Genomic DNA, 72,089 nt, shown 5'->3' on the forward strand with positions numbered 1-72,089 from the left:
TCCTCTTTACTCTTACATTTCAATTATCTCTTTTGCATACATTGAGGACAATGCATGATTTAGGTATGGGGAGGGCTTTAGTGTAATTCTTAAAAAATGAAAATGTTAGGCCGAATAAACTCACTATATAAGATAATATAGTGAACACAATCAATAACAAAACACAACTATAAGAGAATAATTCACTAAACTCTTATTCACAAATCACAGTAGTTTACAAATAATCTCTTAGTGATTTATATTTTATCACTAAGAGCTGCTAGGTTGCACGAATGATATTCAATTGATTAACTCATCTAGAGTAAACCCTAAGCTGTGTTTATATACACAGTTTCATGATATCTACTGATTGATTTACAATTATCTGCTTCGTAAAATAATCTAATCAGTAGCTATCCTCTTCTTGTCCTGATTTGCATATTTTCCTTAATATTCTCCTTTCTTGTTTATCCAGATCCTCTCCTAGAAATCAGCCGCAACTCTGACCTTCATATAAACTCTGGTCCAGCTGGCAGTCGTCAAACTCTGATTTCCAAATAAACTCTGATCTTTGAATCTGCAGTCTAAACAAGTTAAATACCTGTGACATCATCAAATATGTAACAAAAAAAACCTAAAAAATGAAAAATAGAAAAATCCAAAAATAGAGATATTTTAGCTAAGTTGTCTTTGCCACACTTGAACTTTAGGAGTAGTTGGTGTTAGCATGTTTTCATAAAAGTATATTTATGTAGTGTCTTTTAGATAATTTGAACGTAGTTGAGTAAGGTTGTCTTTTTGAAGCTTGTATCGACCGATTTGTACTCGTAATTCCAAGACGGCACACACATTTGCACAAGACCTTTGATGGAGAGATTGTCTAGTGATATTATTCGATACCTGGGAGAGAACCCACATGTTGAAACAATGTCGAATCGAGCCTTTGCGAATAAAAAAAAGAGAAAAAGAGAAAAAAAAAAGAGATAGAAAATGAAAAGGAATAACTACTTCAATACCCATTGTTCTTTATAGATAAAATCTTTAGATAAATGGGCAAAATTAGATTGGCTAGTCTCGTTTTGTGGCCTTTGTTACTCGAGTTATTAAGTCCGTCGGGGGATTTCAAAACCTAGTGCCCTAAGACCGTTTGGTTTGGGAGCCACTGACCTAAAGCTCGCTACATGGGTAACATTGTTTGCCTAAGAAAACGGACAAAATAAAGTCAATGCAAAAAAAGAAAAAAAAAGAGGAAAAAAAAAGAAAAAAAAAAGACTAAGGGTTTGTGAAGTTTGGCTAGATATTTGTTTCGATAGAGATTGGGTCAGTTCGAAATTGGTTAAAAAGAGAAAATGTTCTTAGACAATTAGGATCCATCAAAGGCCTTAAATTCATTACACACCTTGGATTTCGAGTAAATTTTTGTGTCGATTCAAGTAGATTAGAGACAACTGTATCTTGATTATTAGTAAAAGAGTCTTTGAGTCGTATTTTCCTTTAAAACACTTTTTGTTAACACCGGCGAAATTAGAGTAGAGTCGAGTAGACACTTGCTAGAATGTCTCACAGATTTTATGGGTATATCTTCTGTAAACCCTTAGGAGACAAAACTCCTCTTGTAGAGATCGTCTACGAGTTTAACGGGTTGGTGAACCTAAAATCACCCGTCACGCCTACGAAAAGGAGCCTAGGAATCGCATCTAGTTTTCATAGTTTATTTTCTTTTCTTTTGATTTTACTCGAGGACGAGCAAAATATAGGTATGGGGAAGTTTGATAAGTGCATATTTTTCATATTTTTAAGTACCTAATTATTGCTTGTTCTCACTTATTTATTTTCTTTTCTCTTGATTTTACTCGAGGATGAGCAAAATATAGGTATGGGGAAGTTTGATAAGTGCATATTTTTCATATTTTTAAGTACCTAATTATTGCTTGTTCTCACTTATTTATTTTTTTATTTGTCTCTTTTTCAGGAAAATTGCAAAAGCTTGAATAAATAAAAGAATAAAGCAAAAAGGAGAAAAAGATGGGAAGAAAAGGATCATAGGGGAATATTCTCAAGGAAGCATCTAGATGGGACACCTACACCCCCCTCTACCCTAATTTCCCCCTATAAATACACATCTCCCCATCATGTTTCAACCTACCTAGGATTTTCTATTTTTAGTAGCCTCTCTTCTATGTAGTAGATCTAGTAGTAGCACTCTAAATTTGTAATCACTTTTATATCAATACAAGTATTCATCTTTGTTATTCATTTTTGTTCTTAAATCTTGCTCTTTACTTTTACTCCTAGGCTATGAAATCTATCTCTAACCACATGAGACTCAAAATTACTTGTGGATTGAAAGGAGCCTAGTTAATAGTTGATTAATTATAGATTTACTTTCGGGAAGTGATTAAAATCCTAGCACAAAATCAATTTGTGTTAGGGTTTATAACTAAAACCCCAAATTTTCTTGTTCTTGGTTTTATTGCTTAAATTGCTAAGTACTAAGCCAATAAAGATAAAAAATATATGTTAAAAGCGTTACTCTGTTTATTACTCTACCTTTTCTTCATTTAGTTTTTAAAACTAAATCTGGAAACCCCTGTTGAAATCATCTCCCCTGTTTTCTTTTAACAAAACCCCCACCTCCGTTTTCGTTTTAAAACCCCAGCCAAACCTTTTGTTTATTTTAATGTCGATTGTATGCTGTTCTGATTGATGAGTTAATTTGCTTTTGTTGAGTTGTTTATCGCCGTGTCAGTCGCTAGCTGGGTTCTGCATATCCTTGTTTAAATTGAGTCAGCCTTGTTTCTTTTCTTTGCTTTGTACTGTTGAGTCGCTAGCGAGTCACCACTGGGTTGAGCTAGTGTAGCTGTTACCGAGTCGCAGTTCTTCGCGTCGAGTTCTGAGTTTAATTTATGCCGAGTCTGCCTTGTTTGAGTTGCTGAGTTTGATTTGTTGGGTAGTGTAGCTGAGTCCAGAGTCAGTTTTCGAGTTGCTGTTGTAATCTTGTTTTTAATCGAGCTGTGCTGCGTTTTCTGTTTGACTCCGAGTCGCAAGAGTCGTACTTTCCGAGTTGCTGCATTGTTAGAATTAATATTAATATAAATATTATTTCTATAGTTTGCTTTAAAAGAAAAATCTTCAAAACTTTTCAGTTTGTGACTTTTCACTTTGGAGCCTTTTTACCTCCTTGAATTAATGGTGTCTTTGGACATTCTTGGAGTTACAAATTTGAGCTCTTATAAAAGGAGGTCTCCCCCTCATGTTTGCACACACACAAAAACAATTTTCCTCTCATATAGATATAAGATATTTTTGGGCAATGATCAAAAGTGTTTTCAATCTATTTCTTTGTAGTACACCAAAGAAATAGAAGTCGTGTAACCTTGGAGGTTGATTGCCAAGAGGCCGTGTGTACGTAGCGGGGCAAATTCAACTTTAGGGCAGTGTTAATTCACGCCACGACTCCTACATTCTCTCAACTTCTTTTCGGTTTGCTTTGTCTTCTTTTCCTACATTCTAAAGTTGAATTTTTGTGTTAGCATATATCTTATCTGCCACCATGAATTCCAATACTTTTATTCCTGATATGTCTAAATTAGACCCTTTTGATGGGAAAAATTATAAAATGTGGTCCGATAAGATGGAGTTTTTCTTGAGTCAAATTGGAGTAGATTATTGTCTCACTAAAGACTCAGCCCCTGAAAATTCGGGAAAAGATTTCGAGAAGGATAATAAGACTTGTCGTGGAATGTTATTGCATTATATGACATCTGCTTTATATTTAATCTATAGCAAGTCCTTAAAGGCCAAAGAAATTTGGGATGCTTTAAAAACCAAGTATGGTTCTGATGATTATGGGACTAAGAAATATGCGTGTAGTCGTTGGTTAAATTTTCGTATGTCTGATGATAAGCCTGTTCTTCAACAAGTTCATGAGTATGAATATTTATGTGCTGATATTATTGCTGAAGGAATAAAAATTTGTGAAATGTTTCAAGCTAATTGCCTTCTTGAAAAATTACCACCATCTTGGCAAACATATGTTAATTCTATGAAGCACAAATAGAAGGACTTCACTCTGCAAGAGTTAGTGTCTCACATCAAGATTGAGGAACAAAATCGAATTCAAACAAATGAAACAACACTTGGTCATTCTTCATTTACTGCTAATCTTGTTGAGATAAAAGATGCAGGTCGTACGAAAGGACCAAAAGGTAAAGGTCCAAATCAGTTCCATGGCACTAAAATGAAGAATAAGAACTTCAAAGGGAGAAGGCAGTTTAAAGGAAACTGCTTCACTTGTGGAAAATTCGGGCATGCCGCAAAGGAGTGTAGGCAAGGAAAGGGACCTGGTTCAAAAACAAAGGAAGACAAATCTCAGAATCAGGCCAATCTCACTGAAGAAATCATAGCTACTGTTGTATCAGAAGTAAATTTGGTGAGCAATATTTCTGAATGGGTGGTGGATACCAGTGCAACTCGTCATATTTGTTTAAATAAGGATATGTTCCAGGACTATGATAAAGCATCTGATGGAGAATGTGTCTTCATGGGCAACTCAAGCACTGTGAGTATACTTGGAAAGGGAAAGGTTTCTCTTAAACTTACTTCTGGAAAAACTATTGCTTTGCATAATGTTTTGCATGTCCCTGATATTCGTAGAAACCTGATTTCTGGAGCCTTATTGAACAAAGCTGGTATTAAATTAACCTTTGAATCTGATAAACTTGTTCTTACTAAAAATGGTGATTTTGTGGGCAAAGGCTTTTGTAATGGTGGGCTATTTGTACTTGATATTTTGACTGATAATAAAATTGCTACTGCTTCTGCTTATATTGCTGAATGTGTTACCTTATGGCATGCTAGACTGGGTCACGCAAATGTTGCTTCTGTGAAAAGGCTTAAACAACTTAGGCTGATCCCTGAATTCAGCAATACATCTTTTGATAAATGTGAAGTATGTGTTGAAGCAAAACACCCTAAAAAGGCCTTTAATAAAATCGGAAACCGGTCTTCGACATTGCTTGAATTAATTCACAGTGATTTAGGTGACTTTAAGAACACTATGAGTAGAGGAGGTAAACGTTATTACATTACTTTTGTGGATGACTTTTCACGATTCACCAAGCTCTACTTGTTGAGTTCGAAAGATGAGGCCGAAGAAAAATTTCTTATTTATAAGGCTGAAGTTGAGAAACAATTGAATAAAAATATTAAAAGGTTAAGAACAGATAGGGGTGGTGAATATGATGGAGCATCTCTAAAGAAATTTTGTGAACTTAATGGGATTATTCACGAGGTTACAGCACCATATACGCCTGAACAAAATGGGGTAGCTGAACGAAAAAATAGAACTCTTAAAGATATGATGAATGCTATGCTTATCAGTTCAGGAATGCCTTCTAATATGTGGGGTGAAGCTATTTTATATGCTTGCTATGTGCTTAATCGTGTGCCGCATAAAAAATCTGATAAAACTCGTTATGAATTATGGAAGGGTTTCGCGCCCAACTTGAGTTACCTTAAAGTGTGTGGGTGTTTGGGAAAAATTGGGCTCCCGGATTTTCAAAGAAGTAAAATTGGTCCTAAGACTGTTGATGATATTTTTGTTGATTTTAATGGTGGTTCATATAGACTTATTCTTAAAGATGCATCTGGTTTTGGTCCATTTAAAGAGTCAAGTGACGTTGAATTTTTTGAGCATATTTTTCCTATGAAAGTTAATGTGCAATCATGTTTAGCATATGGATCTTCTTCATCAGTGTCACATCATAATATTACATCTACCGATGCAAATCATGAGCCTAGAAGGAGTAAAAGAGCTAGAGTCGAGACTAGCTTTGGGCCTGATTTTCTAACTACTTTTTTGACTGAAAAAGAGTTTGTAGGTGAGCGGGAGATAAATGTTTTTATTCTTGAACAAGACCCTAAAACTTATGAGGAGGCTATGAGATTAATTGATTCTAATTTTTGGCGAGAGGCTATTAATAGTGAAATTGAATCCATTATGAATAATAATACTTGGGTTTTATGTGATCTTCCTCGAGGTTGTAAAGCACTGGGAAGCAGGTGGATTTGTAAAAAGAAATATAAATCTGATGGATCAATTGAAAAATACAAAGCCAGGTTAGTGGTTGGTGGACATCGACAAAAGAAAGGTGTTGATTTCTTTGATACTTACTCTCCCGTGGCAAATATTTCCACCATTAGAGCCTTAATAGCTCTTGCATCTATTCATAATCTCATTGTGCATCAAATGGACGTGAAGACTGCCTTTTTAAATGGTGATTTAAATGAGGAGATATACATGAAGCAACCAGAAGGATGTGTTGTCCCGGGATATGAAGACAAGGTATGTCGGCTTATAAGATCATTGTATGGCCTCAGACAAGCTCCGAAAGACTGGTATGAAAAATTTCATCAAACTATCATCTCTGATGGCTTCCAAGTAAATGATTCTGATGCATGTGTTTATTCTAAATTTGATCAATTTGGTTGTGTGATCATATGTCTATATGTTGATGATATGTTAATTTTTGGTACCAATATTGATGTGGTAAATACTAACAAAGCCTTCCTAAGTTCCTGTTTTGATATGAAGGATTTAGGAGAGGCAGATGTGATTCTTGGCATAAAGATTACTAGGAATTCATATGGGTTGTCGTTAAACCAGTCTCATTATGTTGAGAAAATTTTAAAGAAATTTAATCAATTTGATTGTACCCCTGTGAAGACACCATATGATCCTAGTATTCATTTGAAAAAGAATAACGGTCATAGTGTTTCCCAAGAATAGTATGCCAAGATAATTGGAAGTGTAATGTTTTTGATGAATCATACCAGGCCTGATATAGCATATGCTGTTAGTAGACTGAGTAGATACACTCACAATCCTAATCGTGATCATTGGGGTGCTTTGATTAGATTGTTGAAGTATTTAAAGGGTACTATAAATTGGGGTTTTCATTATCAAAGAAGTCGTCATGTTTTGGAAGGATATTGTGATGCAAATTGGGTGTCGGATAATGATGAGATTCAGTCTACTAGTGGTTATGTCTTCACTCTTGCTGGAGCTGCTATATCTTGGAAGTCTTCAAAACAAACTTGTCATGCTAAATCCACACAAGAATCTGAGTTTATTGCGTTGGAGTTGGCTGGTCAAGAAGCTGAATGGCTAAGATGTTTACTTGCTGATATTCCTTTGTGGGGGAAGCCAACTCCATCAGTTTCAATGCATTGTGACTCACAAGCTGCAATGGGACTAGCGAATAATCAACTCTACAATGGGAAGAAAAGACATATTCGCTTGAGGCATGCTATAATTCGAAGTCTGATCAGAAATAATGTGATATCACTCGAGTATGTAAAATCAGAGAGGAATATTGCAGATCCTCTCACCAAAGGCCTTTGTAGAAAATTAGTGTTGGAGTCAGCACAAGGAATGGGTTTAAAGCCTATTGTGGAGTAAATTGTGATGGGCACCCATCTTAAACTTGTTTAAGTTCAATGGGTCAAACGAAATCATAAAAGAACTCATGTTTATATACTACTACCATTCCTATTAATAAAGTGATGTAGTATTTTTATTATTGTCACATGTGTTAGGATGAGCTAATGCTCTTAATAAGTTCATAGTCTCGTAAGAGTTGGTTTGCGACAATACAAACTTGATGAACTTACCTATGTGAATGTGGGGGCTATGCCCAACTCCCTATGAGAGTCCTTTGGCAAAGGACCTCTAGAGCGTTCACGAAAATCCAGGTACAATGTGGGGGCACTTTTATAAAAATATAATATGCGAAATCACTTCTTGATTTGAGAAAGGTTAAAGTGCGCAAATATGTTTTCACTAACTTCCGTGAGAGGTTCAAGGATTTTTCTACCTCACATGGTTTTGAGGCATGTTTGTATGCACCGGTATCAATTCAAGTCCACAAGACATTGGTGCTTAAGAAACCGACTATCCATTGCCCATTAAATTACTTAAATTATTTTTCTTTTTCAGCATGTGGGGGAATGTTAGAATTAATATTAATATAAATATTATTTCTATAGTTTGCTTTAAAAGAAAATTCTTCAAAACTTTTCAGTTTGTGACTTTTCACTTTGGAGCCTTTTTACCTCCTTGAATTAATGGTGTCTTTTGGACATTCTTGGAGTTACAAATTTGAGCTCTTATAAAAGGAGGTCTCCCCCTCATGTTTGCACACACACAAAAACAATTTTCCTCTCATATATATATAAGATATTTTTGGGCAATGATCAAAAGTGTTTTCAATCTATTTCTTTGTACTACACCAAAGAAATAGAAGTCGTGTAACCTTGGAGGTTGATTGCCAAGAGGCCGTGTGTACGTAGCGGGGCAAATTCAACTTTAGGGCAGTGTTAATTCACGCCACGACTCCTACATTCTCTCAACTTCTTTTCGGTTTGCTTTCTCTTCTTTTCCTACACTGCAGTCCTGTGTTTCTTGGCTTAGTTTTGTTGGTTGTTGGTTGATTTCTAGTAGTTTTGCTGTGTTTTAGTTGTGCTTCGCTGAGTTGTGCTCTGTTTCTTCGACTCGTTGTAGCCGGGTTTGTTCTGAGTTTAGTGAGTTTTAGTAGAGTTTGTTCCGTTTTTTTCAGCTGGGTTTTGTCGAGTTTGTGGCTACAGTACCGAGTCATTTTTGAATCCTTTTCACTCCTTCCGGCTGCTGTTTTAGTCGAGTACCGCTGCGTTTTATATGTTTGCTGGGTCTCATTGCTGTGTCGATTTCCTGTGGTCTCTGCTCTGTTTAGTTTTTGGTACTGAGTTGTGTATATTCCAGTTCGTTTCTGCTGGGTTTGTTTTGGATTTGCTGCGTTGTTGCCCAGAGTCTGTTTATGTTGCTTTGAGTTCTGTTTTAAGTCGTAGTACAGCTGAGTTGTAGTGAGTGAGAACTGAGTCATGGCAACCGGGTGGCTGTGTGTTGATACATAGTTCCGAGTCGAGCTGTTGTTCAGTGGATTTCTGTTTAATTTATCCTTCAAATCATTGCCAGGGTCTGCTTTGTTTTATTTTTTGGTTTGAGTTTACTTTTGTTTGGCTGGTTAATCGAGTTTTGCTGTATTTTCTTTGACGTTACTTTATTTATTGTATTAATCGAATTGAAATTTTGTAGGTAGAATTAAGTTTTTGTTTTAATTAAAATACTCACGCCGAGTTTTCCTTAAATTCCTTTCAAAGTCATAGATTTAATTTAAAAAAAAACCTCCACTAATTAATTGTTCTAATCCGCCTAGCTTAATAATAAAGGATTTTGAAAATAATTTTAATCTCTGTGGACGAATCATAAATTACTATAACGAGATCGTGCGCTTGCGATTTAAAGGTATTATTTTCCGCACATCAAGAATAGAGAAAAAATTTCATATCCTTTCAAGCAATACAAAATGCCTTTATATAGGCCATGAAAAATACGTTACAAGTATAATGAAGGGTCAAGAGTCAAGTTAAAGGACAAAGTCATCCACAAGCCAAATGTCACCTAAATAAAATAATTACATAACATCACATAATTTAAAGATACTCAAATTTTTATTTATGATCACTCCATAAATTATACATATTATTATATATAATATACATCACATGTACATACATTTTGTTTCTAGTTTTATAAATACTTATTTGAGTATTTTAATTTCTAATATTAGATTACACAAATTCAAATAAAAAATATATAAAATAAGTAACACAATAATTTTTATTTTAAGATAGTATCACTGAATAAGTTAACTAATCCGTTAATTTTTTATGCAAAAAGGAACAACAATAGTTGGACCAAATATAGTGGTTGTTTATTTAATTAGTTTTATAATATAATTTTATTATGGATGCTACCTTTAATCATCAATCAATATACTTATATAAAGGAGAAGCGAGGGGCTGTAGGTGGCGCCTCTCAGATAGCTCCGTTCTATTTTTCTAATTTTCCGGAATTTTTGGATGAAAAATATCAAAAATAAAAACTACTTTTTTTGTTTCAGATTAATTGATATGGTATATATCTTGGCATCAATTAATCTGATACTGTTTCAGATTATTTATGAAATATAGTAGTTTGCAACTTTTTTAATATGATTCTGTTCCAGATTATTTAATTATGGAAAAAGAAGAAATATCAAAAATAAAAACTACTTTTTTGTTTCAGATTAATTGATATGGTATATATCTTGGCATAAATTAATCTGATTCTGTTTCAGATTATTTATGGAATGTAGTAGCTTGCAAATTTTTTTAATCGGTCTCTTCCAGATTATTTAATTACGGAAAAGAGTAGCACACATGTCTCTCTGCACCTATAAATATCGCTGCATGGAATGGAATTCATACGTCCCGACATGATTAATGTTCGTATAACTAGAACATAATGTTTATCCCTATTAAAACTGGGGATGGTTTCCGATTTGCATCTCAATATCTTTTTGACTTTTATGCACTTCTCTTCTTGCTTAAGAAGTATATCGCTGCAGTGAATTGTGTGGACCAAGTATACGCTGAATATGCAGTGCCTTACGTAACAAAGGCTGAAACCGCATGCATGTCAATATCACAACAACTCGGGTGTCCAGATTCTAGTTGAACAACACATTGGAACTTTGATTGCTGATCTTCCCAGACTTTGATGTTGCAGGAGTCTAAACCATCGGTTATTGTAAATGAGTGTACCGTCCTCTGACCCAATCAAGTACGTATGTCGGAGACATTACCGGGATCCTCCACCACACCGATTATATCTGTGGATTTACAGCAATTCATCAAGACATACAGGTATCATAAAAATGTTAGCTTGTACATAAACTTTTTAGATGAAGTAGACTAAGAATTTTAAACACGAATTGGTGACCTGTCAAACAAAAAGTGAAGCAAATCGGTATACCTATACAATGCACACCGTGATCATCTCTTGTGTTAACATAACGTAATTGTTCAATTTGCTGGGATTGGAGTAAACTGAAAGTAATTCACCGGGATATTATATTCAACTGCCATGACATAATGCATAACGGTCGAAGGTGTGAATACAATACATTTAGTCGTCGACAGGGGCCTTATACTGACTCTCGACTCTCTGACCAAAAATTCAGATATTTCATAGACATGGCCTTCGACCACAGGTTCAGTCATGTTGTTCCACTTTTCTGGGGTAATAATGGCATGAATGGGAATTTTATGTACTCGAAACAAATAGAAACAAATGTATATGAGCAAGGATTGATAGTACTCAAAAAAATCATATTTATACTTTGGTTATAACAATTTCAACGATTATAAAGTTAAATAGATTTAGGTTAAAAAGATTATACATAATTGTCCAGCACTATAAGGTTCACTGCCAGCAACCTGTCAGAAATGGATGGAAATAGTATTCCAAACCCGTGTGACTCGAACCCTCAATCGCTAGCTAAGTTTTGAGTTGTTGATGTTGCCGAGTGTGTCGATCATGGCTGGGAATAAGACACAGAAAATTTAAAATAGTAACACTCCAAGTTTCAAAAGCTTGTCTTTCTACATGAACAAGAATTTGATAACATGGGTGTCTCAAAAGCAGAAGTGTGTTGCCTTATCTTCTTGTGAAACTGAATAATGACAACCACAGCTGCTGCATGTGCCAAGGAATTTGGTTAAGAAATTTTATTAATACAGATACGGATGTTGGCCCAAGTTCAGTGATAATTTACGTTGATAACAAGTCATCTATAGATTGACCAAGAACCCTGTCTTCCACAGTTATAGTAAGCACATTCTTATACGTCATCAAAATTTGTATGGGGAGCGATGCCAGCAGTGAAGTTTGAAGAAATGCCGAAGTTGCTGAAGTAAAGATTTTAAGTTGAGAAGTTTGGATTAAAGGAAAGATAGTTTGATTTTTAATTATTAGTTGTTTCATTTTAGTTAATACAAATTAGAAAAAAAAATTATGTTGTTATCAGTAATATTTTATGCATGAGTGTACATATATATTTATTATTTCCAAAATACTCAATGCCACAAGAAATATTTAAAAGATAATCTACTTCTATATATTAAAGGAGAACCATGGGCAAATTGAGCCAGAAAAATGGCTGTGAAAAGACATATATACCCTCAACTAATATTGAATTCCAAAATTGTCCCTAGCAAAAAGACGTTCTGTACATATCCCCTCGATCAGTTTCATGGATTATACACACATGAACAGGCAAGCGGTGATGGAACCAGTAGCAACTTATTACTGGCGGTGATTCCTCATAAAATTGTCAACAATTCATCTCCTGATATCCTCATCTCTCCTCGCCGATGTCGAGTATCTTTTGCGAGATTATGCAGGTATCCGCCTCCTCTCTGCCCCAAAACCCCCAATTCACTCATAATAATTTAAATTGTATGTATGTATTGGTTTGGGTGCATGAAGTTGTTGGTTGTATGCAAAATTCCAATATTAAGTAATACATTGTCTCTACATGATCAATCTGATTTCAGTTGAGATTATGACCAAAAAAATATTCCCTTTTGTGCGTAGTGCATTTCCATGTTATGCAATCCTTTTGTTTTAAATTGGTTAAAATTATTGATTCGTTTGATATGTGGTTTTTAGGCTTAGTTGATCTTAAACACATAAATCCTAGATTTTTCTGGTCTCTGAGTCCCTGTAAATTTTTGTCTGCAATTTACTACACGGTACCTCCATTCTTGCCCAATATTTGTGTCCTTGATTACTTTGATCTTTAACATTCACATCAATGCTCATCTGTCTGTTTTTGTTCTCAATGCTTAAATTATTGTTTTAGTATCCTCAAAATCTTTTTCATTGGTCATCTTAATATCAGAAATGAAGTGAAAATTTAGCCAACAAGGGATGTAGGCCAATTGTCCGAATACAGCACTTTAATATCAATTAGTTCAGAGGACTTATAGTTAAAATAAGCCCCTTTATATTACAATATATGCAAATTTAGATGTTAAGTATACGTTTTAGCAGCAAATATGCAGCTCCAAGACAGATTGCATACAAAATTTCAAAAAGATTCGAGTTCTCCACTTATACCAAATTTTAACAAAATGTCCACTATGTGGCGATGCAGGTACCTAGCATTCAGCAGCAGTTGCCCTGATCTCATTTGCTTTAACTTGTAGGGCCTTGCTTTGTATATGTATTTTCATCTAAAATTGTACCCTATAGCAAAATATATTATAAAATCTTAAGGGATTCACTATCTCAACGATTATATAAGATATCGAAATTTAGCCAACCCTCAGTTTAGAATTTATCACAACAATATTGCCAGTATTAAATTACTAGATATGTTATATCTAATCTGAACATAAATACCTCCTACATGCAAGATAAGGATAAAACTGCCAAGGAAAGAAAGGTTGTTAATTATCTGTATATATATTTGACAATATTGTTGAGGAATGTCGAGAAGCAGCTCTCAAGTGAGTATCCATCCATAAAGTTATTTATTTCATTATACAATTAACCTTGATATGTAAATATTGCACTTGGTGGTCCAGATATTATAAACATTATCCTCCCTTTGTTGGAAGCATGCAATGACAAAAGCCCAGATGTCCGACAGGTTTGTTTATTGTAAATATTGCAGCTACTTTCAGGTCACTGTTTCTATATTTAACACATTTTTATGCTCGCCGTGTATGGGGTAGGAGTATGTGCAGGGTTTGGTGGATCTGCGTTCAAGAATTATGTTGGTGGTAGAGGCCTTCACATTTGCTTCGTCAGTTGGACAAAAAAATAGTGTATATTTCCTAAAAGTTTGGTTTACTTTCTGCAGAGGCTATTTCTAGATTGGATGTTGTAATAGGACACCCCAATAAGTTGGATTTAGACAGTATCATGCCATATGACAAAGCTGTTTCAGCACTTCGAAAAATTTGTTGATTTCATCGTGACAAGTTAAATTCAGCCCAGGTCTTTTACACATTTTATCTGGCATTAAGTATACACTACAAGTGAATCAAATATCTTTGCCTGATTTTGTGCCAACTGCACTCAGCAAGAGTCAAGGACATAAAGTGTTGTCTAAGCATTGTAGAAGACTAGATGGTATATCAGTTTTAGTTTTAGGGCTATAAAGTGTGATATATGGCGAACTATCCTTTTGCAACCTATAGGTTTATTATGAGAAGCGCAAAGAAAATATCCAATTAGTAATCTAAAGTCATGATAAAGATTTCTGTTTTGAATAACAAATATTTTAGTTTGTTGGTTGTTAGTCTGCTAATTTAGATACTCATGTTCACTTCACAGGAGCTGAATACCAAGCCAGTGACTTGAGTTTACTAATTGAGAACACCTCGGTTGAACATTTTGGTTTGGCAAGGAATATCACCATCACTAAGGATTCGACGACCATTATTGCTGATGCTGCATTAAAGGATGAGATTCAGGCTAGGATTGCACAGATTAATAAAGAGTTGTCTGAGACCGACTCTGTTTATGATTCCGAGAAACTTGCACAGAGAATCGCAAAGTTATCTGGCCGGGTTGCTGTTATTAAGGTAGGTGCTGCAACTGAGACCGAGCTTGAGGATGGTTAGCTTCGTATTGAGGATGCAAAGAATGCAACTTTTGCTGCCATAGAAGAAGGTATTGTGCCGGGTGGTGGTGTTGCCTTGGTTCATTTGTCAGAATATGTTCCTGCCATCAAGGCCAAGCTTGAGGATGCAGAGGAGCGTTGCGGAGCTGACATAGTACAAAAGGTAATTAATTGTGTTACTTGATGATGGATAAAGCAGTGAGTAGGGTCTTGTGTATATTTACTAATTTATTTTTCAATTTCTTTATGGAAGGTAAGAGAGTAATAACTTTACTGTCCCTAATCAATTGACATTGATATAAATCATCTTAAGCACTTTAAATATTGATCTTTTCTTCTTGCAATCCGGGTTGTAGCAACTAACTATACCCCTATATTTTTTTTGTATGACAAACTGGGCCAGGTTTTTTAATCTTCAAAGGTGATAACCGAGAGCTACACTTTCTTTGTCTGTATGTTTGCTTCAGATTTCCAGTCTTCTTTTTGATATTCTAAGAAAAAATTGAAAACAATTTTTTAATTGAATTATTAATATATTTCGTGGGGCTGCAAATTGTATGTCGAGTGGATTTATGATTATCAGTGAGATTTTAACTATTTGTTTACTTTTAATTTCTTCTTGCAGGTTGTGAGCATTGTATCTTGTGTTAGTGGTGATGGTAACTTGGTAAGTAATATAGTGTCTGTGACTAATTAGCAAAAAGATTATCTATAATTGTACATTGTCCTCGAGTATATATAATGTTAATGATTTCAGCTTAGGTTTTTGAGTTAACCCTCTCCCACTCTTCCCGATTCTCTTTATTGTTTCTCTTCTCAGTAAACACACTTGGTCAGTTCCCGCCCCCTTTATTTTGCTGTATTTACATGCTAGAGATGGAGCCTACTATATCGTTACTATTCAATATGATATTGTTGTAGTTTCTAGACAAATTAAATCGTTCAATCTGAGTTGCTACTAAACTCTTCTTCTTGGCTGTCAAGGTTTGAAACTTCTTCATCTAATGTATGCAACGAGACACAATTTATTTGAGGGACTACTAAGATAGATAAAGAGCTAGAGAATGTTTACTCAATTGCGGTAATTTTTTTAAGTTTTCATTATATACTTTTTATCTTAGAATTTTGAAGTATAAGCAATTAAGCATACACACTTGGTACTAATTTTTTACATTATTGCCAATGTTTGTAAAGTTGACACTTACGAATGCTTATATATTAATTTTGGATTTTGGTTGGGTGTTTCATGTGTTCTTCAGTCCACCAAAAGGCATTGATTTTTGAAAGTGGATCACCTGGATGCTGATTTTTGAACATGTTTTCGTATTAAATGCCTTCTTACCTAAATCTCTGAATCCTGTAGATACCTGAACATGTTCGATTAGTGCGCCATACAGTTCAAATTCCGGTGATATATCTAACTTGTTACTGGTCTAAAAGTGAATATTGATTCTGTTGGTTTTGAGTATAAGATTCTAGTATAATTTAAGTATATAAAATATAGAATAGAACATAACAAGGAATAGAAGAAGTATTTTTCTGGGAATATTTGTTGTTCTGATATCTTTTTTCTTCGTCTTCAAGCTTCTCCATTTATAATAGGAGAATACAAACCATCATACATGAATTAAACTGATACATCTCTTCAGTTCAATGAATTACATTTATTCTAAAATATTAAAAGCATCCTTCTAGAATATTTTCAGAAACTCAAGAGTTAGTTTATTTAACAAATTCCTCCCTTAAACTAACTCTTTTCGATCCTTCATTCCCATGAGCCTTTTGTAAGTATCAAAGAGAGTTCTGGACAATGGTTTAGTGAGCACATCTGCTATCTGATCATGACTAACAACATGGCGTAAATGCACATTCTTTTCTTTCACATGCTCCCGAATAAAATGGAATCGAACATCAATGTGTTTGCTCCTTTCGTGATGAACTGGATTCTTGGCAAGCTCAATTGCAGATTTGTTGTCAATTCTAATTTCAGTTGATCTTTGTTGTGGGATCTTTAATTCACCAAGTAACCTTCTAAGCCATATAGCATGACAAACACAATAAGAGGCTGAGACATATTCTGCCTCACAAGTTGATAATGAGACTATAGGCTGCTTCTTAGAATACCACGTAAATGCCGTTTCTCCCATAAAGAACAAGTATCCAGACGTGCTCTTACGATCATCCACATCTCCACACCAATCACTATCAGAGTATCCCACCAAATTGTAGTCTGTGGTACTAGAATAAAATAATCCCACTGACTTTGTTCCTTGAATGTATCTCAGAATCCTTTTAATTGCTTTCCAGTGCGACTGCTTTGGGTCCTCCATATATCTGCTTACAATACCAACACTATATGCAATATCAGGTCTAGTACATGTAAGGTACCTTAAGCTCCCAACCAAACTTTGATATAAATTTGCATCCACCGAAGCTCCTCCCTCAAATTTAGAAAGTTTTGTTCCCAGTTCCATGGGTGTTGCTACTGGATTACAGTGTTCCATTCGAAATTTCTTTAGAATACTATTAGCATATGCTTCTTGAGAAATAAAGATACCTGACTTATCTTGCTTCACCTCAATGCCAAGAAAGAATCTCATCAAGCCCAAGTCAGTCATCTCAAATTCTTGAGTCATCTCCTTTTTAAAATCTTTAATCATCTCTTCATTGTTCCCCATAAAAATAAGATCATCAACATAAAGTGCAACAAGTAATATATTACCTTGCTTTTCTTTGACATAAACAGCAGGCTCATAAGGACATTGCACAAAACCATTCTTCCTGAAGTAGGCATCAATACGAGTGTTTCATGCTCGTGGCGCTTGTTTTAAACCATAGAGCGCCTTATACAATTTCAACACCATTCTTTCTTTTCCTTCCTTTATATATCCGGGTGGCTGGTTTACGTACACTTCCTCTTCGAGCACTCCATTTAAGAAAGCAGACTTCACGTCCATCTGGTAAATAGGCCACTTCCTTTGAGCTGCTTGTGAGATGAGGAGTCTGATTGTCTCCATTCTTGCCACGGGTGCAAAAACTTCATCATAGTCGATTCCGGCCTTTTGACGGTAGCCTTTTGCAACTAACCGCGCCTTGTATCTTTCTACTTCTCCTTGAGCATTCATTTTCTTCTTATAAACCCATTTAACATCGATAGGCTTACAATTTTCTGGGGGTTCAACAAGTTCCCAAGTTTTGTTCTTTTCAATAGCTTTGATCTCTTCATCCATTGCAGCCTTCCACTTCTTGTCTTTCACAGCTTCTCCAAAATCTATACTTTCTGTATCAGCCACCAAACACACTAGGTGTACCTCTCCATGTTCATATACATCTTGTAAACTTCTCATTCTAGGATTCCTGGGCTCATCCTCTTCTGGTTCTTCATCTTCGGATGTATCAAAACTTATTGGTGAGACTTTAGAAATTGGTGTTTCTTCTTCTGGAGTTTTATTCCAGTCCCATGCATCATCTTCTTGTATCTTCACATCTCTACTTACAGTCACCTTCTTCGCAACCGGATCAAGGAGCCGATAAGCTTTTGTTTTCTCATCATATCCAATGAATATAAATTTTCTACTCTTGTCGTCCAGCTTTGTTCTTTGCTGGTCGGGTATATGAGAGTATGCAGTACTTCCAAAGACTTTTAAATGTGACACAGTAGGTTTCTTGCCACTCCACAATTCCTGAGGTGTTTTATCTCCCAAAATTGAGTGTACACACCGGTTCTGAATATACACTGCACACTGAACAGCTTCTGCCCATAGTTCCTTTGGCAGTTCCTTGCACTTTAACATTGATCGAACCATGTCTAATATAGTCCGATTTTTTCTCTCAGCCACGCCGTTCTGCTGTGGTGAATATGGGGCTGTTAGGAATCTTCTAATGCCCTGTTCTTCACAGTATTCCGTGAAAGCATTTGATGTATATTCTCCTCCTCTATCAGAACGCAATGCCTTGATATTCTTTCCAGTCTTTTTCTCCACCAACATTTTGAATTTCTTGAATACTTTCAACGCCTCAGATTTTTCATTTAAAAAATAAACCCATGTCCTCCGAGAATAGTCATCAATAAACGTAAGAAAATACCTCTTGGAGCTATATGACTTGGGTGTGATAGGCCCACAAATATCCGTATGCACCAACTCGAGAGGCTTTGTAGCACGAAAGATGGCCTTCTTTTGAAAAGAATTTCTTGTTTGCTTCCCCAATACACAATCTTCACAAAAATTTCCTGAAAAATCCATGCGTGGTATTCCATGAACTATTCCTTTATTTGACATCTCCTTTAGACCACCATAGTGTAGGTGTCCAAGTCTCCTGTGCCACAAGGTTGCTTTGTCCTCCATCTTTACTTGCATACATGTCTCCTGTATATTCCTCAAGTTTAATTTGAACATCCGATTATGAGACATTCCCACACGAGCTATTGTTCTGCCACTTTTGTCCTTCAAGAACATGGCCTTTTCTTCCATAAAAATTGAGTATCCTTTTTCAACCAGTTGTCCAAGGCTAAGAATATTGTTCTTCATGTCTGGAACATAATAGACATCTTCAATTCTGCCTTGTCTGCCATCCTTGCTAGAAAAACATACTTCACCTTTTCCTTTGACTTCAATCTTTGAGGCATCTCCAAAAGAAACAAAACCAGAATCTAGTTCTTTTAAGTCAGTAAATAGATGTTTGAGCCCTGACATATGGTTGCTGGCACCGCTGTCAAGATACCAAAGAACCTCCTCTTCCGGAATAGTATCTTTGCAGGCCATTAACAAAACTCCATCTTGTTGCTCTCCTGTTTCAGCTATGTTTGCCTTTTCTTCAACCCTTTTGTTAAACCAGCAATCTTTGGCAAAGTGACCAAATTTTCCACAATTATAACATTCAATGAATCTGCCACCTCTTCCAGAATTTGATCTGCCTCCTCGGCTGCGACCACGTCCTTGTCCTCGCCAGTTTGGTTGATTTGTCTGCTCTCTTCCTTCAAATCTATTGCTTACATATCCACGTCCTCTGCCTCGGTTAAAATTTTGATTTGCACGTCCACGGCCTCTTCCTCTAGTATGTTGTGAATACAGCAGCTTGTCTTTGTCTTCAACAGAGGCATTAGATTTTAACACCTGGGATTCCGTCTCCTCCTTTTTCAATAATCTTTCAGAATATGCTTGTAATGATCCCATGAGTTGATCAGTGGTCATGGTTTCGGTATCATTTGATTCTTCAATAGAGATTCCAACAAGTTGCAATTTTGTATTCAAAGATCTCAGTATCTTTTCATTGACACGAGAATCTTCGATTTTTTCTCCATAATTCTTCATTTGGTTTACAACAGAAGAAACCCTTGTGAAATAATCTGGGACTGATTCTGATTCTTTCATATGCAATGCTTCAAATTCACCACGTAGGGTTTGTAATCGTACCTTTTTTACTTTGTCAACACCTTTAAAGTTGTTCTGCAGAATCTCCCAGGCCTCCTTCGCTTTTGTTGCTGATGCCACCTTTTCAAACATGGCTTCATCTAAGCCCATGTGTATAATTGACAAAGCCTGCTGATCTTGTTTCCGTGCTTTCAGTAGATTGTTTTTCTGAGCTTGATTCAAGGCTCCCTCATTCTCAGGTTCATCATAGCCCTTATCAACAATTTCCCATGCTTCCTGTGATCCTAGCAAAGCTTTCATTCGGATACACCAGTGGCTATAGTTTTCTTTGGTAAGTTTTGGAACAGCAAAAGAGTTATTCATGGTTGTTGGCTCTGATACCAATTTGTTGGTTTTGAGTATAAGATTCTAGTATAATTTAAGTATATAAAATATAGAATAGAACATAACAAGGAATAGAAGAAGTATTTTTCTGGGAATATTTGTTGTTCTGATATCTTTTTTCTTCGTCTTCAAGCTTCTCCATTTATAATAGGAGAATACAAACCATCATACATGAATTAAACTGATACATCTCTTCAGTTCAATGAATTACATTTATTCTAAAATATTAAAAGCATCCTTCTAGAATATTTTCAGAAACTCAAGAGTTAGTTTATTTAACAGATTCAACATTGAGGTCTCTGCAATTTGACTTTGTCATTAGTCATATTCTACGTCGAGGATGGCATCGTCGGCATGAGTGGTGCTGCAGCGCCGCCTGTACTTACAACTTACAAGGATCGTTTACTACTACATTGTCGTTGTATGAACCAGTTTGTCCACAAGTCAGAAGATTGGTATCCTGGTAGGCTTGACCTGGATCTTGATAAGCCGTTCATCTCCGGTATGAAGCACTATGTCCAGAAGTCAACATATGATACTGCTGTACTTGGTTAAGTACTTCAAGTACCTGCAACGCTGCACGACACCACCACCTTCTGAACCTCCTTCCTCATTAATAATACTAGAAATCTTTTCTAAAGCACCTTCGAAGACAAGTATTTTTCAAATTTCCTACAGTTTGACAGCCAAAAATCAGGTCTGCTTAATCAAAGCAAGTGGTACCTCAGCATCCCGCATCAAGTACATAACAATTAGCAATGACTCATTTCGTATAACCTAAAATAAATTCCGCACCATAAACTTATAAACTAAGTTTTTCCAATCACTAAATAACTAAAAATATAAGCTTAACTGGAGATCAAAATAATAAGGAATACTTCCGTACCATAATTAGGTGGAAAATTTTTGGGATAAACGATCTGTTGAAAGATGTAAAAATATATTGGTGAGATTTTTTCATTATTTTACATGATTCTAATATTATCAAAAATGATCCACCCGGACGTAAGAACATTATCCTTAAAATTTTAATAAGAAACAATTATATTATAAAAAATAATTAAATTAGCTATTAATTAGAATAAATTATAATATATTCTCTTATATATGAACAGGCCCGTGCCTTGCATGGGCTTCTACGCTAGTTATGAAAATTATATCTAGAGGTTTCAAAAATACTGTGAGTTCAATAAAATGATTCTAAAAATAAGAATTAATTCGACAAAAATCTTGAAAATTAATAAATAATCCAAAAATGATCTCTTTTTGGCCCTATTACAAAATAAGGTCAGGAAAAATAAACCAAAGAATGTCATAAAACATCCGGGAGCACTGCAAAATTTTCAAAAAATATGAGACTTTTGAACTAATATTCACGAAAACTTTTAATGTTTTCTCGAAAGTTGGTTGATAAAAGATATGGGTTAAAATATGACACTAAAATATTATGAACAATAAAGGCCCAAAAGAGAAGAAACCCACTTATTAAGAGCTAGCTTCATAATTTATTTATTATTTTTTATAATTAATCAATCAAGCTTAATAAAAGCCCAATGTACATCGACTCTTAAGATAAGTGGGTCGTCAAACATCAAGGCACGGGCCTCCATCAAAGCCCATATTTGTAACTTCTAGCCCAATCAAGAAGCTATTAGAATAATTCAAAACCGTAGAGTTCTATATAAATTCTAAATATTCAGAGATGACTATCAAGACTTATGCATAAGCATCGAATACTTAAAATAAAGATGAAGGATTAACTCTATTCTATCTGAAATACCTATTTTTATTCTATTATTCTATTCTTCCCCGCACAACTTGAACTATGTTTTTGAATTGGTCGTTTTTATTCAAGTTAAAGGTACTGGGCATCTCATAAAGACCGTTGAATTACGTCAAACAAGAGCAGTCAAAAACACGAATTTCACCTTCATTTTTTAATATTCCATAACAATTCATATCGTATAAGATATGTATATAATTCTTTCAAAAAAAAAGATATGTATATAATTATAAAGATCGCTTTATATAAGGGTTGAGCCAAGATTAAACACTATAATTTACTTTTAAAAATTTAAATTCTGATTCATGGATTGCTTAATGTCAATATATATCTTGACTTATGCCTAGAATGTTTTTATCAATTTAAAGAGACAATCTCTTTACAAATTATTAATTTAAAGGTTTCTATTATATGTGAGATATGATTGTGTGAGTAGATACTAAAATTGTATAAATTGCTATATAATTTAATGTATAAATTTCATAAGCTGAAATAAATGGCAAATAAATAAATTCATCATCCTTGTTACTATAAGAGTTGCTAACTCAAGCTTCTCAAGCTTTTTGGCACCGTAAATCAAATTGATCGGCTACAATATCTCATAATTATACCAAAACAGGTGCGATCTATATATAACTAAAGTATACAAATCTAGATCCAATACTAAGAATTGAGAATCAAGCACTTATACAACACCAGATACGATCCACATATAATAAAATATACAAATCTAGATCCCCTAAAGAGAAGAAGTGCGAATCGAGTACTTACCATGAAGGAACAACGATTTCGAGATTGAAGGACTTTGTAAGACTATGACTAGCACCAGCGACCTCCTTTTTTCGAATGATTAGTCTTTAGTTTTTCAATTAGGGATTAATTGATGCCTAACACTCGTCTTATCTTTTTATATTAGTTTTACATTTAATTGGAAATTTCCATTTTACTCCTTGTTGAACACTTAATTTTAAAATTACTATTTTATCCATTACGTTACATTCATCTTAAAACTATCATTATATTTTTTGTTACAACTTTCATCCCAATCATATTTACACAATGGATTAATTATCAAATAGGTCACTTACATTCAAATGCATCAAGTGGGTCACTGATTACAAAACTGACTCAAATGAGTTAATTTAAAAAATTATATAAAAAATATCACTCTATCGTTAGACGAAATTCGTAAAATTATTATACATTGAGTTTCACACATCTTTTATGAATAATATTACATCGAAATGAAAGGTTACTGGTTCTACATCCTTAGTCCAAAAACCACATCCATTCTTTTGTGTAATCATCCATCTCAACATGAGCCATGAGTACCATCTCTTACTCAAACTCTGCAAAGTTGACATTTTAATTTATCTGAGTTGGGGCACTCATATTGAAAGGGACCAAACTTGTGACACTTGAGCACTCGATGTTGGCCTTAGTGAAAGGTTGTCTTTCTCGGCGTCCTCTTCCTCTCTGCCTCTAGTATATCCACGTCCTCTTCCCCCGATTATTTCACCACTTGTAACTTTAAGGGTCTGTTCTTCACTATTAACCTTTCTATATTCTGCTCATGTACAAGCAATGAGCTCTACAATTCATCCAGTGATCTATATCCTTTGACTCTTCTATGGAGCAAACTATATAATTGAAATTCTCCGTCAAAGTGCGTAAGATTTCTCAATAATATTCACATCTAACATATCTTCTCCCGCATTTACTGATTTACCAATTTTCATCTCCAGAATCTCAAAAACTCCACGGAGTGTTTGGAGTTGGGCACGCTGAACTCTTTTATTCCCTTGATATTTTCTCTTCAAGGAATCCCATAATTGTTTTTGATTATTGGCTTACACCCTTAAACACTACTTAAACACTACCTTATTTTTAGGAGTTATAATGACCCACTTTATCACTTTATATATTGTTTTATAATTAATTTTTAATACTTCTAGTTTAATCAGGAAAACATAGGTCTTTTAATATTAACCTCTCTCACTTCTCTCTGGCGTACTAATTTCTTCTGATCATCTCCTCCGATTCTTCCCATCATCTCTTCCAACTATCAGGTATCTCCTACTAATTTTCACTTGCTAACAAAAAATTACACACACATGTTATACAACTAGTTAACATTGAAGCTATTTCATCTCCTCTATTTTGATTTTAATAAGCCTTTTTGTGTTTTTTGTATAGGATAATGGATTCCGAGTTTGAGAATCAGTGTTTAGAACAAGAAGAAAATGAAGAGTACGAGGAAACAGAGTCATCGTCAGTGCAAGAGAAAAATAATGATGGCGAAACCACTAAACAACTCTCACCTCGGGAGGTAAATACAATTTTTAATTCTGAAACTGAAGTATGTGAATATTATAGACAGTATGGTCTACAGAATGGGTCTGGAATTATGATCAGAAACACGAGAAAAATTGATGGGGTTAATACATATCTAACAGTTGCTTGTCATCGTTATGGTGAACCAAATCAAAAAGTGGTGGATAGCTTAAAACCCAAACCAGTTGTGAAAACAAATTGTAAAGCAAGAGTTTGTGCGAAAAGGATGGACGAGGATAATAAATGGCATGTGACTCAATTTGATAATAAGCACGATCATGATTTGAGTCCAAGCAAAGCACATCGTTTTCGATGTAATAGGAAATTGACTAAACATGCAAAGAGAAGTCTTAATTTATATGATGAAGCTGGTATTCCGATGAATAAGAGTTACAACGCTCTTGTGGTTGAACATGGAGGTCACAAGAATATGCCTTTTAGTAAAAAAGATTGTGAGAATTATATGAGAGAAATAAGAAAACTGAGGTTGGCTAAGGGTGATGCTGTTGCGCTACAAAATTATTTTAACAAAGCCCAGTCTATAGATTCCCATTTTTATTACTCAATAGATCTTGATGATGAAAATAGGATAAAAAATTTATTTTGGGCTGATGCACGATGTAGAGCAACATATAAAGAATTTGGAGATGTCGTGGCATTTGATACGACATACTTGACCAACAAATATGATATGCCATTCGCGCCTTTTGTAGGTGTTAATCATCATGGTCAGTCAATTTTACTTGGTTGTGGTTTAGTTTCAAATGAAGACACGATAACATTTGTGTGGTTATTTCGAACTTGGCTCACCTGCATGTTTGGTAATCCTCCTAATGCTATAATAACTGATCAGGATAGAGCAATGCAAAATGCAATTGAGCAAGTTTTTCCTAAGGCACGTCATAGATGGTGTTTATGGCACATTATGAAAAAGATTCCTGAAAAATTGAAAGGGTATAAGGAATACGATTCAATAAAGTTTCAGCTACAAAATGTTGTATATGATTCCATTGATATTGATACTTTTGAAATTGGATGGAGTTCCATGATTTCAAAATTCAATTTGGAAAACAATGATTGGCTTAATGGATTGTATGAGGGAAGACATAGATGGATCCCATGTTTTGTGAAAGATTGTTTTTGGGCAGGAATGTCCACTACACAAAGAAGTGAAAGTATGAATGCTTTTTTTGATGGATATGTTAATGCTAAAACATCTTTAAGAGAATTTGTGGAAAAGTATGATAATGCTTTAAAAGATAAAGTGGAAAAAGAAGTTAATGCTGATACTCGCTCATTAAGTACTACAATTCCCTGTGTTACTCCTCATGCTATGGAAAAACAATTTCAAGAGAATTATACCAATGACAAGTTCAAAGAGTTTCAAAAAGAGATTGTAAATGTAAAGTATTGTGAATGCATGATGTTACAGTCCGATGAGGCTATTTTTAATTATCAAGTGGAAGAGATCCAGTATGTAGGTGATTCTCAAACTCTAAGAACTGTAAAATACAATGTTGTTTTCATTAAAGATATGGAACTTGAGTATGAGGTAAAATGTGAATGTCGTCTTTTTGAGTTTCGGGGAATAATATGTAGACATATCATCAAGGTGCTTCTTTTCAAGCAAAATGTTTTTACTATTTCAAGTAAATACATTTTAAAAAGGTGGAGAAAGAATGTAAAGCGATGTCATAGTAGAACTAAGGTGACATATAGTACATGGAAAGATACTGAGGAAAAAAGGATGTATGAAATGGTTTGTGATGCATTCTATAGAATTGTTGATTTGGCGGCTGAAAATTTAGAGAGATGCAACCACTTAGTTGGTACATTTAAAAAACTAGAGTTGGAATGGGATACTAATGATAAAGGTTGTTCCACAAGTATTGTAACTAAACCAGAATACTTTGTTAAAATACTTATGGTTAACGTTGCCTGAAAGGTCTTTACACCATATTTTTAGTTTTAACTGCCATTGTAATTTAGGTTTTCAAACAGCACTTTCATCTTCTAAATGTGACCTTGTTTAGTAAATAAAAACTGTAGTATGAAAGCATAGCCACAATAGGTTAGGTCTAAACCATAGTTATTTATATTTGACACATTGGTTTATATATAACTTGTCCTCGAAACGAAAGTATTTACAAAATTCCAAATTCTAAAAACTAGATACAAAACTAATTTGATCACTTGCGTTTTTTTTAGTTGGATTGATATATATCACCGTCGCGAACAACTTCTTCATTCTACTGTGCCACAAGAATCTTAGGGCTTTAAGTTTTTCACTTGACCCTGTTCTTCAAGTCCAGATGGTATGACTTAGCCCGCACTTGTAATTAAAATGAAGCATATATCAATTAGGACCAAGATTTTTATGAACCATATAACTATCACAAATAATTGAAGGCTTGTAAGAAGAGATAATTACCTGGAAGCTGCCATCACCAATGCAAGCAATTACTCTCTGATTCTCGTCACCTTGTGCATATACCCGAGTGTTGCACCAACAAACCAACCGATGGATCCATATTGCATTTGGAATTCATACCTTCATTTATTATCATCCCTAAGGTTAAACAAATGCAAACAAAATGTAGGAGAAAACTAAATAGTAGGAGGAGAGTTTACCCACATCCCATTGGCAAATTTAATTAGCACAAGGGAGACGTTAGCAAAAGATACTCTATCAAGATATCGTAGATTATTTCCACAATTTTCTTGTCCTTTTTGTGCTAGCTAGAAGCAAATTGGGTTCGTTGCCTTTATCTTCCACAAGATTAACTTTCTCCTCAACTTAATTGATATTTTGAAGTGCGACACTCGGAAGCATAGTGAGCATATTTTTGACAACTATAACACTTAGAATTTGATTTTTCATACCTTGGAATATATCTTCCTCTTCCACGACGTCTTGAATTTTTTGTCTCGTACAATCTTTCATCTTTTTGATTTTCCTCCCTCTATTGGCCACATCCTCTTCCTTGTCCATGTAGAAATCCTCTTCCATGTCCTCATCCACGACCTCTTTGACTCCTTCTGTATCTTCCATTATTATCTTTGAAAGATAATTTTGCCTGTAAGGCTTGTTCAATCGGCTCATTCTTTTTAAATATTTTTTCTTCATGGCCTTGTAGTGATCCCATAAGCTCATCAATAGTCATTTCATCTATATCTTTAGCCTCATTAATTGCAACAACTTTGTAATCAAATTTAGAGTCAAGTGAACGAAGAACTTTTCAATAACACGAACATCACTTACCTCTTCTCCATTTATTTTTCATTTCATTGACAACGGTCAAGACCCTTGAAAAACGATCCGAGATTAGTTCGGATTCCTTCATTCGCAAGGCCTCAAATTCGTCATGAAGTGTTTGTAACCGAACTCTGTTTACTTTAGCATCTCCACTAAAAGAAGATTTGAGAGTATCCCAAACTTTCTTTGATGTTGTTGCGGAAGCCACTTTTTATCATAAATCATCCAAACATTGATGAATGATCATGATCACCTTTTGATCCATCATTCTTTGGGCTTAAGGTTGATCGTTTTGAACTTCATTCAAATTTGCTTCATTTTCGGGCACCTCCAATCCTTTTTTCATAATTTCCCACACATCATATGCTCCAAGGACCGCCTTCATACAAATGCACCAATTCTCATAATTTTTTTTGGTGAACTTTGCCATTTGCCATGGATACATTCCATTTCCCATGATCTCCTTCTTCTTTACGCCACACAAGACATCTTTGAAGACAAGTAGAACCTTAGGCTCTTGATACCAGTTTGTTAGAAGAAAGGATCTCACTAAAACTCACACAAGACTATCTAGGAGAAGAAGTGTATTACTTGAAATTTTACTTTATTACAAATGACTTGGTACAAGGCTTTATATAGGACCCCATAGAAGAATCTACACACTTACTTAATTGCTAGATAATTCTTAGACTCCAAAAGACTGCACTTGAACATTCTAGAGATTACATGTATCTAGACCAATACATTGAACATAGAAATATACATTACATGTACCACTGTTATTCTAGAAACTCTCACATACTTCTATCATTTTAATAGTCAAAAATATATTATTTATTTTTAACACCCAAGGTGGTGGCATGAAAATAGGAGAACAAATAGAAACAACCCAGACTACTTCAAACTACTAACATTCATCCACTAACTCCTACAAACCCTCAACTACATCCGACTTATTCTTGCTCCTAGTACATGCTAATTAAGAGCAAAGTTCAAACATTAAATTCAAAAACACATAAACCAAATACTTGAATAACAACTAAATTTAAAATAATTCCAACATTTCTTTATTAGTGTGTATTGATAGAGTGTATACTTTTGTTGATTTTTTGAAAATTTTTCTTGTGAACAAAAATGCATACTTAAATTTGTTCTTCAAAAATAAATTCACACAATAATAATGGAAACTAACTTTGTATGCTCTCCTTAAATTAAGTGTCAAAAATGATCAGGAGCATGTGTAATGGGATGGAAGGAGTACTGAAAATAATAAATAATTTATTCCTAAATTAAGATGAGTAGTATTTTTTGTAGTTGAAAGAAAAAACCTCATAACAAAACATTTTAAAACTTTTTATATTATTTTATATCATTCAAAATATATATATTCTAAAATCGTGTATGGTTGTATCGTTCAAGAAATAATTATCAAAATTGTTATGTATAGCATAGAGGAGACACCTAAGAGAGTGTATTTGACTATTACAATACCATACATGATATAATTAATATTTTTTTAATTTTTATTAGCATCACATAAATCCCTTAATCTTAACATCTTAATATATGTAAGGTTGTACGGTTGAAATATTTCTTTGTTTAACTTATTATTTTCATTCAAGACCAGACTAGTTAGACTATGTAGTACTTTTAGTAGTTGCACACACCACTTTGTTTGTTATCAAATTTGGACATTTTTTTACCAATTGCATGGAAGGAAAAGCCCAATTTTCTTGTAGTGTTTGACGGCTACTTGTAATGGTGTCCTCTTATTGTGTGATTATCAAAGTTGTCAAATTACTATATACACTCATGTGATTATGATGTATATCCCTCTGTCAATTTTTCAATGAGATAGTAAAACTATTATGCTACAAAACGATCTGCATTTTGTTTTAACATCATAAATTTTTAAAAGTAAAACAAATAGAAACTATTAAGGGTCTTCTATCCCGCAACTGTAATTCTATCCTATTCTACAACTACTATCGGGTTGTCATCTCCTTCATATCTTCACATGTGTTCCGGGTTCTTTAGATGTTAAAGGTGGTACTGTCCTTTGACTTTTGATGCCTAGGTTTTTCAGTAATTGTACCTTGCACAGCTCTGATTTACGTGAAATCATCTACTAGTCCCACTGAGTATTCCTATGACTGTAGGAATATTTAACAGAAAACAACACCATTATTAAGTGATCAAAACAAAAAGGAAGATTGGAAGTACTAGTAAGAGGTTGTTGAGCATAATGACCATGTTCACAAAACTTATAGAGGATTAGGTTCAAACTCAGGCAACAGATATTGAAGAACTTGATATAAGCTTGGAAACAGATGCCGAAGAACCAGGTATAAGCTGGTAAAACTCAAATAGAAAATGTCACCATTACTTACCCCTTAAAGGTATCATAAATCTCAAATAAACTTGGATATAATTATTTCCTCTTAATCATTAGATTATTATTAAGGAAATTCTTTGTGAAGTAGAAACATTAACTAAGATGACAATATAAAAGAGTCATGTTAGCTATTGACCTTTCTACCCAAAAATATTATTCTACAAAAATGATTAGTTTCTTGTTCTAACCTCATAAATTTTCTCAAAGGGCATTGAGAACTACAACATATATTAATTATTAACCTGTTTATAATGGTGTCACTTCATATATATGTAACATGACAAAACTGTTGGAAAATAATTTTAAATTTGTTATTTAGAGATTTGTTTTAATTTGCTTTGGTATAATTTGAATATGTTTTTTGTATTTAGTTTGATATAGTCAGCAAGACTAGGTCATAGTTGTTTCAGTTTTATTAGGTGATCGTGGCATAGATGCAGAAGTGGAGTAGTGATAAGAAAGCTGTTCCTATTTTCTAGTTACCACTTTCAGGAGGTTAGCTTGTTTTCACTTATTTAAATAGCTTTGTATGCATAAATGTAGAGAGTGGCTCTTCTTTGAGTTTATATAATATACAAAAATACTTGAGCAAAGCTAATAAAAATCTACAGTTTTCATCTTGTATCTATTTTATTTTCTACACATGGTATCAGAGCCATGTTGCTCCGTCGCCGGCGGTGGTGAAGTCATTGTTGGTGGAGGCGGTCCTCGTGGAGGCGGTCCTCGTGGTGGCTGTGCTCGAAAAAAAACTACTGCAGGCAATGACATGAAGGTGGCAACGCTGCATATGTAGTATGTGATGCATGTGTAGTACGGGGCTGCCGAGAAAATGAGACCATGCCAAAGATGCCTACTGAAGGAAGAAAACGAGTTAGAGTGGCAGAAGGCCATAAAAAACGAGATGGAACAATTTGTGGAGGCAAGGACACGGAAGGTATTTGATGGAATGTCTGAGAGAGATATTGTTGCTTGGAATGCAATGATTTGTGGATTCGAATTATGGGTGATTATGTGCACATGGAGAGAAGTTCTCCAAAATTGTTTTTGATGAGAAGTGCATCAAACTTGATAGTGGTGAGAAGTGCATCACAAAATGAAGAGATGATGGTGAGAAGTGCATCACAAAATGAAGAGAAGTGCTTCATAAATTAAAGATTAAGGGGGAGATTGTTGGAAAATAATCTTAAATTTGTTATTTAGAGATTTGTTTTAATTTGCTTTGGTATAATTTGAATATGTTTGCAGTATTTAGTTTGATATAGTCAGCAAGACTAGGTCATAGTTGTTTCAGTTTTATTAGGTGATCGTGGCATAGATGTAGAAGTGGAGTAGTGATAGGAAAGGTGTTCCTCTTTTCTAGTTACCACTTTCAGGAGGTTAGCTTGTTTTCACATATTTAAATAGCTTTGTAAGCATCAATGTAGAGAGTGGCTCTTCATTCGGTTTATATAAGATACAAAAATACTTGAGCAAAGCTCATAAAAATCTGCAGTTTTCATCTTGTATCTATTTTATTTTCTACAAAAACTAGAGGTCTCCATAGTATGTGATGTTGACATCTTGCTTTCAACATTCAAGGCCACCCATTAGCCGAACTTCCAATTTTATTTCATGTAGTGTGTACTACAACACCAACCTCAAGCACAGGGTGGTCAACCCAGTTATTTACTAAAGCACACCCACCAGCCAAACCTCTAAAAAGCGGCGCGTAAGAAAATTTGAGTTTGTCACGATCATCATATATGATACCAGCCATCCTATCATATGATATGGCTACTTCAACATCTGAATCATAAGTACAATTATAAATCCTTTTAATTCCTTTTTTTTTAATTTCGGCACTCCACCTGCCTAAAGGCACTCTTTGCACACCTCCGTACTTTCTGCTTGAGTTTGGAGAACCATCTGTGGTTCAACATATTAGAAAAAAATATGAGATTCTAACATTTTATCTAATGTACATTATAAGCTTTTTTGAAAAAACTTCCTCCAAACATCTTGGTAATTCCCCCCTTTTAAGTATAGTAATATTTACCAATAAATATATCGATTTGAGTAATTAAAATACTCAAAACATATATACTTTATTAGTCACCGTGGTAATATACTCATATATATATATAGACTTTATTAGTCAACCTGATAATATAACTATACTTCAAACCAGGAATTATGAACATGTTTGCCAAAAATTTTTTAAACAAGCTTATAACATACATTTGATAAAATGTTAGAATCTCATATGTTTTGCTAAGTATAGAGATGTGCAGAGAGTGCCTTTAGGCAGGTGGAGTGCAAAAAATTTTAAAAAAAAAATTGAAAGGATTTGTAATTGTACTTATGATTTAGATGTTGAAGTAGCCTTATCATATGATAGGATGACTGGTATCATACATGATGATCGTGCCAAACTAAACTTTTCTTACTTCTGGCCTATTAGAGGTTTGGCAAGTGGGTGTGATTTAGCAAATAACCCCGGTGAGCAGCGTGTGCTCGAGGTTAGTGTTGTATTATAGACTACATGAAATAAAATTGGAAGTTCTCCGTCAACTACAACAACCCTCCATGAGATCTCTCTTGCTTTTGAAGTTAGTTCATCATTCAAAGTTTCAGATTCTACACTCCTAGATGCAAACACTCATGCGAAACCCCAAAATTTGACAAATGTGCCACGAAACGACTTTGGTGTTATATTACAACTATGTTATATGTCGTGGAGTTAAATTTTGATAGCAAGAAGGCTTTTAACTCATCTTATTTGATATTAAGGCTAAACCACTAGTTGTATACCGTTAACAATCAACATTGAACAAACTAGATTTTCTTGTTTCGAACTTTAAAAATTATGGAATGTTGGTCATTTTGGTTTATGTTTACAACTAGTTTGTGTATGTGTTTTGTTAGACAAGACTAATTTTATGTTTGAATCTAATGAAGACTATTTTCGGATTATATTCATATCTTTATGTTTTTATGATTACTGTTGTTGTTAATATTATACTCTTGTATGTTGCTTTTTTCATGGGGAGTTTAAATCTGGAAAAGTATATTGCTATTAGAGGATATTTGATGTTACAAATACTTATTTGATGAGCCTCACCATCTTACAAGAAAGTTTATCATGATTTGATGATTCACGTATTTGTATTCTAGACTCATGAGTATATGAAGGATGGTGAGGATTTACTATTCCATTAGCACTCAAGTTGGTTAGTATTACAATAAATAGCACATTTCCATGGGGGATATATATCTATATATAGGTGCAACATATGAACCTAAAAAACTTATGTTATTAAATGGATTTTAAGTATTTTATACTTAATAAAGTTATTTAAAACTCAAAAATTTTAAAATTTATTTAAACTATTATTATTATAGTTTTAAAGATTTAATAAACAAGATACTAATTATATAAGTCATTAATGACCTAATTGGTCATTTTTCATATTAGATAGTATTAACACTTATATGGTGTGTGTGTGTGTGTATGCCTTTCAATCTTGTTTCTCTTTTGAATAACTTAAAACCAAAACTCCAAACCTAAAACAAACCCATTAAGGTTTTAGTTAATAAAAAAAAAATTAAGTTCTTATACAAAATAGCTCTTTCAAATAAATACAAATGAGTAGATTTATATGTTCTTAGATAATCTAAATTTGTTTAACATTTGTTTCCAAATTAACAAATTTATGAGCATAAAGCTCTTAGAATTCAAACCCGGTGCAAAGCCTGGTATAGAGATAAAATTCTCAATTCTAACAAAAGCGACATTGAAATTACCAGTAAGAGGTTGTTGAGAAAAATCACCATGTTCACAAAATTATAGAAGGTCATGTTCAAGCTCCACAACAGATGCTAAGACTCGGAAACAAATGTTGAAGGAAGAGCCTGGTATAAGCTCGGAAAACACCGACAGAGAAGATGTTGCCATTACTAGACTAGTATATCCACGTTTGAGTTTAAATGTATCATAAATCTCAAATAAACTTTGATATAACTTATTCATCTTTATCATTGGTTTATTATTAACCATATTCTTTGTCGAATAGAAACAACTAATTAAGATGACCATCTAAAGGAGTCATATTAGCTATTGACCTTTTTTCCCAAAAATATTATGCTACAAAATGATTAGTTTCTTGTTCTAACCTTATAAATTCTCTCAAAGTGCATCCAAACGTACAACATATATAAATTATTAACATTTTAACAAAGGTGTCTCTTCATATATATGTAACATCACAAAACTAGCTATTTCATTTCATTAATTTCTAATATGTGGTTTTTTTATTTATATTTTCAACTTTTGTGGGAAAAATTATAAGACGTCTTGGCCACATTCTATGTTAAAATTGCTAGTGTGAAATGGGAAAGTACCTAATAAAATCTTGTAAACCATATTCTTCATTGTTTATGAAACTATATCACCAGACTTATTATAGAAAAAGGGCACTTTCTTTGGAGACTATTAAGATTGAATCAACTAGTGTCCATTATTCGTGGCCCAGCACCCTCACCCAATGTGCATTTGACATATATATACTTTATTTATATTTTCATCAACAACATCATCAGTTCTTGGAAATGAAAAACAATGGCCAAAATTGAAATTTAGCATAAATAATTCTTAATGAAAACAGAGTGACTATGAAATTGGAATATAGAGATATTTCCAGACATAAAAGATGCCATCAGAGTCCAACAAAAAAAATTGAATGTGATGATATTGCACTTAGTTATTATCATCATTCAAGGCCTAACATATATAATAGATGGGTTGTATATTCATAAATAGGAAAAGAAGAAACTCCCATCAAAGATGAGGCTCAATTATAATAAATTTTCAATGCGACTTAATACTTGGCCTCTATATACACAAATTGTATACAAAACATGAATTAAAATTAAGGGGTTCAAGAGGACAAATAATGCTTGATTCACCTTTAGTAATTAATTTAAACTCTCAAAAATTATACTATAATCATAATAGAAAAAGTTAATAATTATTGTATTATCGAAAATTTCATGTATGTATAGATTAAGCTTCTTTTCTTTAAAGTATAAAAAATTATAGTTAGCCAAATCATATCCATAATAAAATTATTCTTTTCCAAATTTGTCTTTTGCAAACAAAATTGAATACTGTAATATTTTGTACGTGACCAATTTATGGATTTCGTTTCCATTATTTAAAAAATTAAATTGAATCATACAATACGGAATACTCTTCAATATATATAAATAATCATATTCAAAAATAAAGAATTGGATTTTTATCATTATAATATCTCATTTTATTCGATTGATATTTATGTTCTCTCGTTCAGTTAAGGATATATACATACATACATAAATACATATATATATATATATATATATATACATGTTATATTATTTATATTAATACACGTATTTGCCAAATATATATTTGAATTTTAGTTTTATTTAATGTAAATGAATCCCAGTTTATATATATAATGAATTTTCACTATTGTTATCTTTTACCAACTATTATAGCTGACGTTATTAAACGAGTCTCTAGCATGGCTTACTATTTTTAAATTAACAAAATTATATCAAGTATGTCCTGTACCAACTTAGTAAATAATAGTATATTATTACTTTAAAATTCAATAATTACAAAATAATATTATATCTCTTTTGAAGGGAGTCACTCAAAGAGATTGTTATTATCACTTGCAAATTGAGCCGACTCTAACAAGCTTGGACAATAGCTTCCCCTTGCAATATGTTGCTTAGAACCTCTCAATTCCTTCAGCTTGACTCACTACAAGAAAAATTCATGAAAATTAAAACTTTGAAAACAGCAGACAAAAATGATCGAAAACGGTCAAAAATGACCGTCAAAATTAAACGGTCAATACTAACCGGTCAGATTTATTCAGTCAAAAATAACAAATTTAACTTGACCGGAGACATCTAAAATCCACTAAGCTATGACTGACCGGCTATTCCGCTCAAAAATAACTAAATTGACCACATCCGATAAAAAAAACTAAAATTGACCGGAAATGGCAGTCAATTTTAACCGTTTCTGTTGTAGTGACTCCTAGAATTCCTTTTTCCTTGAACCCTTTGCAATATAGAACCGAAGAAACTAATCTGTCCGCCTCCCTTGTTCTATATATACAACTCTTTCTCACTTTCACTAGCTCCCAAATACAATCTTTTAAATACAATGAGGAGAATGATTCGAACTCAATCTATATTCTCTAAAATAATATATTAACACTAGACAATCAAGCTTGGTATTTAAAAGAATTTGAATCGATCCAAACCATATCCTATATTTTCGGAAATTAATTTTTATATTAATTCAGTGAGCTTCAACTTAATTATGAGAGAATTCACTATTCGAAATCCTAACCATGTTTATAACTCGCTCTTGAATTCTACGTAGTCTTTTCCGAAAATCAGGTCAAGTTCCAATTTTCGAATATGAAAATAGGTCGAGAAATAATGACCCAAATACAACAACTAGGGTAATCCACAAACCCACCACAGGCCCCCAAAAAATTATGATTTGTTGGTGTAATTGGTAGTACTTAAATTCCTTACGTGCTCGTAGGACGAAAAGGATAGCCCAGAGGCATAGATCGTACCTCTCTAGCCATTATAGGATAACATCAGCTAGCTTCATGTTTCCTTCTCCGAGCTGTTCCCATTATGGTATAATACAACCAATCTTCGTGTCTCCACCTCAGGAAACTTGACTAATCAAGCTTTCGAGAGTTAGTTTTGAATACCAAATATGGCAACCCGTGACAACACGAGTCTTTTTCAAAAATCACATCAAGTCCCAATTAAATACGAAAATAAGGAAAAATATACTGACCCAAATACAACAACTTGTAATACACAAGCACACCACACGCCCAAAAACTTAGGATTCACAATCTCCCATTTTTTAATGATTACCCACTAATTTCAAGAGTATTACTCGGCGTGAATATGTTTACACGTGGACACAACTTGGAAATAACCAATATAACGAAGAATATTAACAAATAAAACAACATATCCAAATTTCCCAAATAAATAACTTAACATAAAACAAACATAAATAACCATGTCTTGTTGTCAATACAACACTTTAAAATCAACATAAAAATATCCAAGCACTTGCTGAAATTCAGAAAAAAAATATCCAAACATTAATTAAAGGAAAACAACACCATAATTAAGTGATCAAAACAAATAGGAAGATTGGCAATACTAGAAAGAGGTTGGTGAGAATTATGACCATGTTCACAAAACTTATAGAGGATGAGGTTCAAGCTCGGCAACAGATATTGAAGAACTTGGTATAAGCTTGTAAACAGATGCCGAAGAACTTGGTATAAGATGGTAAACCCTCAAATAGAAGATGTCACTACCATTACTTACCCCTTAAAGGTATCATAAATCTCAAATAAACTTGTATATAATTATTTCCTCTTAATCATTAGATTATTATTAAGGAAATCCTTTGTGAAGTAGAAACATTAACTAAGGTGACTATATAAAGGAGTCATATTAGCTACACTCCTTTCTGCCCAAAAAGATTATTCTGCAAGATGAATAGTTCGTGTTTTAACCTCATAAATTCTCTCAAAGGGCATGGAGAACTACAACATATATTTATGATTAACCTGTTAACAAATACAAAACTAGAGGTCTCCATAGTCTGTGATTTTGACATGACATTAGGTTTCCAATGTATATACCATATATCTTTTGCTTATTTTGCAACCAATTACCTTGACTTTATACCATATATGTCTTTTGGGCATTGCCCACTCATAGAGAGTTAACTAACACCCACACAAAATTAGATGCAACAATCTAAGTTGGGGATTTTATTGAAGCAATAATATAAAATATTCAAATTTTGAGCTACATTTTCTAATTTCATACACATGCGGTTCATATTAGCCTTGTAATATAATTTTTAACCATATTGTTTTTGAATTAAAAAAAGAGAAGATGTTAGTAACTATGTTCTTCAATAAGTATTAGTATACACACTTGTCATATATAAAGTTTGAGAACCAAATTTGTAATGGTAAAGAAAGAAAATTTAAGTGTTGTGAAAGGCTTCTTGCCCTCTCACGCCACTGCTTATGTGACCTGTCATGAAATTGATCCCTTCCTATATAAGAAAATTGTCAATGAAAGTGAATCCAAAGTAGAGTTAATATCATATATACATGATGTCAAATAAAACAATATTATATATTAAATTTGTAAACAATGATCTAAAATATTTTATGGTAGATAGTTCTGCACATAATAATTTTCAAGAAATATTATTGTATAATATAGTTGTCAACCAAATTTTTTTAAAAATTAAATTGAGAAAAACTCAAAAAAATCTCCTAGAAATTTTAAAACTAAATCGTATAATATATATACTAACCAAGCGGAGCATTATATGAATTTTATTTTTTATTTCGTAATTCCAGAAACTTACAAAATAATAAATATCTATCGGATATTTGTAAACTAAATAATCCAAAATAACCAAATGTTGAATATTTTGATTTTTTAAATTTCATGAATTTATTTTATAAATTTAAAATATTTAAATTTTGTAATCTCATATAATTATTTAAAAGTGAAAATATAGGAGGTATTTAAATCTATACAATAAAAAATATTAAAATATTGAATACCTTGTTACTTTTGCATATTATATTTAATTCACATATATATTTTGTAAATTTTTATATTTTAAATAGAATCAAGTGGTCATCTCACATCACTACAAGAAAAACAAGCTCATACAATTGTTTTTCACTATTGCCTTGTATGTGAATTTTCCGTTGACTATGGAGGAGCCGTGTGATTGAGAGAGACAACAGTTGAGGAACCCTTACTAGAACGAAGAAACACAATTATTTTACGGTGCTTGTTGAAATGTAAAAGAAACAATAGTTTTAATATACACTACTGTTGTTGGAAACAAATACAAACAAATACAAGCAATGATTTGACCAAATAGACAACTGTCAATAGATGTCAAGCAAGAGTGCCAAAGTTCATTTAATAACTACTTCAAACAACGGTTATTTTAGTACCATGTTATTTGAAAGCATAGCCACAACATGTTATAAAAAAATTTGGTATCTTAGACTTTGTTAGACAAGCAGTTGAACCACAAGTCTTGTAACTAAACCAGAATACTTTGTTAAAATAATTATGGTTAACGTTGTCTGAAAGGTCTTTACACCATAGTTTTAGTTTTAACTGCCATTGTAATTTAGGTTTTCAAACAACACTTTCATCTTCTAAATGTGACCTTGTTTACTAAATAAAAACTGTAGTATGAAAGCATAGCCACAATAGGTTAGGTCTTAACCATAGTTATTTATATTTGACAGAATGGTTTATATATAACTTGTCCTCGAAACCAAAGTATTTACATAATTCCAAATTCTAAAAACTAGATACAAAACTAATTTGATCACTTGCGTTTTTTTTAGTTAGATTGATATATATCACCGTCGCGAACAACTTCTTGACCCTGTTCTTCAAGTCCAGATGGTATGACCTAGCGTGCACTTGTAATTAAAATGAAGCATATATCAGTTAGGACCAAGATTTTTATGAACCATATAACTATCACAAATAATTGAAGTCTTGTAAGAAGAGATAATTAACTGGAAGCTGCCATCACCAATGCAAGCAATTACTCTTTGATTCTCGTCAGCTTGTGCATATACCCGAGTGTTGCACCAGCAAACCAACCGATGGATCCATATTGCATTTGTAATTCATACCTTCATTTATTATCATCCCTAAGGTTAAACAAATGCAAACAAAATGTAGGAGAAACCTAAATAGTAGGAGGAGAGTTTACCCACATCCCGTTGGCAAATTTAATTAGCACATGGGAGACGTTAGGAAAAGATACACTATCAAGATATCGTAGATTGTTTCCACGATTTTCTTCTCCTTTTTGTGCTAGCTAGAAGCAAAGTGGTTTCGTTGCCTTTATCAACCACAAGATTAGCTTTCTCCTCAACTTAATTGATATTTTGAAGTGCGACACTCGGAAGCATAGTGACCATATTTTTGACAACTATAACACTTAGAATTTGATTTGTCATACCTTGGAATATATCTACCTCTTTCACGACCTCTTGAATATCTTGTCTCGTACAATCTTTCATCTTTTTGATTTTCCTCCCTTTGTTGGCCACATCCTCTTCCTTGTCCATGTAGAAATCCTCTTCCACGTCCTCGTCCACGACCTCTTTGACTCCTTCTGTATCTTCCATCATTATCTTTGAAAGATAATTTTGCCTGTAAGTCTTGTTCAATCGGCTCATTCTTTTTAAATATTTTCTTCATGGCCTTGTAGTGATCCCATAAGCTCATCAATAGTCATTTCATCTATATCTTTAGCCTCGTTAATTGCAACGACTTTGTAATCAAATTTAGAGTCAAGTGAACGAAGAACTTTTCAATAACACGAACATCACTTACCTATTCTCCATTACTTTTCATTTCATTGACAACGGTCAAGACCCTTGAAAAACGATCCGAGATTAGTTCGGATTCCTTCATTCGCAAGGCCTCAAATTCATCATGAAGTGTTTGTAACCGAACTCTGTTTACTTTAGCATCTCCACTAAAAGAAGATTTGAGAGTATCCCAAACTTTCTTTGATGTTGTTGGAAGCCACTTTTTATCATAACTCATCCAAACATTGATGAATGATCATGATCGCCTTTTGATCCTTCATTCTTTGGGCTTAAGAACTTCATTCAAATTTGCTTCATTTTCGAGCACCTCCAATCCTTTTTCCATAATTTCCCACACATCATGTGTTCCAAGGACTGCCTTCATACAAATGCACCAATTCTCATAATTTTTTTTGGTGAACTTTTCCATTTGCCATGGATACATTCCATTTCCCATGATCTCCTTCTTTTTTACGCCACACAAGACATCTTTGAAGACAAGTAGAGCCTTTGGCTCTTGATACCAGTTTGTTGGAAGAAAGGATCTCACTAAAACTCACACAAGACTATCTAGGAGAAGAAGTGTATTACATGAAATTTTACTTTATTACAAATGACTTGGTAAAAGGCTTTATATAGGACCCCATAGAAGAATCTACACACTTACTTAATTGCTAGATAATTCTTATACTCCAAAAGACTTCACTTGAACATTCTAGAGATTACATGTATCTAGACCAATACATTGAACATAGAAATATACTAATACATGTACCACCCTTATTCTAGAAACTCTCACATACTTCTATCATTTTAATAGTCAAAAATATATTATTTATTTTTAAAACCCATGGTGGTGGCATGAAAATAGGAGAACAAATAGAAACAACCCAGACTAGTTCAAACTACTAACACTCATCCACTAACTCCTACAAACCCTCAACTACATCTGACTTATTCTTGCTCCTAGTACATGCCTACTAACACTCATCCACTAACTCCTACAAACCCTCAACTACATCTGACTTATTCTTGCTCCTAGTACATACTAATTAACAGCAAGGTTCAAACATTAAATTCAAAAACACATAAACCAAATACTTAGATAACAACTATATTTAAAATTATTTCAACATTTCTTTATTAGTGTGTATGATAGAGTGTATACTTTTGTGATTTTTTGAAATTTTTTCTTGTGAACAAAAACGCATACTTAAGTTTGTTCTTCAAAAACTTCGTGCAAACATCTTGGTAATTCCCCCTTCTAAGTACAGTTATATTTACTAATAAATACATCAATTTGAGTAATAAAAATACTCAAAACATATATACTTTACTAGTCAACCTGGTAATATACTCAAAATAGATATACTTTATTAGTCAACCTGATAATATAACTACACTTAAAAGGGGAATTACCAAGATGTTTGCTCAAAGTTTTTTCAAATAAGCTTATAACGTACATCAGATAAAATGTTAGAATCTTATATTTTTTGCTAATATATTGAACCACCGACTCTCCAACCTCATGCAGAAAGTACACAAGTGTGCAGATAGTGCCTTTAGGCAGTGGAGTGCCAAAATTGAAAAGAATAAAGGAATTGAAAGGATTTTTAATTGTACCTATGATTCAGATGTTGAAGTAGCCTTATCATATGACAGAATGACTGGTATCATACATGATGATTGTGCCAAACTCAACTTTTCTTACCGGTAGCATATTAGAGGTTTGGCCCGTAGGTGTGCTTTAGCAAATAACGCGGGTGAGCAACGTATGCTGGAGGTTGGTGTTGTAGTACAGACTACACTACAAGAAAAGCGCCTATTTTCGACCGTCAAAATCTGGTCGAAATTAGCTAATTTCGACCAGAAACGGTCGAAAATAATTAATTTCGACCGGAATCTGATGGTCGAATTTAAGCTAGTCGAAAATAAACAACCGGTCGAAAATAATATAATTTCGACCGTTTTTGGTCGAAATTAATTTCGACCATATCTGGTCGAAATTATAAATTCGACCGAAATTTTGAAATTTCAAAAAAATTGCCAAAAAATTTCAAAATTTTAAATTTGGCGCCCAAAAAATTAAATTCGACCAAAATTGGTCGAATTTATAAGTTCGACCAAAAACGGTCGAAAGACTAAATTCGACCAAATCCGGTCGAATTTAACATACCACAATTTAAAAAAAAATAAATCTCCGGGAAGCCAAGTTTTACCGTCTTTGGCTTAGTTTTTCAAATACATTATGCTGCTGGAAATAATTCTGTATGTTGTGTCTTAGTCTAACAGAAAAACAAATATGTCACCAATCCGCAGAAAACCCATCAACCATTTCAAGCTTTGCATTTCCTTGAAATATAAAGAAGAAGGACATGTTCCATTGCATCTGACAATCAGGTTGCTGTGTCTTTTGAGAGAGGCTATCAAACGACACTTGAAGCTTCCTCGCTGATGTGCTTCCGTAATGGTTGTACCTTCCTTATTTAGATCTTGTTATGCCTTGATGAATGATGGGTACCCAACTATTATGCTTTCAATTTCACATTTTCTGTGGACTTATTTTTTCTGCAAAAAAAGTTAAACAAACTCAGAACTGACTAGTCAAGTGATTGATCAGTACATGACTACTTGCTTGTAATACAAAGAGTTGAAAACTATTGACCAAAAAAGTTCTGAAATTGCATCAAGTTACCTGAATGAATTGGTTGCAGGAGATTCTGGAAGATGTAAGAGACATAGAGACTGATTTTGAGAGTAGACACGGAGAGTAATGTGTTTGAGTGGGGTTATAAAGACTTTGGCAGGATAAGCATACCACGCTATATTTTATTATTCTTGTTCTATTTAAAATTTTAAATAATTAATAATATATGTGAAAGATGATAAGAAGTACAATTAATCGTAACTACATGTGTATTATTATATTAAATTAATTTTGATCCAGATTTTTCAAAATTAAAAAATTAATAAAATTGTGATCCGTATCAAAATTGCTAAATTTATAAGATTCATAAAATATCATCCTTTCTAAAAGATTTTTTGAAAATTAATTATCGATAATCCAACCTTATAGATGTTAAGATGTATATATTTTAATCATATTCTCAAATTTTTAATAAATACTACATTTGTATGATTTGAAATTATAACAGTCAACTGATAATTTGACTTCCAAATGGTGTATACTCCTCGTTTAATAGTTTGATTTTTTTTTTTTTGAAAACTTATCGATGATCTAACCTTATAGAGATTAAGATGTCTATATTTTAGTCATATTTCTAAATGTTCAATAAATATTAAATTTATATGATTTGAGATTTTAACAGTCAACTAATAAATATTAAATTTATATGATTTAGAGGTTAAAGATTTTATTAATGATCCAACCTTATAGATGTTAAATTCGACCAGAACTGGTCGAAATTGTTAAATTCGACCAGAACTGGTCGAAAATAATAAATTCGACCAACTCTGGTCGAAATTAATAAATTCGACCAGAAATGGTCGAAATTAATAAATTCATTAGTTCAAAATTTTTTGAACATAATTAGGCGGTAATTTTCCCGCTCTAAATTTTGGGCGGGGACTTTCCCGCCTTCATTTTGTGGCCAAAATAAATTCGACCAAAATTGGTCGAAATTATTAAATTCGACTAGAAATGGTCGAAAATAATAAATTCGACCAAAAATGGTCGAAATTAATTTGAATTCTTTTGGGCGGGAACTTTCCCCCCTTTATTTTGCCCTCAAAATTTTCGACCAACTAAAAAACGGTCGAATTTATGCTTATTTTCGACCAACTAATTTCGACCGCCAATATTTTCGACCAACTAATTTCGACCGAAAATATTTTCGACCGAGTTTGGTCGAAATAAATAATTTCGACCGGTTACGGTCGAAAATAGCTTGCGGTCGAAATTAACCGGTCGAAAATAGCCGCTTTTCTTGTAGTGCTACTTGAAATAAAATTGGATGTTCTCGGTCAACAACAACAACCCTCGATGAGATCCCTCTTGCTTTTGAAGTTAGGTCACCATTCAAGTTTTAGATACTAATGAGTGGAGAATACTAATGATGTCAAACATCAAATCATGAGCAGCTTCCTTGTTAGATCTTAACGCTCATTGAATCAGTATTTGTAGCATCATATATCCTTTACTAGCAATATACACTTCTATATTTCAAATGATATTAAGAACAACAATAATCAAAATAACTAAAACGAATGAATATAATCCAAAAATAGTCTTCATTACATTTAAACATAAATTTAGTCTTTTCCACCAAAACACATACACAAACTAGGGGCAAACCTAAGCCAAAATAACCAATATTCCACAAAGTTTGAATATTTCGAAAGTTAGGAAAAAGAAAGCCTAGTAAGCTCAATGTTGATGGTTAATGGTAGAAAACTAGTGGATCAGACTTAATATCAACTAAAAATTGTTTAAAACCTCCTTGCTCTTCAATAATTAACTCCATAACATATCAGATAATTCTTCAAGAACACAAAAGTCGTTTAGTGGCACAATTGTCAAATTATGTGGTTTCGCATGAGTGTTTGCATCTAGGATTGTAGAATCTGAAACTTTAAATTGTGACCTAACTTCAAAAGCAAGAGGGATCTCATCGAGGGTTGTTGTAGTTGACCGAGAACTTCCAGTTTATTTCATGTAGTGTGTACTACAACACCAACCTCGAGCACAGGATGCTCAACCTGGTTATTTACTAAAGCACACCCAGTAGCCAAACCTCTAATATGCGGCGCATAAGAATCATAAGTACAATTACAAATTCATATGATAGGATGGCTCGTATCATACATGATGATCGTGCCAAACTCAACTTTTCTCATCCGCCCCTTATTAGAGGTTTGGCTAGTGGGTGTGCTTTAGCAAATAACCCCGGTGAGCCGCGTGTGCTCGAGGTTGGTGTTGTATTATAGACTACATGAAATAAGATCGAAAGTTCTCCGTCAACTACAACAACCCTCGATGAGATCTCTCTTGCTTTTGAAGTTAGTTCACCATTCAAAGTTTCAGATTCTACAGTCCTAGATGCAAACACTCTTGCGAAACCCCAAAATTTGACAAATGTCCCACTAAATGACTTTGGTGTTATTTTACAATTATGTGATAGCAACAAGTCTTTTAACTCATCTTATTTGATATTAAGGCTAAACCACTAGTTGTATAGCGTTAACAATAACATTGAACACACTAGATTATCTTGTTCCGAACTTTAAAAATTATGGAATGTTGGTCATTTTGGTTTATGTTTACACCTAGTTTGTGTATGTGTTTTGTCAGACAAGACTAATTTTATGTTTGAATCTAATGAAGACTATTTTCGAATCATATTCATTTCTTTATTTTATTATGATTATTGTCGTTGTTAATATTATACTCTTGTATGTTGCTTTTTTCGTGGGGAGTTTAAATCTGGAAAAGTATATTGCTATTAGAGGATATTTGATGTTACAAATACTTATTTGATGAGCCTCACCATCTTACAAGAAAGTTGATCATGATTTGATGATTCACGTATTTGTATTCTGAACTCATGAGTATATGAAGGATGGTGAGGATTTACTGTTCCATTAGCATCTCAAGTTGCTTAGTATTACAATGAGTAGCACATTTCCATAAGGGATATATATCTATATATAGGTGCAACATATGAACCTAAAAAAATTATTTTATAAAATTGCTTTTAAGTTTTTTATAATTAATAAAGTTATTTAAAACTCAAATATTTTTAATGAATTTATTTAAACTATTCTTATTATAGTTTTAAAGATTTAATAAACAAGATAATGATTATATAAGTCATTAATCACCTAATTGACCATTTTTCATATTAGATAGTATTAACACTTATATGGGGTGTGTGTGTGTGCCTTTCAATCTTGTTTTGCTTTTGAATAACTTGAAACCAAAACTCCAAACCTAAAACAAACCCATTAAGGTTTTAGTTAATTAAAAAAAATTAAAGTTCTTATACAAAATAGCTCCTTCAAATAAATACCAATGAGTAGATATATATGTTCTTAGGTAATCTAAATTTGTTTAACATTTGTTTCCAAATGAATTTATGAGCATAAAGCTGTAAAAATCACCATGTTCACAAAATTATTGAGGGTCATGTTCAAGCTCCACAACAGATGCTAAGACTTGGAAACAAATGTTGAAGGAAGAGCATGGTATAAGCTCGGAAAACACCGACAGAGAAGATGTTCGCATTACTAGACCAGTATATCCACGTTTGAGGTTAAATGTATCATAAATTTCAAATAAACTTCGATATAACTTATTCATCTTTATCATTGGTTTATTATTAACCATATTCTTTGTCGAATAGTAACAACTAATTAAGATGATCGTCTAAAGGAGTCATATTAGCTATTGACCTTTCTTCCCAAAAATATTATGCTACAAAATGATTAGTTTCTTGTTCTAACCTTATATATTCTCTCAAAGTGCATCCAAACATACAACATATATAAATTATTAACATTTTAACAAAGGTGTCTCTTCATATATATGTAACATCACAAAATTAGCTATTTTATTTCATTAATTTCTAAATGTTGTTTTTTTATTTATATTTTCAACTTTTGTGGGAATAATTATAAGACGTCTTGGCCACCTTCTATGTTAAAATTATTAGTGTGAAATGGAAAATTACCTAAGAAAGTTTTTTAAACCATATTCTTCATTGTTTATGAAACTATATCACCAGACTTATTAAAGAAAAAGGGCACTTTCTTTGGAGACTATTAAGATTGAATCAACTAGTGTCCATTATTGGTGGCCCAGCACCCTCACCCAATGTACATTTGACATATATATACTTGATTTATATTTTCATCAACAGCATCATCAGTTCTTGGAAATGAAAAACAATAGCCAACATTGAAATTTAGCATAAATAATTCTTAATGAAAACAGAGTGACTATGAAATTGGAATATAGAGATATTTCCAGACATAAAAGATGCAATCAGAGTCCAACAAAAAAATTGAATGTGATGATATTGCACTTAGTTATTATAATCATTCAAGGCCTAACATATATAATAGATGGGTTGTATATACATAAATAGGAAAAGAAGAAACTCTCATCAAAGATGAGGCTCAATTATAATAAATTTTCAATGAGACTTAATACTTGGCCTCTATATACATAAATTGTATACAAAACATGAATTAAAATTAAGGGGTTCAAGAGGACTAATAAAGCTTGATTCACCTTTAGTTTTGAGGAAACAACAGCGCCCCAGGCGCCTCAAGTGTAAGAGTTTGTTACCCTGATGTTTATGAAGTGGTATAATACACAAGTCTATGTATTGCTAATCTTTGTGCCTTGACTCCATCAAGAATTCTATGAAGAGATAGCCGCCGCTGCTTCAAGTCTTTTACAGGTCTCCTCTAAATAACTAGTGTATTAGGGTTCTTAAACCTAGAAATTTCCATTTCATGAAAATGACAAAATTATCCTCCATATTTGTATTATTTAAATGATTTTAATAGTATATTAATATTTTAGGCAACAAACGCAAATATCAAATTGTAATTCTTATATGTATAATAATTTAGAATGTATATATCTATAAATATATGTTCCCTTATGTGTTGTTAAATCAAATATTTACAAAGCGTAATTAATTTAAACTCTCAAAATTTAGACTATAATCATAATAAAAGCAGTATAAATTTGGAAAAAGTTAATAATTATTGTATTATCTAAAATTTCATATATGTATAGATTAAGCTTCTATTCTATAAAGTATAAAAAATAATAATTAACCAAAATTATATTCATAATAAAATTACTCTTTTCCCAATTTGTCTTTAGCAAACAAATATGAATTCTGTAATATTTTATACTTGACCAATTTATGGATTTCGTTTCCATTATTTAAAAAATTAAATTGAATCATACTGAATACTATGATAATTAATATCATTATTATAATATTAAAATAAATAACTATAAGGCGGTTACTAAAAATAAAAAAATATATACATGATCATATTCAAAAATAAAGAATTGGATTTTTATCATTATAATATCTCATTTTATTCGATTGAAAAAAAATAAAAAAATATATACATAATCATATTCAAAAATAAAGAATTGGATTTTTATCATTATAATATCTCATTTTATTTGATTGATATTTATGTTCTCTCGTTCAGTTAAGGATATACACACACACACACACACACACACACACATATATATACATGTTATATTATTTATATTAATACACGTATTTGCCAAATATATATTTGAATTTTAGTTTTATTTAATGTAAATGAATCCCAGTTTATATATATAATGAATTTTCATTATTGTTATCTTTTACCAACTATTATAGCTAACGTTATTAAAGGAGTCTCTAGCATGATTTGCTATTTTTAAATTAACAAAATTATATCAAGCTTGGTATTTAAAAGAATTTGAATCGATCCAAACCATATCCTATATTTTCGGAAATTTATTTTTATATTAATTCAGTGAGCTTCAACTTAATTATGAGAGAATTCACAATTCCAAATCCTAACCATGTATATAACTCGCTCTTGAATTCTACCTAGTCTTTTCCGAAAATCAGGTCAAGTTCCAATTTTGGAATATGAAAATAGGTCCAGAAATAATGAAATCGTACCTCTCTAGCCATTGTAGGATAACATCGGCTAGCTTCATGTTCCCATCTCTGAACTGTTTCCATTATGGTATAATACAACCAACCTTCGTGTCTCCACCTCAGGAAACTTGACTAATCAAGCTTTCGAGAGTTAGTTTTAAATACCAAATATGGCAACCCGTGACAACACTAGTCTTTTTCAAAAATCACATCAAGTCCCAATTAAATACGAAAATAAGGAAAAATATACTGACCCAAATACAACAACTTGTAATACATAAGCCCACCACACGCCCGAAAACTTAGGATTCACAATCTCCCATTTTTTGATGATTACCCACTAATTTCAAGAGTATTACTCGGCGTGAATATGTTTACACGTGGACACAACTTGGAAATAACCAATATAACGAAGAATATTAACAAATAAAACAACATATCCAAATTTCCCAAATAAATAACTTAACATAAAACAAACATAAATAACCATGTCTTGTTGTCAATACAACACTTTAAAATCAACATAAAAACTACCAAGCACTTGCTGAAATTCATAAAAAAATATCCAAACATTAATTAAAGGAAAACAACACCATAATTAAGTGATCAAAACAAAGAGGAAGATTGGCAATACTAGAAAGGGGTTGGTGAGAATTATGACCATGTTCACAAAACTTATAGAGGATGAGGTTCAAGCTAGATATTGAAGAACTTGGTATAAGCTTGGAAACAGATGCCGAAGAACTTGGTATAAGCTGGTAAACCCTCAAACATAAGATGTCACTACCATTACTTACCCCTTAAAGGTATCATAAATCTCAAATAAACTTGGATATAATTATTTCCTCTTAATCATTAGATTATTATTAAGGAAATTCTTTGTGAAGTAGAAACATTAACTAAGGTGACTATATAAAGGAGTCATATTAGCTCACACCTTTCTGCCCAAAAAGATTATTCTGCAAGATGAATAGTTCGTGTTTTAACCTCATAAATTCTCTCAAAGGGCATGGAGAACTACAACATATATTAATGATTAACCTGTTAACAAAGGTGTCACTTCATATATATGTAACATCACAAAACTAGAGGTCTCCATAGTCTGTGATTTTGACATGACATTAGGTTTCCAATGTATATACCATATATCTTTTGCTTATTTTGCAACCAATTACCTTGACTTCATATCATATATGTCTTTTGGGCATTGCCCACTCATAGAGAATTAACTAACACCCACACAAAATTAGATGCAACAATCTAAGTTGGGGATTTTATTGAAGCAATAATATAAAATATTCAAATTTTGACCTACATTTTCTAATTTCATACACATGCGGTTCATATTACCCTTGTAATATAATTTTTAACCCTATTGTTTTTGAATTAAAAAAAGAGAAGATGTTAGTAACTATCTTCTTCAATAAGTATTAGTACAGTTGAAATATTACTTTGTTTAACTTATTATTTTCATTCAAAATAACCAACATTCCACAAAGTTTGAATATTTCAAAAGTTAGGAAAAAGAAAACCTAGTATGCTCAATGTTGATGGTTAATGGTAGAAAACTAGTGGCCCAGCCTTAATCTAAAACTTTGAATGATGACCTAACTTCAAAAGCAAGAGGGATCTCATCAAGGGTTGTTATAGTTGACGGAGAACATCCAATTTTATTTCATGTAGTGTGTACTACAACACCAACTTCGAGCACAGGCTGCTCACTCAGGTTATTTGCTAAAGCACACCCACTAGCCAAACCTCTAAAAAAGGGCGGGTGAGAAAAGTTGAGTTTTGCACGATCATCGTGTATCATACCAGTCATCCTATCATATGATAAAGCTACTTCAACATCTAATTCATAGGTACAATTACAAATCCTTTTATTTCTTATTTTTCAATTTTGGCACTCCACCTACCTAAAAGCACTCTGTGCACGCCTCTGTACTTTCTGCCTGAGTTTGGAGAACCATCCGTGGTTCAACATATTAGCAAAAAATATGAGATTCTAACATTTTATCTAATGTACGTTATAAGCTTTTTTGAAAAAAGCTTATAACGCAGAAAGTACAGAAGTGTGCAGATAGTGCCTTTAGGCAGGTGGAGTGCCAAAATTGAAAATAATAAAAGAATTGAAAGGATTTTTAATTGTACCTATGATTCAGATGTTGAAGTAGCCTTATCATATGACAGAATGACTGGTATCATACATGATGATTGTGTCAAACTCAATTTTTCTTACCGGTGGCATATTAGAAGTTTGGCCCCTGGGTGTGCTTTAGCAAATAACCTGGGTGAGCAACATATGCTGGAGGTTAGTGTTGTAGTACAGACTACTTGAAATAAAATTGGATGTTCTCGGTCAACTACAACAACCCTAGCTCGGTGAGATCCCTCTTGCTTTTGAAGTTAGGTCACCATTTAACTTTCAGATACTAATGAGTAGAGAATACTAATGATGTCAAACATCAAATGATGAGCAGCTTCCTTGTTAGATCTTAACGTTCATTGAATCGGTATTTGTAGCATCAAATATCCTTTACTAACAATATACACTTCTATATTTCAAATCCACATGAAGGAAAGCAACACGAGAGAGTATGATATTAATCACAACAATAATCAAAATAACTAAAACGAATGATTATAATCCAAAAATAGTCTTCATTACATATAAACATAAATTTAGTATTTTCCACCAAAACACATACACAAGCTAGGGGCAAACCTAAGCCAAAATAACCAACATTCCACAAAGTTTGAATATTTCAAAAGTTGGGAAAAAGAAAGCCTAGTAAGCTCAATGTTGATGGTTAATGGTAGAAAACTAGTGGATCAGACTTAATACCAAATAAAAATTGTTAAAAACCTCCTTGCTCTTCAATAATTAACTCCATAACATATCAGATATAATTCTTCAAGAACACAAAAGTCGTTTAGTGGCACATTTGTCAAATTATGTGGTTTCGCATGAGTGTTTGCATCTAGGAGTGTAGAATCTGAAACTTTAAATGGTGACCTAACTTCAAAAGCAAGAGGGATCTCATCGAGGGTTGTTGTAGTTGACTAAGAACTTCCAATTTTATTTCATGTAGTGTGTACTACAACACCAACCTCGAGCACAGGGTGCTCAACCGGGTTATTTACTAAAGCACACCCACTAGCCAAACCTTTAATAAGCGGCGCGTAAGAAAAGTTGAGTTTGGCACGATCATCATATATGATACCAGCCATCCTATCATATGATAAGGCTACTTAAACATCTGAATCATAAGTACAATTACAAATGCTTTTAATTCCTTTTTTTTCAATTTTGGCACTCCACCTACCTAAAGGCACTCTTTGCACACCTCCGTACTTTCTGCTTGAGTTTGGAGAACCATCCGTAGTTCAACATATTAGCAAAAAATATGAGATTCTAACATTTTATCTAATGTACGTTATAAGTTTTTTGAAAAAACTTCCTCCAAACATCTTGGCAATTCCCCCCTTTTAAGTATAGTAATATTTACTCAAAACATATATAATTTATTAGTCACCGTGGTAATATACTCATATATATATATATATACTTTATTAGTCAACCTGATAATATAACTATACTTAAAACGGGAAATTACGAAGATGTTTGCCAAAACTTTTTTCAAACAAGCTTATGACGTACATTTGATAAAATGTTAGAATCTCATATGTTTTTCTAATATGTTGAACCACGGATGGCTCTCCAACCTCAGGCGGAAAGTATAGATATGTGCAGAGAGTGCCTTTAGGCAGGTGGAGTGCAAAAATATTTTTTTTTTAAAAAAAGGAATTGAAAGGATTTGTAATTGTACCTATGATTTAGATGTTGAAGTAGCCTTATCATATGATAGGATGACTCGTATCATACATGATGATAATATTATACATGATGATCGTGCCAAACATAACTTTTCTCACCCGCCCCTTATTAGAGGTTTGGCTAGTGGGTGTGCTTTAGCAAATAACCCCGGTGAGCCGCAGTATGCTCGAGGTTGGTGTTGTATTATAGACTACATGAAATAACATTGGAAGTTCTCCGTCAACTACAACAACCCTCGATGAGATCTCTCTTGCTTTTGAAGTTAGTTCACCATTCAAAGTTTCAGACTCTACACTCCTAGATGCAAACACTCTTGCGAAACCCCAAAATTTGACAAATGTGCCACTAAACGACTTTGGTGTTATTTTACAATTATGTGATATGTCGTGGAGTTAAACTTTAATAGCAACAAGTCTTTTAACTCATCCTATTTGATATTAAGGCTAAACCAGTAGTTGTATATCGTTAACAATCCACATTGAACACACTAGATTATCTTGTTCCGAACTTTAAAAATTATGGAATGTTGGTCATTTTGGTTTATGTTTACACCTAGTTTGTGTATGTGTTTTGTTAGACAAGACTAATTTTATGTTTGAATCTAATGAAGACTGTTTTCGAATTATATTCATTTCTTTATTTTATTATGATTATTGTCGTTGTTAATATTATACTCTTGTATGTTGCTTTTTTTCATGGGGAGTTTAAATCTTGAAAAGTTTATTGCTATTAGAGGATATTTGATGTTACAAATACTTATTTGATGAGCCTCACCATCTTACAAGAAAGTTGATCATGATTTGATGATTCACGTATTTGTATTCTAGACTCATGAGTATATGAAGGATGGTGAGGATTTACTGTTCCATTAGCATCTCAAGTTAGTTAGTATTACAATAAGTAGCAAATTTCCATAAGCGATATATATCTATATATAGGTGCAACATATGAACCTAAAAAAATTATGTTATAAAATTGCTTTTAAGTTGTTTATAATTAATAAAGTTATTTAAAACTCAAAAATTTTTAATGAATTTATTTAAACTATTCTTGTTATAGTTTTAAAGATTTAATAAACAAGATACTGATTATATAAGTCATTAATCACCTAATTGACCATTTTTCATATTAGACAGTATTAACACTTATATGGGGTGTGTGTGTGGGTGTGTGTGTGTATGCCTTTGAATCTTGTTTCGCTTTTGAATAACTTGAAACCAAAACTCCAAACCTAAAACAAACCCATTAAGGTTTTAGTTAATAAAAAAAATTAAAGTTCTTATACAAAATAGCTCCTTCAAATAAATACCAATGAGTAGAGATATATATTCTTAGATAATCTAAATTTGTTTAACATTTGTTTCCAAATGAATTTATGAGCATAGAGCTGTAAAAATCACCATGTTCACAAAATTATAGAGGGTCATGTTCAAGCTCCACAACAGATGCTAAGACTTGGAAACAAATGTTGAAGGAAGAGCATGGTATAAGCTCGGAAACACCAACAGAGAAGATGTTGACATTACTAGACCAGTATATCCACGTTTGAGGTTAAATGTATCATAAATCTCCACTAAATTTCCATATAACTTATTCATCTTTATCATTGGTTTATTATTAACCATATTCTTTGTCGAATAGAAACAACTAATTAAGATGATCGTCTAAAGGAGTCATATTAGCTATTGACCTTTCTTCCCAAAAATATTATGCTACAAAATGATTAGTTTCTTGTTCTAACCTTATATATTCTCTCAAAGTGCATCAAACCTTATATATTCTCTCAAAGTGCATCCAAACGTACAACATATATAAATTATTAACATTTTAACAAAGGTGTCTCTTCATATATATGTAACATCACAAAACTAACTATTTTATTTTATTAATTTCTAAATGTGGTTTTTTTATTTATATTTTCATATTTTGTGGGAAAAATTATAAGACGTCTTGACCACCTTCTATGTTAAAATTATTAGTGTGAAATGGAAAATTACCTAATAAAATTTTTTAAACCATATTCTTCATTGTTTATGAAACTATATCACCAGACTTATTAAAGAAAAAGGGCACTTTCTTTGGAGACTATTAAGATTTAATCAACTAGTGTCCATTATTGGTGGCCCAGCACCCTCACCCAATGTGCATTTGACATATATATACTTGATTTATATTTTTATCAACAGCATCATCAGTTCTTGGAAATGAAAAACAATAGCCAACATTGAAATTTAGCATAAATAATTCTTAATGAAAACAGAGTGACTATGAAATTGGAATATAGAGATATTTCCAGACATAAAAGATGCCATCAGAGTCCAACAAAAAAATTGAATGTGATGATATTGCACTTAGTTATTATAATCTTTCAAGGCCTAACATATATAATAGATGGGTTGTATATACATAAATAGGAAACGAAGAAACTCACATCAAAGATGAGGCTCAATTATAATAAATTTTCAATGAGACATAATACTTGGCCTCTATATACATAAATTGTATACAAAATATGAATTAAAATTAAGGGGTTCAAGAGGACTAATAAAGCTTGATTCACCTTTAGTTTTGAGGAAACAACAGCGCCCCAGGCGCCTCAAGTGTAAGAGTTTGTTACCCTGATGTTTACGAAGTGGTATAATACACAAGTCTATGTATTGCTGATGTTTTGCCTTAACTCTATCAAGAATTCTATGAAGAGATAGCCGCGCTGCTTCAAGTCTTTTACAGGTCTCATCTAAATAATTAGTGTATTAGGGTTCTTAAACCTAGAAATTTCCATTTCATGAAAATGACAAAATTATCCTCCATATTTGTATTATTTTAATGATTTTAATAGTATATTAATATTTTAGGCAACAAATGCAAATATCAAATTGTAATTCTTATATGTATAATAATTTGGAATGTATATATCTATAAATATATGTTCGTTTATGTGTTGTTAAATCAAATATTTACAAGGCGTAATATATTTAAACTCTCAAAATTTAGACTATAATCATAATAAAAGCAGTATAAATTTGGAAAAAGTTAATAATTATTGTATTATCTAAAATTTCATGTCTTAGAGATTAAGCTTCTTTTCTATAAAGTATAAAAAATAATAATTGACCAAAATTATACTCATAATAAAATTATTCTTTTCTAAATTTGTCTTTTGCAAACAAATATGAATTCTGTAATATTTTATACTTGACAAATTTTCATTATTTAAAAAATTAAATTGAATCATACAATACTAAATACTACGTTAATTAATATCATTCTTATAATATTAAAATAAATAACTATAAGGTGGGTACTAAAAATAAAAAAATATATACATGATCACATTGAAAAATAAAGAATTGGATTTTTATCATTATAATATCTCATTTTATTCGATTGAAAAAAAATAAAAATATATATACATAATCATATTCAAAAATAAAGAATTGGACTTTTATCATTATAATATCTCATTTTATTCGATTGATATTTATGTTCTCTCGTTCATTTAAGGATATATACATATATATATATATATATATATATACATGTTATATTATTTATATTAATACACGTATTTGCCAAATATATATTTGAATTTTAGTTTATTTAATGTAAATGAATCCCAGTTTATATATATAATGAATTTTCACTATTGTTATCTTTTACCAACTATTATAGCTGACGTTATTAAACGAGTCTCTAGCATGGCTTACTATTTTTAAATTAACAAAATTATATCAAGTATGTCCTGTACCAACTTAGTAAATAATAGTATATTATTACTTTAAAATTCAATAATTACAAAATAATATTATATCTCTTTTGAAGGGAGTCACTCAAAGAGATTGTTATTATCACTTGCAAATTGAGCCGACTCTAACAAGCTTGGACAATAAATTCCCCTTGCAATATGTTGCTTAGAACCTCTCAATTCCTTCAGCTTGACTCACTACAAGAAAAATACATGAAAATTAAAACTTTGAAAACAGCAGACAAAAATGACCGAAAACGGTCAAAAATGGCAATCAAAATTAAACGGTCAATACTAACCGGTCAGATTTATTCGGTCAAAAATAACAAATTTAATTTGACCGGAGATAGCTAAAATCCACTAAGTTATGACTGACCCGCTATTCCGCTCAAAAATAACTAAATTGACCGCATCCGATAAAAAAAACTAAAATTGACCGGAAATGGCAGTCAATTTTAACCGTTTCTGTTGTAGTGACTCCTAGAATTCGTTTTTCCTTGAACCCTATGCAATGCAGAACCGAAGAAACTAATCTATCCGCCTCCATTGTTCTATATGTACAACCCTTTCTCACTTTCACTAGCTCCCAAATACAATCTTTTAATCACAATAAGGAGAATGATTCCAACTCAATCTATATTCTCTAAAATTATATGTTAACACTAGACAATCAAGCTTGGTATTTGAAAGAATTTGAATCGATCCAAACCATATCCTATATTTTCAGAAATTTATTTTTATATTAATTCAGGGAGCTTCAACTTAATTATGAGAGAATTCACAATTCGAAATCCTAACCATGTATATAACTCGCTCTTGAATTCTACCTAGTCTTTTCCGAAAATCAGGTCAAGTTCCAATTTTCGAATATGAAAATAGGTCGAGAAATAATGACCCAAATACAACAACTTGGGTAATCCACAAACCCACCACAGACCCCAAAAAATTATGATTTGTTGGTGTAATTGGTAGTACTTAAATTCCTTACGTGCTCGTAGGACGAAAAGGATAGCCCAGAGGCATAAATCGTACCTCTCTAGCCATTGTAGGATAACATCGGCTAGCTTCATGTTCCCATCTCCGAACTGTTTCTATTATGGTATAATACAACCAACCTTCGTGTCTCCACCTCAACAAACTTGACTAATCAAGCTTCCGAGAGTTAGTTTTGAATACCAAATATGGCAACCCGTGACAACACGAGTCTTTTTCGAAAATCACATCAAGTCCCAATTAAATACGAAAATAAGGAAAAATATACTGACCCAAATAAAACAACTTGTAATACACAAGCCCACCACACGCCCGAAAACTTAGGATTCACAATCTCCCATTTTTTGATGATTACCCACTAATTTCAAGAGTATTACTCGGCGTGAATATGTTTACATGTGGACACAACTTGGAAATAACCAATATAACGAAGAATATTAACAAATAAAACAAAATATCCAAATTTCCCAAATAAATAACTTTACATAAAACAAACATAAATAACCATGTCTTGTTGTCAATACAACACTTTAAAATCAACATAAAAACTACCAAGCACTTGCTTAAATTCAGAAAAAAATATCCAAAAATTAATTAAAGGAAAACAACACCATAATTAAGTGATCAAAACAAAGAGGAAGATTGGCAATACTAGAAAGAGGTTGGTGAGAATAATGACCATGTTCACAAAACTTATAGAGGATGAGGTTTGTTAGGTCCAATCAGACGTAGAAGGGGGGGTTGAATACGTCGTACCAATTTTCTTCGATTTAATTTAATTGCGGATAATCTTTGTTTCAGTCCATGTTAAATCAATCGTAAATAAATAACTCCAGCAAGTCGGGGAATATTCTTATATTAGAAATAATCCTCGGGTGCTACAAATTCCAACACAAGTGTCGGCTGCAGAGACTACAAACACTCTATTACAAACTCTCGATAAATACGATCTTCTAATTTAACTCTCGAGAACGTGTATAGTGTGTGCACTTACAAAGTGTGTAGTTATTTTCAAATGAAAACATTAACCTCTATTTATAGGCTTTCCAACAACTAACCATGGTTAACGAGTTCGTCCTGGACGACTTGAGTTCGTCCTGGACGGATTCGATTTATAAAAAATAAATCTAACTCCAAATTGCTTGAACTTGCGCCTGTGAGTGGATGGTCAAAGTTGGCGCTTGGTCAAACCTTGCGCCAACACTCTGTCCAGTGTACCCCTGTGTGGTACTTAGAAGAAATCCAAGTGTAGAATGAAGTTGCGTCAAGGGAGATGAGTTGAGGCGCAACATTTGACTAAAGTCAAATGTTGCGCTTTGACTGAATGTTGCGCCAGTACTGTATACAACAGTTGGGTGCACTTAGAAAAAACTCTAAGTGGGTGAAGGCTGTGCCAAGGACAGTAACAGGAGGCGCAACATTTGACTTTTTGGTCAAATGTTGCGCTCCTTTCTTCAGTACACTGATAACTCCACTTAGCCAAAATCCTGATGAATAAACCAAGCGCAAGTTTTGACTTCTAGTCAAACTTGGCGCCTGATTTAATCACAGTGCATACCTTGTTAGTATACTTAGAAGATTTTGCCTTGGACTCCCATTTGTATCACTTATTAAAATATATATATATATATACATATATAGAATTAATTGTGTTTAAATAATTACTTGAATTATTTATGTTCAAGTAATTCACAATTAATATATATATATATATATACATATGTATATTAATAAATTCTTTGGCAATATTCTGGAGCAGCTCGATTGACTTGATCAGTTAATTCGTTGATCGAATCCACTGAACACTTTCGTACGTTCTAACGTCCTGTGCACTGGTCTGTTTCACGAACGACTCGAACTGAAAATATTCTTTGAATCCTTTGCTTGATAATATACTTGATCAGTCATTCCGGGTTAGGTGTTGCTTCGATAAATTTGATTATAAATAATCAAATTAAATATACTGAAATCTTCTGGTCTTTGATACTTGATCTTCAGGCAATCTAGATAGCAGAAACTGATTGAACTTTATTCTTCACTGAGGCTTGAACATGTTAATGAACTTCTTTCAGTGGACGGATGCTCGTCTCAGTTATCTTGATTGTCTTTGTCTGTTCGTATCGAATCTCCAACCTGTAGATTCCTGTATTATACTTACGTATTGTTTCCTGTCTTTTGTTGTGTTGAGTTATCGTAATTACATTTACGTTACATTATGCTTTACAATCTCCCCCTATTTGATTGTTAGAGTTCGACAAGCAAATCCTTTAAGAGGATAACTCAACTGACACAATGAAAAAGCATACTATTTTAAACAGGAAATAATACTAAGTACAGTCTGGATTATATCTTACATTTTCCAGAAATCAAAAGTAAATACAAGCAGCCATTGTTCCTCTAGCCTGAACTAATCTCTCCTTGGTTTCTTGGCTCTTGCATTAATCAGCTTCTGCTCTGCTTTCCTCTTTGCAGCTTCCTCCTCTTTCTTCTGAGTGAGCTTGCTCTCAATTTCTTCAATCCTAGCAGTGATGGTACTCAGTGCCACTTGCTCCAGTGTGTTCTCAGGTGGAGGTTGCTCTAGATTCTTCTTCATCTTCTCTAATGTCTGGACATGAACCATTTTCTTCAACTTCTTAAAGGTGACATTCATCTCCATTCCTTCAATTTTCATGATGATTCTTGATGGATGAGCACGAACCCTTGAAGTGTTATGGACAGTCTCTACAGCTTTTCTTATTTCCAGAAGATCAATTAAATCTTTGAGCACACTCTTATCTTCTTTCACAACTGATAACTTGACAGCAGCAACAGCACGAATGATTCTTTTGGAAGAGAACTTTCCAATTTCTGTCAGAGGTATAGCAGTGGCCTCAGAGTCTTTATTCTTCTTGAATATCACAGAGGTAGGATTGTAGGATACAACAGGTGCTTTTGGATTTTCAGGAATTTAGGATTGAGTGGAGGCAGTGGATATGGTGGTTGACGATTGATTGCTGATAAGTCTAAGTCTCTCAGAGCAGCAAAGTTCAGACGATAGGCATATAGCAGTTCTGCAGTTAGTCTTCCCTTGCTAGTCCTTGAGCACTTCTCCCTGACTTGAGTTTCCAGATATTTCAGTATACGAGGATTGTATGTTGACAATGCTTCATCAGTGAGTCCAATACTCTGAATCATACCATCCTTGAAATACTTGATAACTGAAGGTTTGTCATGAATTTCAACTCCAATATCAGTGATCCATTCTTCCACCATATCTCTGAATACTTCATTATGCTTTCTGCCGGTTGAGATGATCTTATTTCTTACCACAAACAGCTCAGTTAAAGATAGATCTCTGAGGAACTGACTTGACACATGCTTGAGTCCATGGCCTTCTCTTTGTAGCTCAAATGACATGTTTACCATCCATCCTCTTCTGGGAAGCACAGCAACAGACACAGTAGAAATGATATCATTTAACACCTCGTGATAATCATGTAAATCCTTGTAATTGTTCCTGAAGGAGTCAAAGATATCTTTCACTTCGTCATCATTGTTTTCTTGAGTGACCTCTGGAAAATCAAACACAGATCTAGCAGTGTCCCATTCAGCTCCATCTTTATGTAAGTTGGCAAGTCTCCTTTCCCTTCGAATTCGTCTTTGATTTTCTAACTTCTCCCTTGCTCTCCTTTGCTCAGCATAATCCTTAGAAACCTCAGCAATGTCTTGTGGATTTGAAATTTCAAATTCTTGAGGAGGGAAGATGTCATTGTGATATGCAAGTTCATCAACAAAGACTTCATTGTCTGGGATTTCTCCTTCTTCCAGATCATCATTCTCAGCACCAACCATCCTTATTATTCTATCATCAACAAACTCAGGGATGTATTCATCATGACTGTAACTGAATTGATGTTTAAGAGCAGAATCAATCAGTTCTTCAGACACCCCTGTGATCACCCTTTTCCCTTTTGCTTTTTCTGCTGCTCTCTCCCCCTCAGTTGAGTAATCCTCTCTGGAAGTTTGAGAGGCCAGCAATTTAGCTTCAAGTGCAGCCAACCTTTGTTCCATAGTTGATTTTATTTCCACTAACTCCTCCCGTAGAACAAGATTCTCAGCTTCTAGATGTTGAACTTTGAACTTCAGAGCTTCAAATTCTGTCACAGATACAGTTGGAATAGCAGATTCAATTGAAGGTTGGGTTGATGGGTTCTCACTAGTTCGTTCTGCAGGTGTTTCTCTCATTTCACTCAACACTAGAGCACTCAGTGGGGAAGAGGGTTTCTGTATAACTGGTTCTGTAAGTGTTTCCCTCTCACTCAAAGAAGCTCCAGCTTTTGTGGATGTACCTACAAGAGAAATCTTCTTAGCCTCTTCTAGAGATGTCACAGAAGGTGCAATGAAGGTTCGTGAGCCTTCGTCCTCAGTTTCCTCGTCAGATGAATCTGAGTCATTAGAAACAAGTTGCCAACTACTTGAATGTAGTGAGTCCTTGGTTGGATCCTGAGTTGGAATCTCAGGGTGGGTAGACACAGGGCTCGAAGGATGTGATCCTTGAATTGGCGAAGCACCCTGGTTTCCCACAACTGCCTTTGACGGCGAATGACTTTGTGACAAGTCCTCTATAACTGGCACACTTCCTGATACGAAGGGCTCAGAAACAGATTGCCGTTCACCTTCGAGAGGTGAAGAGTCCTTTGAAGGATCTGGGAATGTTCCTCCCAGGGGGTAGACAAGGATGTAGAATGTGGCATTTCATCCAAGTTTCCCCCAGAAGCCTGTGAAGGCACTTGACCCTGAATAGGAGTGTCTATCCCTGACATGGACGACAAAGTGTTAGCAACCGTCAATTCTTCAACTGTGTGTGCAACCTCACTGTGCATTGTAGTATCATGTGGCTGAGGTGGTGAAGAAATAGACATGTCTGCAGTTGTCTCAGGTTCTATTCTCCTTTCCTGACTAGGAGACAGAGCTGCAGTTTCAGAAACAATCTCCTTATGTGGTGCACTTAAGGCACTTTCTCCCTCTGTCTCAGAAATATGAAGTGGTTGGCTGAGGGGTTGAGAAGTTTCTGCTACAATTGTTTGTGAAGTGGTGCCTTGGTTATGAATTTGGGGGATTTCAAATTCATTGGCACTTGTGATAGGTGGTGAAAGCTGATTGGAATCCAAAAGATTCTGAACCCAATCAGGTGCACTGAAGGACAAGTTGTCAGAGTCAGAAGGAATACCTGACTGTAGCAGTGGATTGTAAGTGTTGGTGAAGAGTTCATCAATATCCACCATCACATCAGCTGCAGTGGTTTGAACAGGAGTATTCACTTCATCTTCAGAATCAGTGGAGTTGTCTTGCAGTGAATCCTCTCCTTCAGATTGAGCATTGTCATCTGAGGATGTCTGTGCATCTTCCACTACCACTTCCTCTTCCATTTGAGAAGTTTGAGTCTCAGGAATATCAGCTTGATGAGATGACTCAGTGACTTCTTCAGCTTGTGTTTCAGGGGCCTCCTCTTCCTGAACCACTGGATCAGCAACATTTTGAATGTGTGGTGGAGGCAAGTTCTGGTTGTTTAAGAATTCTTGCATTGCCTCCGGAAGAACCACATCCTCATTGTTGGTGTAGTTCTGATGGTTTTCCAGCATAGATATCACCCTTGTGGTCATGAAGGAGCATATGACATTGTCTATATTTGGATAGACAGCTCTCTCAGCAGGAGTCAGCATTTGATTTAGAACAATCTGAAAGAACCGAGGGTAGAGAAGTACATTTCTGTTCTTTCTTAGAGAGTCCTGAAAAGCTCCTATTATCAGATGCCCCAGATTGATTCTTGTGTTCTGAGCTATTGCAATTCCAATTTCTTGATTGAAGATGGTAATCCCATGGAATCCTCCAGTTTTTGGTGCAAATACATGAGAGATGGAATTAAAGAAGAAATTCCATTCTCGAGGTAAGTGCTTCACATACATTTTTCCTGGAAGATCACCATTCTCCCTCTGGCAATGAATAGCAAAGAAGAAGTTTGTCCTTTCAGCCCGGTCTGGAACAACTTCAAAATTCTCTGTTGGAAGTTGCAGAGCAGTGTTCAGGGTGTTTTCAGTAATTGATAATGTTCGTCCCTGAATTTGACAAGTAATACCAAGTACCTGTCCTGCATTCACAACAGAAATAGAAGACAAGAAATCTCGTAGAAGAGATTTGTTAAGATAAACAGATTCGGTCATAGCAAATCTAGCAAATGAAAATTCAGACATATATCGAACCCAGCGTCGATAATTCGCTTGCGTAATTAAATTATTATTTTCAACAATAGTGAAATTTGTTTTCGGAATCTCAAAATTTGCAGCTATTTTTAATTAAAATTAAAAATGATTATAAATTTCGTTTCACGAATAAACACGAACAAATATTCACTTTATGTTACGAAAATAATTAATTAATAACGCTCCGTAAAACCCTAAATTCAAGAATTTCAGATTTCGATGAAATTACAGTATGTTGTACTTCTTGAAATTCTAAGAATAATGGTATCGGTTTCGCAAATTATTGATGCTAAACTCACGTTCAAACCTAGTCGAGAAGTTCAAAAGTTTCGAAACCCTATCCGAAAAATATCAATGGATCGTTAATATTCTTATATGGAAAGAAAGAGCACGGCAAGGGGATCACAAAACTGGTTTCAGAAACTAAAATGGACAGAGTTTGGTTGGAGTTTTGAGAGTTTGAAAATGGCGAGTCTCGGCGTTTTTGAATTTGGAAGAGAAGAGCTTTCGTGTGTGTATAGTTGCGTGTGTATATGAGAATAAAACGAATGAAAAATGCGAAGTCATATACATATACTCACAGTATACCGAGGCGCAACTTGGTTATTTACCAAGTTGCCCTCCATGGGTCACACAGAGGGACGAGAGAGGCGCAACAGGTGAATTTACTGTATTGCCCCTTATACACGTACAGTGTATAAGTGGCGCAACTTGGGACTTAGACTACACAACTAAGTCTAAAGCCACAGTAGATACAGGACCCTGGCGCAACATTTGACTTAGTCAAATGTTGCGCCTAGCACAGTGACGCCCAACGGTTTAGAGAGGAGTTAGAGTATATTGCATATGTATATATATATGTGTTAATCAGGGGCGCAACATTTGACCTGGTCAAATGTTGCGCCTAACAGGTGTTAACATCAGTATGTATATATACTTGAGCAAATAATAAACGAACACTCTCAAAATTATATCAATTTATTAAACGTATTTGATTAAAATCAAATGTTCTAACAAACTGATATCACAACTAAATTAAATAAAATGTAACTAAATTAAAATTTAGTTAACAAATATTTAATAGGTTATGCTGCAATTATTTTAATTAAGATTTAATTAATGGACAACTTAAACTAATTTGAATTGCTTCAAATCCATTAATCAAATATAATTAAAAATGTGAATTAAATAAACACTAATATTCATACATTGAATATAAGCACTTAAATAATTCAAGAAAATTAATTCTAAATATCTACCACTTAGCAATTAATCACATAATCACATAAAATCATGCAAATCATATAAATCATGGCAAATAATTAAAACTAATTATCAGATAAATATGTAAAATACTGGATGCACTTTGTAAATTCACAAGTCCTGAAAATATGTACATTTTAAAACTTGTGAACTTACGAACAAATTGCAGTTATTTCTTGTCTAATTAATTAGACATATTTAACATCCCAAGTTCACCAACCAGTCTAGAGAAAGTGGATTCATCTAGTGGTTTAGTGAAGATGTCTGCAATTTGTTGATTAGTAGGTACAAAGTGTAACTCTACTGTTCCATTCATGACATGCTCGCGAAGGAAATGATACCTGATATCAATATGCTTTGTCCTGGAGTGTTGAACAGGATTGTTGGCAATGGCAATGGCACTCGTGTTATCACACAGAATCGGAATTTTATCCAACATAAGTCCATAATCTTGTAGTTGATTCCTCATCCACAAGATTTGAGCACAACAACTCCCAGCAGCTATGTATTCAGCTTCAGCTGTAGACGTAGACACGGAGTGTTGCTTCTTGCTATACCATGACACCAACCTTCGTCCAAGAAACTGACAGCTTCCTGAAGTACTTTTCCTATCAATCTTACATCCTGCAAAGTCAGAATCTGTATAGCTAATCAGATTAAAACCTGTATCTTTAGGGTACCAAATCCCTAGATTGGGGGTTCCCTTAAGATACCTAAAAATACGCTTAACAGCTATAAGATGTGATTCTTTAGGATCAGCCTGGAATCTAGCACATAAACAAGTTGCGAACATGATATCTGGTCTACTAGCAGTTAAGTATAAGAGAGAGCCAATCATACCTCGATATTTCGTGATGTCAACTGACTTACCAGATTTGTCCTGATCAAGTTTGACAGCAGTTGGCATAGGGGTTTTGGCAGGAGATGCTTCTTCCATTCCATATTTCTTCAGAATATCCTTGATGTATTTTGATTGGCAGATAAAAATACCGTCAGGCTTCTGAATAACTTGAAGTCCTAGGAAGAAGGACAATTCTCCCATCATGCTCATCCCATACTTGCTCTGCATTAACTTAGCAAATCTCTCGCACAAAAGATCATTAGTAGAACCAAATATAATGTCATCGACATATACTTGTACAAGAATTATATCATCCTTATGCTTTTTATGGAAAAGAGTTTTATCGATGATACCTCTGGTGAAACCATTTTCAAGTAAGAACTTGGAAAGAGTGTCATACCAGGTTCGAGGGGCTTGCTTCAGGCCATAGAGTGCTTTGAAGAGAAAGTATACGAAGTCTTCAAATTCTTTGTCTTCAAACCCAGGGGGTTGTTCAACATAGACTTCCTCTTCCAGATCACCATTCAGGAATGCACTTTTCACATCCATCTGATATACTTTGAAGTTGGAGTGTGCTGCAAATGCTAAGAACATCCTGATTGCTTCAAGCCTAGCAACTGGAGCATAGGTTTCATCATAATCAATTCCTTCTTCTTGTGAATAACCCTTTGCAACCAGTCTTGCCTTATTCCTCGTAACAATACCATCTTCATCCAGTTTGTTTCTAAAAACCCATCTAGTGCCAACTATAGATTTTCCTTTAGGTCTTGGCACCAGCTTCCAAACTTTCTGCCTTTCGAATTGATTGAGTTCTTCCTGCATTGCAGATACCCAATCTGGATCACTTAGAGCCTCTTCAACTTTCTTTGGTTCTATCTGAGACAAGAATCCAGCAAAGTTGCATTCATTCTGAGTTGCTCTTCTAGTCTGCACTCCTGTGTCTGGATCACCAATGATTTGTTCAACAGGATGGTCTCTACTCCATACCCTTTGTCTTGGCAGATTCAATCTTGATGATTCACCAAAATCATAGTTGTGTTGAGTGTGATGACTAGTGGATCCACTTTGACTTACTCCCCCTGAGCTGATATAGATTCTATTTGATGATCCTCCACTTTGACCACTGTGACCATGATGATCATTTGTATTGTTGCCAATACTTCCTCCAGATGGTTCAGGATCAGCATTTCCTTCATTTGAATTAGGTTCCCTTATATCAGCTTCAGGTTGATCTTCTCCTAAATAGATGTCTTCTAAATTCTCAAACTCCAGAGAATCAGATTCATTTTCTTTTTGGAGACTTAGGAGTTTGGTATCATCAAATCTTACATTGATGCTTTCAATCAGTTTGTCGTCATTGATCAGATAAACCTTGTAGGCCTTAGACTCCAAAGAATAACCCAGAAATATGCCTTCTTCAGCTTTGGCATCAAACTTTCCCAAATGCTCTTCTTTTAACACAAAGCATTTTGCACCAAACACATGAAAGTAACTCAGTGATGGTTTTCTGTTGGCCATTACTTCATAAGGAGTCTTATCCAAATCCTTGTTAATCAGGGTACGATTTTGAGTGTAGCAAGCAGTGCTTACAGCTTCAGCCCAGAAATAGATTGGAAGTCTTGATTGACTAATCATAGTCCTTGCTGCTTCAATCAAGGTTCTGTTCTTCCTTTCTACGACACCATTTTGTTGTGGAGTCCTTGGAGCTGAATACTGACGAGAGATGCCCTTATCAGTACAGAAGTTATTAAGAACAGCATTACGAAATTCTGTTCCATTATCTGATCTGATTGCCCTTACTGGCAGATCTGCTTCCTTTTCAATCTTCTTGATATGATCAATGATGACGAGTGCTGCTTCATCCTTTGAATGTAAGAATAATACCCATGTGTATTTTGAGTAGTCATCGACGATCACAAGAGCATATCTTTTCCTTGATATAGAAGGAATGTTGACTGGTCCAAACAGATCCATATGAATCAGTTGAAGAGGTGAACCAATATCAGTCATGCCTTTGCTCCTGTGTGATGCTTTCTTTGACTTCCCTTTTTCACATGCATCACAGAGTCTTTCTTGACAGAATTCTTTCTGTGGCAATCCTCTCACAAGTTCCCTTTTGACTAAAGAGTTCATAGTCTTAAAGTTCAAGTGTGAGAGCTTCCGATGCCATAACCAACTATCATCAGCAGAGGCCTTGGTGTAGAAACACTTGACCTCCCCCTTACTTGCTGAGTCTATGTCGGCTATAAACAAACTTGATTTTCTTACACCACGAAGTGTAAGATCCTTGTTCTTCCGGTTCTGGATTAAGCAAACTTCCTTCTGAAAGATTACGTCGTATCCTTTGTCACAGAACTGACTGATACTCAGTAAGTTGTGCTTGAGTCCTTCCACCAGAGAGATATCTTCAATGATGACATTTCCAACTTTCAGCTTACCATATCCCGTTGTAAAACCTTTGCTGTCATCTCCAAAGATTACAATTGGGCCGGTTCTCATCACCACATCTGTGAGCAGGGACTTTTCTCCAGTCATGTGTCTTGAACAACCACTATCAAGAACCCACACAACTTTACTTTTCCTTCCTGTACCCTGCATTCACAAATGGATTAAACTTTCTTTTGTACCCAGACGTTCTTGGGTCCAGGTGATTTAGTAGAAACAGGATTATCAACAAAAACTGGTTTAACATGTGCTTGTTCAGGGTTGACTGGACTCTTCTCCTTTTTAGTCTTAGCAGAAGTGCTTTTAGACTTGGAGTTGGGAGTTTCCTTCTTCTTAGAAGGACTAGCAGTCTTTGCCACAGGGGCAACAGAAGGTGCAGGCATATTCATATTCATGGTAGATGGTGCAGAAAAAGATGCATTCAACATGGTAAAGCATGCAGACATCATATTCATAGCACATAGCATGCAACCTACTCTACCACATGGCAAATGAACAGCATTCATGTTAACAGTATTAGGCATGCTAGAAACAGAAGTATCTACTTTAATCACTTTACATGCATGAGTAAGATGATTAGTAGAATTGCAATTATTACAAACCTTTCTAGCATTAGAATTCCTAGAATTGGTGTTCTTAGGATCTAACTTGCCATTCCTGTTGTTCTTCTTTTTGTTGGAACTAGTACTTCCTAATCCAGTTTTATCTGAGTCATCTCTGACTTGGGAATTAGAAGGTACATCTTGTGATTCCTGTTTTACTTGAGGCTTAACAACTTCCTCATTTTTCAACTCTTCCTTGATGACAAGGTCTTCTTCTATCATAGGTTCTGTTTGTGCCATTCTAAAGATAGGGGTCTTGGTGTTCTTCAGAATTTTAGGTATATTTGTTCCTTTAGGAGCATTCTCAGTTCCTGCTGAAACAAATATGCCTTCATTCTCTTTTCTCTTCTTTCTTTTAGCACTTTCCAAAGAACTATAGTCAAGGCCAATAGCAACCTTCTTATCAACCCTTTGACTATCCAAGATCTCTTTCTGTAGAAAAGCAGAATTCTGATAGGCCCTAAGCTTAGTTTCTAGGTCAGCAACTTGAGACCTAAGGGACTCCTCAATTTCTGCACTACACTTCTCCTTATTCTCTAGATAAGCAATTCTATCTTTAAGGTTAGTGTACATGAGTTTCTCTAAAGCTAATTCATCTACCTTTTCTTCAAGTTTAGCTATTTTTAGAGAGAGACTACTGTTATCTGATTCTGAAGCTAATAAGCTAGTGTGCAAGTTATACATCTCTTGACCTAGTTCATTTATAGTCTTTTTATAATCAGCAGTAGTCATGTCATCAACAGAAATTTCAGGAGATACCTGAGATGGAGATTCCTCGACAGTGTCAGCCATTAGTGCAAATGCATAATTGCTCTGGACAGGTTCATCATCAGAATCTGTGTCATCCCAGCTTTTTCCCTCAGCAATGTAAGCCCTTCCTTTGTGCTTGGCCACCATTGCTTCCAACTTAGCCTTTAGCTTCTCATTCTCTTTCTTCAGATCCTCATAAGAATTCTTCTTATCATATGAGTTGCTTCTGACAGGAGCCGCTTTGGGTTTCCTGCACTCTGTTGCAAAGTGCCCTAAGTCATTGCAGTTATAGCATCTGACCTTGCTCTTGTCATACATGTTTGGTTTGAAACTTCCAGTACTCTTTGACCCTGACCCTGAGTATCCTCCTTTACCCTGAAACTTGTTCCCTGAAGCTTTCTTGTACCGGGGGTTCTTTCTGAACTTGATATGCTTGAACCTTGCAGCCATATAAGCCATTGACTTATCTTCCAGCTGCTCCAGCTCTTCTTGAGTGTAGAACTCATCCTCCGGTTCATCAGAAACTTCATCAACTTCAGCTTTTACAATCTCAGTAATGGTAGAAGGATAGTCAGCTTTGATGGATGAACAATCACTCTGAGCAACAGTGTGATCATTGATACCATATTCAACTAATTGTTGATAACCAAAGTATGGTTGATCAGCAATAAGTGCAGTGGTCTTCTGTAAGGCCATACTCTTGGATTCTGTTGATCCACCACCATATATGATCTTTCTTTGTTCAAGTTCCATCTCAAACGTCTTCAGTTTTCCAAACAGCTTTTCCAAAGTCATAGTTCTGAAGTCGCTTCTTTCCCGGATGGTCTCTGTCTTTACAACTAGATGGGGTGGCATCACAAATGAGAACTTTCTGTTAATCTCTTTCTGTGGATAAGTCTTTCCATGCAGGGTGAGTTCATTCAACAACAACATGAACCTCTCATAGATTTGAGAAATGTTCTCTCCAGGTATTGCCTGAAATGCTTCATATCTGGCAATTAGCATATCGTATCTGTTTTCCCTGACTTCTTCAGATCCCTCCATCAATGCCTCTATAGTGTCCCACATCTGCTTTGAAGTTTTCAGACTTAGTATCAGATGTGTCATAGTCTTGGTCATTGATTCAACAATTATGAGTTGCAGATTATGGTCATGTGCAATATACTCCTTATCTGTCTCAGTGTATTCGCTTTTCTCTTTGGGAACAGACTTCTGTGGAATACGAACACCATTCTCGACAGATTCAGGAATAATCTTCATAGGCAAAAACGGACCATTTTCCAGAATCCCAATGTACATGGGATTAGCAACTCTGATGTACAGCAACATCTTCATCTTCCAGTTGTTGTAGTCATCCTTGTCAAATGGAGGTACTTTGATTCCTAACTTGTGTATCGACATTGTTATCAGATAAAATTACGATTGTACGGACAGCTAGCTTTTCAGATTGGTTACGGATCTCAGATCTGTATATCGATCAGCTAAGCTCTGATACCAATTGTTAGGTCCAATCAGACGTAGAAGGGGGGGGGTTGAATACGTCGTACCAATTTTCTTCGATTTAATTTAATTGCGGATAATCTTTGTTTCAGTCCATGTTAAATCAATCGTAAATAAATAACTCCAGCAAGTCGGGGAATATTCTTATATTAGAAATAATCCTCGGGTGCTACAAATTCCAACACAAGTGTCGGCTGCAGAGACTACAAACACTCTATTACAAACTCTCGATAAATACGATCTTCTAATTTAACTCTCGAGAACGTGTATAGTGTGTGCACTTACAAAGTGTGTAGTTATTTTCAAATGAAAACATTAACCTCTATTTATAGGCTTTCCAACAACTAACCATGGTTAACGAGTTCGTCCTGGACGACTTGAGTTCGTCCTGGACGGATTCGATTTATAAAAAATAAATCTAACTCCAAATTGCTTGAACTTGCGCCTGTGAGTGGATGGTCAAAGTTGGCGCTTGGTCAAACCTTGCGCCAACACTCTGTCCAGTGTACCCCTGTGTGGTACTTAGAAGAAATCCAAGTGTAGAATGAAGTTGCGCCAAGGGAGATGAGTAGAGGCGCAACATTTGACTAAAGTCAAATGTTGCGCTTTGACTGAATGTTGCGCCAGTACTGTATACAACAGTTGGGTGCACTTAGAAAAAACTCTAAGTGGGTGAAGGCTGTGCCAAG

At 33.9% G+C, this 72,089-nt stretch overlaps 1 protein-coding gene and 1 long non-coding RNA gene across 7 annotated transcripts; both read left to right on the plus strand.

The window, feature by feature from the left end:
- Positions 1-12,061: 12,061 nt before the first annotated feature.
- Positions 12,062-15,936, plus strand: LOC108192638 (uncharacterized). Of its 6 annotated transcripts, none has more exons than XR_010289718.1 (8): positions 12,062-12,303; positions 13,059-13,413; positions 13,492-13,689; positions 13,770-13,906; positions 14,246-14,697; positions 15,160-15,201; positions 15,519-15,615; positions 15,794-15,936. It is a non-coding gene; the product is annotated as an uncharacterized LOC108192638 (long non-coding RNA). The 6 variants fall into 6 exon arrangements; XR_001803333.2 differs by lacking the exon at positions 13,770-13,906 and having other exon boundaries at positions 13,492-13,556; positions 13,642-13,734; XR_010289719.1 differs by lacking the exon at positions 13,770-13,906 and having other exon boundaries at positions 13,492-13,556; positions 13,654-13,734.
- Positions 15,937-24,273: 8,337 nt separating this feature from the next.
- On the plus strand, positions 24,274-26,349 carry LOC108203295 (protein FAR1-RELATED SEQUENCE 5-like). Its single transcript, XM_064089907.1, has one exon. The coding sequence runs from the start codon at positions 24,274-24,276 to the stop codon at positions 26,347-26,349; it is 2,076 nt and encodes a 691-aa protein (XP_063945977.1).
- Positions 26,350-72,089: the final 45,740 nt, after the last annotated feature.

Source organism: Daucus carota, chromosome 3 (genome assembly GCF_001625215.2).
Source record: "Daucus carota subsp. sativus chromosome 3, DH1 v3.0, whole genome shotgun sequence".
NCBI classification, from domain to species: Eukaryota; Viridiplantae; Streptophyta; class Magnoliopsida; order Apiales; family Apiaceae; genus Daucus; species Daucus carota.

What these genes read in the sequence shown, in the direction of transcription:
- LOC108203295 (XM_064089907.1), top strand. Translation starts at nt 24,274, where the DNA reads ATGGATTCCGAGTTTGAGAATCAGTGTTTAGAACAAGAAGAAAATGAA.